At 40.5% G+C, this 57,000-nt stretch overlaps 1 protein-coding gene, 1 long non-coding RNA gene and 1 pseudogene across 2 annotated transcripts; 1 reads left to right on the top strand and 2 right to left on the bottom strand.

Annotated features, from left to right (window-relative positions):
• Positions 1-14,855: 14,855 nt before the first annotated feature.
• Positions 14,856-15,849, bottom strand: LOC133755505 (zinc finger protein 37A-like; the record flags this gene model as incomplete). The annotated part of the gene is made up of 3 exons (XM_062185617.1): positions 15,470-15,849; positions 15,151-15,347; positions 14,856-15,035 (listed from the first exon to the last, which is right to left on the bottom strand). Coding segments are annotated over exons 1-3 (757 nt in total), but the record flags the coding sequence as incomplete, so codon positions are not given.
• A 104-nt stretch (positions 15,850-15,953) lies between these two features.
• On the bottom strand, positions 15,954-19,677 carry LOC133755504 (uncharacterized). The gene is made up of 3 exons (XR_009865411.1): positions 19,634-19,677; positions 19,307-19,399; positions 15,954-16,019 (listed from the first exon to the last, which is right to left on the bottom strand). It is a non-coding gene; the product is annotated as an uncharacterized LOC133755504 (long non-coding RNA).
• Positions 19,678-35,044: 15,367 nt separating this feature from the next.
• LOC133755503 (helicase POLQ-like) lies at positions 35,045-36,017 on the top strand (annotated as a pseudogene).
• The last annotated feature ends 20,983 nt before the right edge of the window (positions 36,018-57,000 follow it).

Raw genomic sequence — 57,000 nt, 5'->3', positions numbered from 1 at the left:
GGGGGTCATTACAACCGCGGACTGCACGGGAATCTCCTGAGGCTCCACTCCACAGAGCGCTGACCTCAAACCCTGCAGCTTTAGACCTCCAACGCAGCAACATCTGGCCACGCGGGTATCACAGCTGTGGGCATGGCAAGTGAACCCTAAAGGCTTCCATAGCCCTGGCAACTCATGACTAGAGCCTAGGGAGATTACTGACGCCATGAACAGGAGTGTCAAATTGTTAAGTCAGCAACAGGAGCCACTGTGTACTTACATCCCATGTGGGATCTGTCCTTAATGTGTTGTCTAATGTGCAGTGATGCTATAACTAGTACTGAAACAGTATTTTTACACTTTGTGTTTCTGCGTGGGTACAAACTGATGAGATCTTTACTAATTATATACTGAATTGATCTTCTGTATATAAAGATATTTGGAAATGAAAAAAAAAACCTGGTGTTAAACTGGAAACAGCATAGAAAATTAATTAATTTTTAAAAAATATTATGTAGGATCTCTGCCTTTAATGTGCTGTACACTCTTATTTAATGCTATAACTAGTATTCCAACAGTATTTTTTTTTCACTTTGTGTTGCTAAATGGGGGCAAACTGTTGAAATCGTTACCTAATATATACTAAACTGATCTTTTGTATATAAAGAGAATTGAAAATGAATCATGATGTGACTGGAAGGGGAGAGGGAGCGGGAAAGGGGAGGGTTGTGGGTGGGAGGGAAGTTTTGGGAGGGGGAAGCCATTGTAACCCATAAGCTATACTTTGGAAATTTATATTCATTAAATAAAAGTTTAAAAAAAATAAAAAAAATAAAAGCCCAAGTACTGGAAAAAAAAAGATTTTATTTATTTATTTGAAAAGTAGAGTTACAGAGAGGCAGAGAGAGAGAGGGAGAGGGAAAGGGAGAGGGAGAGGGAGAGGGAGAGGGATAGAGAGAGAGATAGAGAGAGGGAGAGAGAGAGAAAGAGAGATGTCTTCCATCTAGTGGGTTCACTCGCTAAATGGCCACAACAGCCAGAGCTTGGCCTATCTGAAGCCAGGAGCCAGGATCTTCTTCTAAGTCTCCCACATGGGTGCAAGGGCCCAAAGATTTGGGCCATCTTCTACTGCTTTCCCAAGCCATAGCAGAGAGCTGGATTAGAAGTGGAGAAGCTGGGTGTCTAACTGGCACCCATAGGGGATGCCAGCACTGCAGGCAGCAGCTTTACCTGCTATGCTAGAGCAGTTGGCCCTGGACACTTAATCTTGAGAGTGTTTTTATTCATGAAAATGTATTGAATTTCATCAAATGCTATTTCTACATCTGATGTGATGATCACATGGTTTTCTTTCCCCAGTTTTAAATTTTAGGACTTGATGTTTTTTAGGATTTGATAGTTTTTATTGTTCCCTTTATATGTAGATATTATTTACATACACATATATGCTTTTGTCCTTTGTTCTGTTAATGTGATGAATCATTTATTGATTTGCATATATTTAACCATGTTTCCATTTTACCACTCAATAGTGGTAAATGATCTTTTTGGTTTTGCATATATAAGGTTATGTTTTCAGCAAAGAGAAAATTTCATCTCTTCATCTCTATTTGCGTGTTTTTATTTATTTTTCTTCCCTAACTGCCAGGACTGGAGGTCATGTAACTAGATGCAGTAGGAGTGGTGAGAGTGGGTATCTTTTTTTTTTTATTAAACTTTTATTTAATGAATATATATTTCCAAAGTACAGCTTAAGGGTTACAATGGCTTCCCCCCTCTCATAACTTCCTTCCCACCCACAACCCTCCCCCTTCCCGCTCCCTCTCCCCTTCCATTCACATCAAGATTCATTTTCAATTCTCTTTATATACAGAAGATCAGTTTAGTATATATTAGGTAAAGATTTCAACAGTTTGCCCCATATAGCAACACAAAGTGAAAAAACTACCATTGGAGTACTAGTTATAGCATTAAATAACAGTGTACAGCACATTAAAGACAGAGATCCTACATAATATTTTTTTAAAATTAATTAATTTTCTATGCCATTTCCAATTTAACACCAGGTTGTTTTTTTTCATTTCCAATTATCTTTATATACAGAAGATCGATTCAGTATATAATTAGTAAAGACCTCATCAGTTTGTACCCACACAGAAACAAAAAGTATAAAAATACTGTTTCAGTACTAGTTATAACATCACTTCACATTAGACAACACATTAAGGACAGATCCCACATGGGGTGTAAGTACACAGTGGCTCCTGTTGCTGACTTAACAATTTGACACTCCTGTTCATGGCGTCAGTAATCTCCCTAGGCTCTAGTCATGAGTTGCCAGGGCTATGGAAGCCTTTAGAGTTCGCTGCCTTTGATCATATTCCAATAGGGTCATAGTCAAAGTGGAAGTTCTCTCCTCCCTTCAGAGAAAGGTACCTCTTTCTTTGATGGCCCCGTTCTTTTCACTGGGATCTCACTCACAGAGATCTTTCATTTAGGTCTTTTTTTTTTTCCATGGTATCTTGGCTTTCCATGCCTAAAATACTCTCATGGGCTCTTCAGCCAGATCCGAATGCCTTAAGGGCTGATTCTGAGGCCAGAGTGTTGCTTAGGACATCTGCCATTCTATGAGTCTGCTGTGTATCCCGCTTCCCATGTTGGATCCTTCTCTCCCTTTTTGATTCTATCAGTTAGTATTAGCAGACACTTGTCTTGTTTGTGTGATCCCTTTGACTCTTAGACCTATCACAGCCATCAATTGTGAACTGAAATTGATCACTTGGACTAGTGAGATGGCATTGGTATATGCCACCTTGATGGGATTGTGTTGGAATCCCCTGGCACATTTCTTCCCAAGATGCTTGGACTGGAGGTCATGTGACTAGATGCATTAGAAGTGGTGAGAGTGGGTATCTTTATCTTGTTTTTAAATTTTGAGAAACTTTTCAACTTTTCACTGACTGTGGTGTTAGCTCTGAGCTTGTTAATGGCATTTATTGTGTTGAGATATATTTCTTCTATAGCAAATTTCTTGAAAGTTTTTTTTTTATGGATATGTGTTTGAACTTTACCAGATGCATTTCTGCATCTCTGGGATTGTACTATAGTTTTGTCCTTCATTATATTATTGTGGTGGGTCATATTTGGCAGTTTGTATATGTTGAGTCATTTTTGTAACCTAGGGGCAAATGCCACTTAATTGTGATAAATGATCCCTTTAATGTGCTCTTGAATACTGTTTGCTAGTATGTTCCTGAGCAATGTTCCATCTGTTTATGTGAGATATTGGCCTGTTGATTTCCTTTCTTTTAGTGTCTGCCTGGCTTTCACATCAGGGTGATGATAGTCCTATAAGATAAGTACAGAGGTATCGTTCCCTAAAGTGTTAGAAGAGTTGCAGGATCAAATCATGACGTTGTTCAAATGTTTGGTAGAAACCAGTCATACACCCCCTTGGCTGTGGCCTTTTCTTTGAGGGAAAACTTTGTGTTACTGACTCAGTCTTTTTACTCATTAAGATCTGTTAGTATCTGTAATTTCTTCAACTTCCGGTCTTGGTGGGTTATACATTTCTAGGAATTGATCCATTTCATATAGATTGTCAATATTTTTTAAAAATTGTTACTTTTTAAAAGATTTCTTTATTTATTTGAAAGGCAGAGTTACAGAGAGGCAGAGAGAGAGACCCCCATCTGGTTCATTCCCTAAATGGCTATAACAGCCGGAGCTGGGCTGATCCAAAGTCAGGAGACTGGAGTTTCTTCTAGGTCTCCAACATGGGTGCAGGGAGCCTAAGGACTTGGGCCATCTACTGCTTTTCCAGGCCATAGCAGAGAGCTGTATTAGAAGTGGAGCTACTTTGGCTGGTGCTGTGGCTCAATAGGCTAATCCTCCACCTTGCGGCACCAGCCCCCTGGGTTCTAGTCCCGGTCGGGGTGCTGGATTCTGTCTCAGTTGCCCCTCTTCTAGGCTAGCTCTCTGCTGTGGCCAGGGAGTGCAGTGGAGGATGGCCCAAGTGCTTGGGCCCTGCACCCCATGGGAGACCAGGATAAGCACCTGGCTCCTGCTATCAGATCAGCACAGTGCGCTGGCTGCAGTGCTCCAGCTGCAGTGGCCATTGGAGGGTGAAGCAATGGCAAAGGAAGACCTTTCTCTCTGTCTCTCTTTCTCATGGTCCACTCTGCCTGTTGGGTTCACAATTGCATTTAATTTCACTAAACTTAAGTTATTGATCCTGATCTCTGTTGCCCTGGAATCCCTGTCATGTTTGCTAATTGACCTATGGATTCCTGGTCACATTAACCATTCATGAAGAGATGAAACTTGGGTAATGTGGGCTGGTGGGCTAGCGAAGTAGAAAAGGTGGGGGCTCTGCAGGGAAGTGATTTTAAGTAGTAATAATAACTTCATAATTAGCTCACTGGTTTGTAGTGCATAGATTTCAGTGATATAACTAAAACAGGCAGACAAACCAGCAGTAATCCTTCTGTTGTAAAATTAGATTAGGTCAATTATCTAACTGTTGAGTGATTTCAGATAGTTACTTATCACAAAATGAAGCACTTGCTGCATGTGACAAATCCATAGCTCAGCCCACAGTGCTTAGGTTTGGAAGCACAATTAGTTTTGTCTCTCTTTTACCTTCATGATAGAAAATTTTAATGCCCAGAACTTTCCAACAAATCAAGAATATGACCATTAACCAGGTAAGACTATAGAAAAATTTACTTATCTGCCTTGGAATTATTATATAGGCATTTGTTGAAAGTGATTAACTTTCTTTCCCTTTGGTCCAAAAGGGAGGTTTTTTCTACTTACTGTTTACTTTGCTGATGGTAAAGTAAATCTAGCTATGAAATTATAATTTAAGCTCTTATTTTGGCTATGCTATTACAGAAAAATGTTAGCCATTTCTTTTATAAGGTCTAAAGATTAAACTGTGTGTCCTACAGAATCCTGCATAATAGAATTAGAAAGTTTTTAAGTGAGAATATAATTTTCCTCATGGGCATTGTCTACCTTAGAAAAACTGCTATAGAACATGCCTGTGATTATAGACTTTTAGTTTAGGCCACCAAAGTTTAGAGATGGGACTTGGGCACTCTCTTGACTTGCATCCTCTGGTCTGGTTTAACACAAACCAGGAGGAAAAGAAAGCTAGGCATCAGAAGCAATGGGTGGCAGGCCTATTAATGGCTGTTCTGTACAGTGATCTGCCCTTAAGGAGACCCAACAGGCCAGTCCACTGCAGTGGCTTTCAATGTGGTAAGTCTGGGCTTCAGCAGAAGTCAGATTGTGGAGAGCCCTGGCAGATCTGCCAAGAGTTGGATCACTGGAAATGGACCTGCCCTGGAGTCCAGAGATCTTATTGGCTCTAAGCTGAAAGGCCCTTCACTCAGCCCAACTTCCAAAGTGACCACTGCAGCTGAGGGGATGGACAAGTAGGGTCAGCAACATTGAAGGCAGAACTGTAAATTTCTTGTTAGAGATGCCACCTGCCTTGACCTGGCCAGCTCTCCTCCCAGGCCAGCTAAGTAATGAAAGTCAACAGGATGCCTTCCCCTAGGAGGTTCACACCTCCCTTAGGATGTACCCCATGTGAAGAGATAGATAGGTCTGGGCCTCTTAACTTACAAAGCCTAAATCCCAACAGATTATTATCAAGCCCCTTCTGTCAGGTTCTATTTGCCTCTCAATCAGAAAACTTAATTGTAGCTTAGACAGCACCTTTCTTAGCTCCTCTAATAATGACTCTGTTCTTTTTTCTAGACCCTGTCTAGCACACTTGGGCCTCATTCCTTTATAATCATAACCTCTACTCTACCACCAATGGCTCTACTCCCAACCTGTGTGTACTGATGGTCCCTCTTCCCCACTTAATGCTGTATAATTGTTCAGAATTCTCTACAGACAAACCCCTCTACCTACAAAATGACTTTTCTCCCAGTCTTGGCTGGAATCAGCTTTAAGCCATATCCATCAAACTGTCCCCACAAGGGTCGAGAGACACCCCCCCACACCATTTCCTCTCCTCTATGAAATCCTCTCATTACCTGGTTAATGCCACTCTTAGGAACATTGGTTATTATTCTCACCCTTTTATACTACAGTGTCTAAGTTTTTACAGCAGGTTATAATGGAACAATCAAAGGCCTTCAACAACCAGGCGGTCAACCAAATGCTGCTACAAGGATATACTCGGTTCCCCACCCAGGAGACAGTAGCCTGAGGCATCGCCCCATGTCAGCAGGAAGTAGCTCTAAAGACAGATCATTGTCCCTCTACCCCTCCTGGACTTTTGGGACTAATGTATCCCCATACAACTCCTGCTTTATAAAAAAAAAAAAAGGGGGGGGGAATGTTAGGAAACTGGGGCAGTTTTAGCCAGGTGGCTGAATGGCCCAGCTACCTGAGCCACGCTCCACCCCCCATCCTAATGTGATTCGATTCTCCTGCTTCCCGGCCCACCCTCAGGCAAAGTTTTAAAAGGGCCTGTTCCTGAACACGTGCTCTCTCAGCTCTTCCCTCCTGCTCTCTTGGTTCTTCTCTCTTGGCCCTTCTCTCCTGAGGTCTCTTGGCCTCTCTTAGCTCTTCTCATCTCTCTTCTCTCTCCTCTTTCTTAGCTCCTCTCCTCTCTATTTCTCCCTTATACTCTCTTTCTCTCCATTTCCCTTTGCCGCCCCTTCACTCCAGTCTGTTGGGTGTTCCCCAATAAACCCTTTCCATTAAAAAAAAGAGAGGGAGGTGCCTTTCTCTGAAGGGAGGAGAGAACTTCCACTTTGACTATGACCTTGTCTAAATATGATCAGAGTCGGCGAACTTGTAAGGCTTCCATAGCCTTGGCAACTCATGACGGGTGGTTACTGGCACCATAAACTAGAGTGTCAATTTGTTGGGTCAACAACAGGAGTCACTGTGCACTTGCTCCTCATGTGGGATCTCTGTCCTTAATGTGCTGTACATTGTGATTTAATGCTATAACTAGTACTCAAACAGTATTTTTCACTTTGTGTTTCTGTGTGGGTGCAAACTGTTGAAATCTTTACTTCATATATACTAAATTGATCTTCTGTGTATAAAGAGAATTGAAAATGAATCTTGATGTGAATGGAAGGGGAGAGGGGGCAGGAGAGGGGAGGGTTGCAGGTGGGAGGGAAGTTATGGGGGGCAAAGCCATTGTAATCCATAAGCTGTACTTTGGAAATTTATATTCATTAAATAAAAGTTAAAAAAAGTGATTAACTTGACAGAACAGATTCCTAAATAAGTGGAATAATTATGTTCCTGATAAGTGTGTATAATTACATAATTACATGTACAAAGAGAAAACATGGAAGGATTGTTGGGAGCCACTGTGCTGGGTTCCCTGTGTAGGCCTTTGTTTAGACTAACCTTCAACTGTGTTTCTGTAAGGAGGAGTCACTAGAAAAGTCCATTTGTACAGCTCACTGATATGGTTAGCGCCTGGCCATCTGGCTTCAGCGCTCTCTTTCTTGTACCTTGATAAGCATGTCTGCTAGCTGTGAGACCTCGCTGTAACTCCCTTTCTCAAATTGATACTGATTCCTGTGAAATTATTCCTTTGAACTATGTTGTGAGATGACACCTGCTTACCCTTGACTGTTACAATCCTTGCCTTGTATTATATAAGCTGCCTCCTTCTCCAATAAAGTGAGACCTTGATCAGAATACTGTCTTGGTCTCCCTTCTCATGTCTGGTTTGTCTCTCCATTCAGGTCTGCCCTCCTCATGTCCTAGTTGATTACCCCGTGGGCCGGGGCAAGGATTTGCAACAGAAGCTAATATTGGTTACCATTTCAGTGGGCATTGAGGTGATATAGGGTACACAAATATCCTTAAGATTGAATAAATTATTTAGGCAACATTTACTATATGCTGGGAATTATTTTAGTTATTTTATAAACATTCACTCATTTAATCCCATAACAACTTTTCCTGCTCTGCAGATAGGAAAATGAGGCCCAGAATATTCTGAAATCACTTGACAAGCTGATTAAGTGGTAGTTCTGAAATATAACACCATAGACTGAGCTCATAGGTGCTATGCTCTTCTGTCTGTATAAAAGGAGACACCAACAAAATAATCTCTTTTGGTGTAGTAAGACTCCAGGTAATTTTTACTCTTTCACATATTATGCAAATATTTTTAATGATGAGCATGAATAATTCATGCAATTAGAAAAAATAAAGTATTACTTGGGCTCACCTAATCAGACAAGGCCCTAATTTATTCATTTAGCAACATTTGTTGAGTTCTTAATATATCCAGACAGTATGCTGGATATTTATTATTATGTACAATAGTACAATAAAAAAATATATATATTCTCATTTAATCTGAACATGGTTTCTATTATATTACTATTTCTGTCTGTATTTTACATATGTGGAAATAAAGACTTAAGAAGAAGTAGCTTTCCCAACTCTAAGGAGGGAAATTGTAATAAAGAGAAAAACAAATCCAAGATTTCCTGGGTTCATGCCTTGCAGAATTATACTGTGTGCTATATATATGTAATCTAAAACTTTCTAGTAGCCACATTTGCAATTTAAAATAGGTGAAAATAATAGTAAATAGTACTGTTTTTGAGAGTTTGGTTCATTCTTTCAACTCTTCCTGAAAAGAGTGGCACCAGGGGTATGATGCTACCATTTAATATCCAAGCCCATAATGACCTCCTTTTACATGATTGAGTTGAAATGAATCCCATTGTTGGAATCAATACTTTCTTCTGGCCCAATCCAGCAGAAATCCCCTGCACCTATGTGGGAGACCCAGAAGAAGCTCCTGGCTCCTGGCTTCAGATCAGTGCAGCTCCAGCCATTGTGACCAATTGGAGAGTGAACCAACCTATGGAAGACCTCTCTCTTTCTGCCTCTCCTCTGTCTGTGTTTTAAAAAAAATCTTTCCAGAAATGGAAGTGCTAGGACAGTGGCTTTTTTTTTTTAAACAGGCAGAGTGGACAGTGAGAGAGACAGAGAGAAAGGTCTCCCTTTTCCATTGGTTCACCCCACAATGGCCACTGCAGCTGGTGTGCTTCCAATCCAAAGCCAGGTGCTTCTCCTGGTCTCCCATGTGAGTACATGGCCCAAGGCCATCCTCCACTGCACTCCCGGGCCACAGCAAAGAGCTGGACTGGAAGAAGAGCAACCAGGACAGAATCCAGTGTCCCAACCAGGACTAGAACCCAATATGCCAGCGCCACAGGTGGAGGATTAGCCTATTGAGCTGTGGCGGCGTCCGACAGCAGCTTTTATTAGGACCTGTCTTCAATATGTTCATTTCTTGGACCGCCTCTGTGGATCATTGTGAAGACTCAGTTTTTTTTTTTTTTCCTAAAAGTTTGAGATCAAGATTTTTTTTTTAATAGAACTGAATCCATAGTCAACAATTCTGTTAACCCTATCAGCTTTCTAATCTCCCATTAGGTTTTAGGTAAATTCAGGTATACAATACCTGATATGCTCTTAAAGTTGATTTGGTGCTTTCTTTCACTGATTAGATGCCCCAAATATTTTACATATCTTTCCACAAATTGAAGCTTATGTTTAGAAATGCACAGCCCTCTTCCTTCAAAAAAAGTTATGAGGATCCATAGTGGCTACAAATACCTCCATCTGCCTTTTTTTTTTTAAATCTAGAATCAGAAGATCATCTCCGTATTGCAACAGATTTCATGCACAGGCAGACATAAGTTTGCAAGAAATGATTCTAAAATCTTGTCTAAAATTTGACCAAATAAATTGGGTGCCTCAGTGAATTGCTGGAGCAATGAAGGCCATGCATATTGTATTCTTCCCTCATAGAGGTTTTCCCACTCATAAGCAAAGTGGTCTCTGCTCTTTGTCTCTAGTGGGCAGACCTAGAAAGAAAATTTTAAGTCAACAACATTAAATCATTTGTGGTCATGGGGTATCTTACTGGGCAGGGTGTAAGGATTCTGCACCACAGGGTGAGAAGCCTGTATGATGTGGTGGATAACACTTAAGTCAGTGATAGTCTACACAATCCATCAGATTTACTATAGGAAGAACTAGAGTGTTATATGGGGATACAGAGGATACTTACCGTTCATCTCTAATGAGAGTCCCTGTTATAGGCTGACATCCCTTTCTTCCTTCATTAGAAATAGGATATTATCTTTTATGAACTATTTGACCTAGCTGTTTCAGTTTAGTTTTTACAGGCATAATTTTAACACTCTTTTTAACACCATACTGAGGGGCCAATGTGTTTTTCTTCTTTTTCTCCAAGGAAATTAATTAGGACTCTTACAGCTGTCCATTTCCACTGTGAGTCCAAGTCCTATATTTGACAATTAGTGCTCTGCCCAGGAGCTTGATTCCCCACTCCAGAACATATAGGAAGGATTCTTCAATTTGTCCCAATCCTAATTTAACTTTTTTCTCCCCCCAAATAGGCTTTTTCTTACAATTTTTTGAATTCTTTTTTTAAAAAGATTTATTTATTATTTGAAAGCCAGAGAGTTACAGAGAGGCAGAGGCAGAGAGAGACCTTCCATCTGCCGGTTCACTCCCCAAATGGCTGCCATGGCCAGAGCTGGGCTGATCTGAAGCTTGGACCCAGGAGCTTCCTCTGGGTCTCCCATACCAATGCAGAAGCTCAGGGACTTGGGCCATCTTGTGCTTTCCCATGCCATAGCAGATAACTGTATCAGAAATGGAGCACCTAGGACTTTAACTGGTGCCCATTTATGATGCTGGCATTGCAGGCAGCAGCTTTACCAGCTATGCCACAGCACCAGCACCTATTTATTGAATTCTTTACTTAGTGAAGGGTTAAGCTTATGATTATAAACTGAAAGTATGCCATTGTAAAAATTAAAAAATAGGGGCCAGCCCTGTGATGTAGTAGGTAAAGCTGCCTCCTGCAGTGTTGGCATCTCATATGGGCACCAGTTCAATCCCAGATGTTCTACTTCCAATCCAGCTCTCTGCTGTGGCCTGGGAAAGCACAACATGGCCCAAGTCCCTGAGCTTCTGCATTGGCATGGGAGACCCAGAGGAAGCTCCTGGGTCCTGGCTCTGATTAATGTGGCTCTTGCCCTTTAGTTGGAAAGTGCAGGAGGATTCCACCTCTAGATTCATCAATTGTTCTAGGGAGGACCTGTTGCAAACAATCCCTTGACCCTCCCCCCCCCCACAAGGTAGTCCTGAATGAGGGTCATAAGAAGATTTATCATTCTTATCATTCTTTGGTTTTCTAACTCAGGACAACTTTGTATAAACATCCTGGCTTTGTACAATGGTGACTCAGTAGCTCTAGGAGTATACTCACCACATTCACCAACTTTTGGAGATACTCCTTCCCTCTTTATGATTTTTTAGTCCCAGTGAGATCTCATTTCCCTATGAGGGGGTCTTTTTTTAAACTTTTGTCCATTTTTTCCACTGTGGATATCAAAGTTTTGTCTTTTGCTATTGTTTCTCCTCCTCCTTTTTCACAAAGACTTTTTGAGCTTCTGCTAATAATTCTTATCCAGCCAGCTGTTAGTTACAAAGTTGTCTGTTAATAGCCATTGTCTCAGCTGATTCTCGAGATAGAGCTTAGAGCATGTTCTCTTTAGAAATTAAGATTTTGTAAGAAAGCCAAGGAGCTTTTCTTTTTCTTTTTGACTTAAATGCTCTTGAGATGTTTTGTGGTCTTGGGGTTGATTTTTTAATTCCCTTGATCACAAATTTCCTCAAATCTTGCATTCCTTCTCAGGAATAATTCCATTGGCAATCATTGGGAACTTGTCTGCAACTGAGGAGACTCTGGTCCAGGATGTCTTCTCTTTCTCAAATGGTCATAACCTCCCTCCCAATCACACCCTTTCTTGTGAACGATATATTCATTATTTATTTAATCACATTTTTATTCATTTGAAAGGCAGAGTTAGAGAAAGAAAGGGAGGGAGAGAGAAGGAGGGAGGGAGAGAGAATCTTCCATCTACAAATGGCTAGGCCAGGCTGAAGTCAGGAGGCAGGACCTCCATCCAGATCTCAGATCTTTCACATGGTAAAGAGGCCCAAGCACTCTGGCCATCTCCTGTTGCTCCCTGGCTCATTAGCTGGAAGCTGGATTTGAATCAGAACAGTCTGGACTTGAACCAGCACTCACAAGGAATGCTGGTGTCAAAGGCAGCGGCTCAACCCCTGATGCCACAACTCTAGCATTATATTTGTAGATTTTGTTAACTAGGACAGACAGTAAAAGCCTAATCTTCTGAAAAGAAACTCCAGGATGTGACCAGTAATAGATCCAACACAATTCCCAGGGTTGTGCAGAGCATGGACTCTGACAAACTCCCACATACTTAGAATTTAACTTCTCCTTTAATTTGGGATAGTTCCTGTGCTTGTGGATTACACTTTGCTGGTTTGGTGGGAAAAAAAAATCAATGAAAGCAAATATTTGGAGATTGTACATTGAATGATAATAATTGACATGGTTGCATGTCCACTTATTAGTTATCTGTCTGAATCCCACAGTGAGAGGTGACTGTCTCCCAGTATGATTTGTCTACCTCATTACACTACCCAAAGTCATTTTATATATGGTGAGATTCAGTTGGATCAGCAAACACTGTTTATAATGCTTAAATCATCCTGATAGTTTCGACCCTTTATCAATACTGAACATTCTGTTTCTAAAAATGCTTTGATCTTAAAGTCAACTCTTTCTGGAATAATATTACAATTTTGCCATTATTTGGATTATGTTTTCAATGCAAGCATAGGTTTCCCTTAAAATATTTATTTTTGGATTTGAGGTTTGCAATTCATGAATAGCATTAGAATATCCCCATGGGCTATGCCCAGGGCCAATGCAGTGTCTCAACTTGTTGCATTTCAAGTGGAGAGAATCACTTGTAAGACTGTCCTCATGATACTAAATAAAAAGGTAGAGATGGGGCTGGTATTGTGGTGTAATGCATAAAGCTGGTGCATATAGTGCCAATCCCATATGGGGACCGGTTCAAGTCCCAGCTGTTCCAATTCCAATCCAGCTCTCTGCTATGGACTGGGAAAGCAATAGAAGATGGCCCAAGTGCTTGAGCCTCTGCACCCATGTGGGAGACATGGAAGAAGCTCCTGGCTCCTGGCTTCAGATTGGCACAGTTCTAGCTGTTGCAGCCATCTTGGGAGTGAACCTTCAGATGGAAGAACTCTCTCTCTCTCTCTCTCTCTCTCTCTCTCTCTCTCTCTCTTTCTCTCTCTGCCTCTGCCTCTCTGTAACTCTGTCTTTCAAATAGATAAAATGAATCTTTAAAAAAATTTTAAAAGTTGGACTTGCCAACAGAGCATCCGTTATCACATTTGTACCCCAGTCATCTAGAAATGGCCTTTCCATATGGTTGAAGTGTCCACTCTGAATGGGCACAAGATGAGATAGGAGTTGAATATAAATCCAGTTAGAGGCCAGCCAGAAAAAACTTTGAGTTGGGAAATTCACAGAGATTAAAAAAAAAAAAAAGGGGCTGAGGGTCACCTGGAAGGGAGAGGGTAATGAAAAAGTAATGAAAAAGAGAAACAGAATCTGAAGCTACCATATCAGACAACCCTGAAGCTCTCTACTAGTGTCTATGTTAGAGAAGGAATTCCAAAACTAGATTGTACTCCAAGTTCCTATTGCCAAATGTGAATAATTTCCAGGAACAGAAGTAAATTAATGATAAAAGGAACAGATCACTCCCAGAGGAGAGGGTGAGCAACCTAAGAAGAAAATGATTATGGCAATACAAAAGTTGGGCATTTTCCCTTTCTAGAGGTGGCACGGTTCTGAGGCAATTACTAATCAGATATTCAAATTTTTGCTGAAGCTTGCCTTTGAGTAAATGGATTTTCCACTTCCATTACATGTGTAGAGATTTTCCTCTGTAAGTTCTCTGATAGATAATGACAGCTGGCCTATGGTAGAAAATTTTCATCTATATCCACATATCTTCTGTGATTTTTCTCCTGTGTGCTGAAGACTTCTCTCAAAGTAATTGTTCACAAAGATTCCATTATCACGGTTTTCTTCTTTGTGTGAATTCTGTCATGTATGCTGACGTGTAATTCCTGGAATATGTCCTTTTTATATTTAGTCAATTTAAAATGTTTCCTTCTGTGTGAATTTTATGACTACTGAGCCTTGAATTCTGGAAAACTGTTTCTCCACATTTTTTGCATTTATAAGATTTTTTTTTACCTGTGTGCATGCTCTGATGAAAAATGAGTTGGCACACAGGGAAAAAAATATCTTATAAATGCAAAAAATGTGGAAAACTGTTTCTCCACATTTTTCGCATTTATAACATTTTTTTTCCCTGTGTGCATGCTCTGATGAAAAATGAGTTGGTGGCCGGCGCCGCGGCTCACTAGGCTAATCCTCCGCCTTGCGGCGCTGGCACACCGGGTTCTAGTCCCGGTGGGGCACCGATCCTGTCCCGGTTGCCCCTCTTCCAGGCCAGCTCTCTGCTGTGGCCAGGGAGTGCAGTGGAGGATGGCCCAGGTCCTTGGGCCCTGCACCCCATGGGAGACCAGGAGAAGCACCTGGCTCCTGCCATCGGATCAGCGCGGTGCACCGGCCACAGCTCGCCTACCGCGGCGGCCATTGGAGGGTGAACCAACGGCCAAGGAAGACCTTTCTCTCTGTCTCTCTCTCACTGTCCACTCTGCCTGTCAAAAATAATAAAAAAAAAAGAAAAATGAGTTGGGACTTCTGGCAAAATGCTTTTCCACACATATCGCATTCACAAGGTTTCTCTTTTGTGTGAATTCTGATAGTTAATGAGGGCAGACTTGTGGCAAAATGATTTTCAACACTCATTACAATCATGGTTTCTCCTTTGTATGATTTCTCTTACAGCTAATGAGGGCAGTCCTGGGGCAAAAGGGTTTTCCACAAATATTACATTCATGAGATTTCTCCCTTGTGTGAATTTTCTGATGTATAATGATACTTGACTTCCAACGAAAGGCTTTTCCACATATATTGCACTTATAAGGTTTCTCCCCTGTGTGAATTATCTGATGTTTATTGAGGACTGAACTCTGAGAGTTTTCCACACTCATTACATTTGTAAGGTTTCTCCCCTGTGTGAATTTTCTGATGTGTACTAAGTTGTAAATTCTGACAAAATGCTTTTCCACATATCTTACATTCATAAGGTTTCTCTCCTGTGTGGATTCTCTGGTGTTTAATGAGATATGACTTCTGATAAAAGGCTTTTCCACACTCACTGCATTCATGAAGATTTTCCATTGTGGCAATTCCCTGGTCTCTAGAGATGTCTGACTTCTGGTAGATGCTTTTCTCATATTCAATGCACTCAATGAGATTTTCCCCTCTGTGAGTTCTGTGACAGGTAGTAAGGCAGGATTTACAGCTGAAAGATTTCCCACAGTGCTTACAGTTTCCCCTGTATGTGTTCTCTGACACATTGTAAGATCTGATTTGTAATTCAGAGATTCATCATACTCAAAAGATCCATGGAGTTTCTCTCCAGCTTTTTGATATTTACTGAGATAGACATTTTTATGGAAATTTTTACTTTCAACCAGTGTTTTATTTCCTAAAATGACAGTTGATTTATTAGAGGTATGTTCCACACAAATCCTTTCACATTCAAAGGATAGTCTCTTCCTGTTACAGCATTTCCCTTGGCCATTGTGTTCAAAAGCCTGATGTATATTTTGAATCTGGTGATGTTGACTAAGATGTTCCAAGTATTGGAGTGAGTTCTCAGTGACATTAGGTCCATGAGGTTTCTCTCCAGCTGGTATTTCATCAGGTCCCCTAGAGAGTAGAACATTCAATATGTCATATACCTCGGGTTTCTTTCCTAAACTATTTTCCATTTATGTAATCAGTTTACAAATATGTCCTGAGGTTAAATTAAATCTTTTCTTTTTTATTTCTGAATTCAACTCTCTTGGGAATTGAGATACTTTTGTAATTACAACTTGCCTCAAATTTACTTCTTCACTTTTCTGGTTGGTTTTGATAAGGTCATCCTTTCTGTTGGCAACTGCAATGAGAAAAAAGTAACCAAATCCATGAACCATTTCAAACTGTTTCTTTTGGAATGCTTGTTGAAAAGTAAGTTTATTGTTATCTTAGTTGCATGGAATTAACATCAGTAGAAGTTATTCATTTATGACCATTTGGTGGTTTTTACAATAGTTTTCTCAATAGTCAAAAATATTCTTAATTACCTTAAATATTTTTTTAAGTTGGGCAGGTGGGTCAAGCCACTGCTTGAGATGCCTGCTTCCCATAACTGTGCTAGTTTGAGCCTTGGCTACTCTGCTTTCAATATAGTTTGCTGATCATATATCCTTGTAGGCAGTGAATAATGCTTCAAGTGCTTGCAACTCTGCCACTCACTTGAAATACCTGGATATACACTTGAAAAGTCTAGATATCACTGCAGACTTTTTGCTTCAGACTGGTCTACTACTAATGGTTCAGGAAATTTGGCAGTAAATCAAAGAATGGAAGATATTTCTCTCTCCTGCTCTCACTGTCATTCTTTCAAGTGAATGAAAATAACTTAAAGAATTTAATTTGTATATTTTCAGGTTTATTGGGGCTAGCATTGTGGCACAACAGGTAAAAACACCACCTGCTATGCCAGCATGCTATATAGGCACTGGTTCAAGGCCATGCTAATCCAGTTACAATCCAGCTCTCTGTTACTGTGTCTGGGAAATCAGCAGAATATAGCACAAGTGCTTGGGTCCCTGAACTTATGTGGGAGAACCATAAAAATCTCCTAACTCTTATCTTCACCCTGGCTATTGAAACCATTTGAGGAGTGCACCAGTAGAGGACATGATTCTATCTCTTCCTCTGTGTAACTCTGACTTTGAAAATTCAAACCCTGAAAAGCAGTTAAAGAGAGAGAATAGGAGACAGAGAGAGATAGAGAGAGAGAGACCTTCCATCTGCTGGTTCACTTCCAGATGGCCATAATGTGCATGAGCCACACCAGAAAGAAGCCAAGAGTCAGGAACTTTGGGTCTCCCACATTTGTGGCAGGGTTACAAACACATGGGCCATCTTCCACTATTTACCTAGGCACATTAGCATGTAGATGGATAGGAAGTGGAGGATCCAGGACACAAACCAGCCTCCAAAGGGGATGCCAACATTGCAGGTAGTATCTTTACCCACCATGCTGCAAGAACATTCTGATAAATAACCATTTTTGAAGGTGGAAAAACATTTCATAAAAATATCCACTCACTTTCTAAATGGAATAGTATGTTGAGTACTTTCCAGTGGACATTACTTTTCCCTATTACTTTTCTCTATTTTGTTATGATAATGATGTATTTGGGGGCTTGCACTATGACTTAATGGTTCATGTCCCCACTTGCAATGCTGGCATCCCATATGGGCACAAGTTCAAGTACTAGATGCTCCATTTCCAATCCAGCTCTCCACTAATGCACCTGGGAAAGCAGAGAAAGATGGTTCAAGCCCTTGGGCCCCCTGCACAGATGTGAGATTTGGAAGAAGCTCCTGGATCCTGGCTTCAGCCTTGTCTAGCTCCAGTAGTTGCAGTCACTTGGAAAGTAAACCAGCAGATGAAAGATCTCCCTGTCTCTCACTTTCTTTCTATGTCTGAGTTTCACAATTACCATGATTATTTTTAAATGGTGTGATTTGTGCTTCTCTGCTGATATTTTAGTCTTGAAAATGGGATAGCTTTATTAGATCACTTACTTGCAGATGCAGGAAGGGGACATGTGTCTGTCTCTTAATCAGGACCTATTGTACTGTCATGTTTAATCTTCCCAAGGGAATGGCTGTAGGCATCTATGAGCTTTTTCAAATATAAAATAGCCTTTTACCTGCAAGCTATGACAGATTGCCCCATATTCCTAAAGGAATTTGATACCTTCAGCATCACAGTACCAGAAAAGTATGGAAAATCCTGATATATTGTCATGGGCATGTTCTTCATACAGGATTAAGAGAATAGGTCCTGCCATCCACACTATGTTCTTCTTCTGTGAGAAGTTTTTTCCAATTCATTCTGGTATTCTGTTATCACTTCCTGGTTTATACACTGCTGTTTGATAATTTGAAGTTTTGAATGTTTTTGATTTCTGTGTTGGATGATTTCTTGTCAACTACTTTCAAAGAAAACCTGAGTCCTTTATGCATTTATCTCTTTCCCATTTTAGAATTATTTTTAAAAAAGAGAGGGTTATTATGGCACAGCACAAACTACTTTCTGCAATACCAGCATCCCATACTTGCAATGCTAGTTTGAGAACTAGCTGCTTTGCTTCTGATCCAGCGCCGTACTAATGGACCTGGGAAAGGAATGGAAAATGACTCAAGCACTTGGTCCCCTGCCATGCATTTATCAGACCCAGATGGAGTTTAAGGCTCCTGGCTTCAGCCTAGTACAGCCCTGGCCAATATGGCCATTTGAGGAGTGAACCAGCAGAATGAAGATCTTCCTCTGTCTCTCATTCTGCCTTCAAAAAATAAAGTATATCTTTTTATAAAGGAAAAGAAAGAGGAATTCAAACTCTCCTCCCAAACAAATGTGAGCTGCTCAATAGAATTCAAAGGTACACTTGTCCTTAGATGTCAATCTCCTGGTGAGCATAGGACCACCAATTTTCATGTTCCTATGTAAGGTCATGCTTAGTATCATGATTTCTGATGTCACAATACAAAGGCTCTTTTTTTAATTTACTTATGGGTCAGAAAATGAGAGAATGAGAGCCAGAAAGAGTAAGGACAGAGCCGTTTCACCTTTTAAATATTTGCAAAACCTATTATTTTCTTATTTATTTGACAGAGACAATGAGAGAGCTCCCATTCAGTAGTTTTATCCACAAATTTGAGCAATAACAAGGCCTGTGTCTGTTCAAAGCCAGAAGTGGAAATTCAATTTCAGCAAGTAGTAAAACATTGTCTGTGAGCTGGCCAATTAATAAGCACTGAAAGAATGAATAAATAATTGAATAAATTCCACAGAACAGGCTATGAAAGTAGGAAGAAAGACAAGTTAGAATTTGGGGGATGTATCAAACCTAGAAAACAGCTTTATAAGAGCCAGAAAAAACTTGCATTTTGGTTAATCTAAGAAAATACTCAGCAAGAGCAGGAAAGCAGCTAGATGGATCTATGCATGGCAGCCTTTCCTGGAGGTTGTAGAATGCCTTTGTTGCATGTATGACACCAGCTGGCAGAAAGTCTGGGATTTAGGAAAAGTTAGTGTGTAATGCTGCAGTCAGCATCTGCTGAGCTTTCTGTCCCAGTCACCCTGACCAACATGTGCTCACTTACTTGGAAGGCTCTGGTTCAGGGGTTTTTCTAACATCCATGGTTCTGCTCCTTGTTCCAACTTGAAGATCACCTCAGGCTTGTTAATGCAGTGCCCTTTTAATAAGAAATAATGTTTGACTTTGTGAAACCACTAACTTCAGGTTTTGAGGGACAACAGCTTGGGCCCAGAAGCAGTGCCAGAAAAAGGCTAAGTTGAATTGCTTTCTAGAGGGAAGAATTTTTCACGGCCTCAAATCCTATACCAACCCCATATGAAGCCTTATAAATTGTTGAATTCTCAACTGAGAAAAAATAATTGTACTTGGGTACGAGCTAGTTTTTACTTACCCAAGGACAGTAGGATGCTATAGATTTCTAGCATCACATCCCTGTATAGGGTCCTCTGAGAATGATTCATGTTCTGCCATTCCTCCTTGGTGAAGTCCACAGCCAGGTCTTCAAATGACACCAACACCTGTAACAGCACATTCATCCTCAACATATCAGTCCTGGATCACTAATCACTAAGACTGGAAGTGGATTTTTCTGAGTGTCTTATTTGCTACTTATATATAACAGTTTCCTCTGTAATCTATATGGCAACAGAGAGCAAAATCACAATGAAACAACCCTACCCTTAAAATAATTTTAAAATTCCAAAATCACAATAGGGTTTCCCTTAATATTCTAGAACTGGGGTTTCTTCTAATGATTCTGAAAGCTGTTCACATGGTAATCAGTATACATAAGTATAAATGGAAAACAAAACTAGCATGTGAGATGAATTAAAAAAGACACATGCTCAAGATTGACCAAGGTAAAAAGAAAATTCCTTTAAAATAGATTTGGGGAGGGAGCAATGTTTTGTCTCAATGGGTTAAGTTCTTTCCTGTGATGCTGGCATCCCTTAAGATCAATGTTTTGAGTTATGGCTGTTATACTTCCAATCCAGCTTCCTGCTAATGTGCCTGGGAAAGGTGCAGGAGTTGTTGCAAGTACTTGGGACCCTACCACCCATGTGAGAGACACAATTGGAGCTTCAGGTTCCTGGCTTTGGTCTGGCCCAGAGCTGGCAATTGTGGTCACTGGAGGAGTGAACCAGTGGATGGAAGATCTCTCTTTAATTATCGTTCAAGTAATATAAATCCTTTTTCAAATATTTAAAGCAATATATTTGTCTCTATTATCTGATTACTGTTCATGGAAACACCAAAGATGGTGACATCTTATGCAAGAATGTGTTTATGTTAAGATACAACAAGAATGGTGGTAAATAGCAAAGAACACAGGCCAGGTACTGGAAAAAAAAAAACACTCCACTACATCTAGGTGAGTGGTCCTAGGCTATGATGAGATGAAGACAGTGAAAAGTGTTCAAGGAGGGCCTGGCACTATGGCATAGTAGGTCAAGCCTCTGCTGTTAGCACTGGTACCCCATACAAGTGCTGGGTGGAGTCCTAGATGCTCCATTTCTTATCTATCTCTCTGGTGGTGGCCTGGGAAAGCAGTAGAGGATGGTCCACGTGCTTGGGCCCCTGCACCCATGTGGAAGACCCAGAAGAAGCTTCTAGTTCCTCATTTCTATATTGACCCAGCTCCAGCCATTGTATCCATTTAGGGAGTGAACCAGTGGATAGAAAACCTGTCTCCTTGTCTCTCCCTCTCTCTGTCTGTAACTCTACCTCTCAAATAAATAAATAAATAAATCTTCTTAAAAAATTGTCCAAGGAACTGATAATTAATATTTCATTTATATACTTGACCCAATAAATTTTATGTGCTATTTTTGTAAACTTGTTTATAAAGTATGTTCATAAGCATCATAGTGTATCCTGCAACAATTAGAATAATTATTATTTTTACATGAAAATGAGTACTCACTCCCTGAGGCACAGGGTGCTTCAATACAATGTGATAGTTACTTAAAGATATTTGCACTTTAAATGCCCTCCAATGGAGGCAAATGGGGAAGGACTAAATGGCTACTTAGAGAGCAAGAGACCAAAGAGAGACATTGCCAGAGGCCACGTGGAAAATATCACTGCAGCCCTTTGAGGAATGCAGCAGGATGAAGCTGGGAGTTATGTGAACAGTCTAATCTGGGACATTGCAACTTGGAAAGCCAGCAGTGGGGCACGGCCCACTCACCTCCAGCGATGTAACAAGTTTAAGGACATTTTTTACTCAAATGTTCTACTCTCTTCCTCTTTCTGGGTCAGGTGGTGATCACATGGCATCTGGTCAAGATATGTGTGTAGAGAATGCTGTTTCTAGTTAAGCAGAGGCTTGCCCTGGTGTCAGCAAGGGGATTTGGCAGAACTAGGGCCAGCGCCATGGTTCACTTGGTTAGTCCTCTGTCTGCAATGCTGGCATCCCATATGGGCACTGGGTTCTAGTCCCAGTTGTTCCTCTTCCAGTCCAGCTCTCTGCTGTGGCCCGGGAAGGCAGTGGAGGATGGCCCAAGTGCTTGGGCCCCTGAACCCACGTGGGAGACCAGGAAGAAGCACCTGGCTCCTGGCTTCGGATCGGCACAGCACCAGCTGTAGCAGCCATTTGGGGAGTGAACCAATGGAAGGAAGACCTTTCTCTCTGTCTCTCTCTCTCTCTCTCACTGTCTGTAACTCTACCTGTCAAATAATTTAAAATGAAAAGGGCAAAACTAAAAGCCACAGGGCAAGGCAGAGAGAGGTTCCTGCTCCTCTCTTGGAAAGAGTCCCGCTGGCCCCTACTTTTCTATAATCTTTTGTTTTCCTTTCATTGCACACCATCACCTCTTTAATCTGCAGAGTTGCTGCATGGTTCACAGCAAGGGGCACCTGAACAGGGATCTGATGAAGAAGGATCACCTCAAACAAATGAAAATGAAAAGTTTAATGGAGAAGAAGGCTGCCCAAACATCCAGTCATGACCATAACTTTTGTGAATGGAGTTTTTCTTTACCCAGAGTAATGGGGTAGGATTTAAAGATTGAGACTAAACAATATTGTAAAGTTTTAAAACAATTCTTGAAAGGGAGAGGAATCATTGTATCAGAAAAATTTTACAGGAATTTTTGTCAACAGCAATATTATACATTCCTAGATTTCCAAAGCATGAAACAAGATATCCAAGGGAAAAGGTTGGGGATATGTTTAAAAAGGAATAGAATTCACTTCTGAATTTTTTATGCAGTGGATGAAATGTGAAATCCAATGAGTTAAAGAAATCCATATATAACTTAGAAGAAAAACATACCTGTGAAACAGAGATTTAGAAGAAAAACCAAAGAAAATATTATAACTAAAGAAGTTAATGTCAAATAAAAAATGCAGAGGAATTCTTAACAACATACTTGTGAAGCAGAAGAAAAAGTATTTGAGTGGGAAGGTAAATCTTAGGAAATATCATGGATAAAAAAAAAGGATGAAATTGGAAGTTAAAAACTTTTTGATGGGATACTATCAAATGACCCAACATATAGGTCTTTGGATTTTCTGAAAGTATGGAAAGAGAGAATAGATTGGAAGGTGTATTCAGTGAAGTAATTATGGAAAAGTCCCCTAACCTGGAGAAAGAAAGGGACACTCATGTACAGGAAGCACACAGAACTCCTAATACACATGACAGAAAAGATTTCCACCATGATACTTTGCAGTCAAACTTTCAACAGTAAAGCATTAATAAAAATTATCAAATGTACACAAGAGATACATGATTACCTTCAGAAACATATCCAATTAGACACAGGTGATTTCTCATCAGAAACTCTACAGGCTAGGAGAGAATGCAGAGACTGTCACCCCTGAATACTATATCCTGCAAAGCTCTCATTTATGAATGAGGTGAAAAAAAGAACTCTCCATAACAAACAGAAATTGAAAGAATATGTCACCAGGGGCTGGTGCTATGGCATAGTGGGTAAAACCACCATCTGCAGTTCCAGCATCCCATGTGGGTGTCGGTTCAAGTCTCAGCTGTTCCACTTTCAATCCATCTCTCTGCTATGTGCCTGAAAAAGCAGCAGAAGATGGCCCAAGTCCTTGGGCCCCTGCACCTGTGTGGGAGACCTTGAAGAAGCTCCTGGCTCCTGGCTTCAGAATGGCTCAGCTCTAGCTGTTGAGGCCAACTGTGGAGTGAACCAGCAGATGGACAACCTCTCTCTCTACCTTTCCTTCTCTTTGTGTGTAACTCTCATTTAAAGACACAAAGAAGGGTACTATGCAATAATTAAGGGATCAATTTAACTGGAAGACATGACTATAGTAAACATTCAATATATACACCAATGCCAGTGCACCAGGCTATTTAAAATAATTTTTAATTGACATAAAGAGAAACATGGAGTCCAATAATGGAGGACTTCAACATCTAGTTTCATCAATCAACTGATCAACTTGACAGAAAACCAACAAAGAAATATCAGAGCTAATCAACACTATGGACCAGGGCCAGTGCTGTGGTGCAGCAGGTTAACGCTCTGGCATGAAGCACCGGCATCCCATATGGGTGCCGGTTCTAGTCCCAGCTTCTCCTCTTCTGATCCAGCTCTCTGCTGTGGACTGGGATAGCAGTGGAAGATGGCCCAAGTCCTTGGGCCTCTGCACCCACGTGGGAGACTCAGAAGAAGCTCCTGGCTCCTGGCTTCAGATCGGTGCAGCTCTGGCCGTTGCAGCCCATTGGGGAGTGAACCATCAGATGGAATACTTCTTTCCCTCTGCCTCTCCTCTCTCTGTCTGTAATTCTGACTTTCAAAAAAAATAAATAAATCTTTAAAAAAAAACACTATGGGAGTTAGAAACGTGCCAGGGGATTCCAATACAATCCAATCAAAGTGGCATGTACCAATGCCATCTCACTAGTCCACGTGATCAATTTCAGTTCACAATTGATCACTCTGATAGGTCTAAGAGTCAAAGGGATCACACAAACAACACTAGTGTCTGCTAATACTAACTGATAGAATCATAAAGGGAAAGAACGATCCAACATGGGAAGCGGGATACACAGCAGACTCATAGAATGGCAGATGTCCTAAGCAACACTCTGGCCTCAGAATCAGCCCTTAAGGCATTCAGGTATGGCTCAAGAGCCCATGAGAGTATTTTAGGCATGGAAAGCCAAGACACTCTGGCAAAAAAAGAAGACCTAAATGAAAGATCTCTGCGAGTGAGATCCCAGTGGAAAGAATGGGGCCATCAAAAAGGAGGTACCTTTCTCTGAAGGGAGGAGAGAACTTCCACTTTGACTATGACCCTATTGGAATAAGATCAAAGCCAGAGAACCCTACAGCCTTCCATAGCCTTGGCAACTCACGACTGGAGCCTAGGGAGATTACTGACGCCATAAACAAGAGTGTCAAATTGTTAAGTCAACAACAGGAGTCACTGTGTACTTATGTCACATGTGGGATCTGTCCTTAATGTGTTGCCAATGTGAAATGAAGCTATAACTAGTATTAAAACAGTATTTTTACACTTTGTGTCTCTGTGTGAGTGCAAACTGATGAAATCTTTACTTAGTATATACTGAATCGATCTTCTGTATATAAAGATAATTGAAAATGAAAAAAAAAAAACTGGTGTTAAATTGGAAATTGCATACAAAATTAATCAATTTTTTAAAAAATATCATGTAGGATCTCTGTCTTTAATGTGCTGTACACTGTTATTTAATGCTATAACTAGTACTCCAACAGTATTTTTCACTTTGTGTTGCTATGTGGGGGCAAACTGTTGAAATCTTTACTTAATATATACTAAACTGATCTTCTGTATATAAAGAGAATTGAAAATGAATCTTGATGTGAATGGAAGGGGAGAGGGAGCAGGAAAGGGGAGGGTTGCAGGTGGGAGGGAAGTTATGGGGGGGAAGCCATTGTAATCCATAATCTGTACTTTGGAAATTTATATTCATTAAATAAAAGTTAAAAAAACAAACACTATGGACCAAATGGACTGAACAGATATTTACTGAATATTTCACAGTTGCATAATACACATTCTTTTCATCACTATATGGAACCTTCTCTAGAATAGACCATATGCTAGGCTGTAAAGCAAGTCTCAGCAAACCCAAATTATTGAAATCATACCATGTGTCTTTTCTGACCACAATGGGATAAAGCTGGAAATTTAGAATGTAAGAATCTCTAGAAAACATGCAAATATATGGAGACTGAATAACACAATATTGAATGATGAACAGTGATTCACAGAAGCAATCAAATGAGAAACCAAAGAATTCTTAGAAATGAATGAAGCTGACAATACAACATGCAAAACTTATGAAATGGGGCCAACACTGAGCTGTAGTGGGTAAAAGCAGTCGCCTGCAACACCAGCATCCCATATGGGCACCAGTTAAGAGTCCTGGCTGCTCCTTTTCTGATCCAGCTCTCTGCTGTGGCCTGGGCAAACAGTGGAAGATGATCCAAATCCTTGGCCCACTGCACCCATGTTGGGAACCCAGAAGATGATCCTGGCTTCTGGTTTAGGATCAGCACATCTCCAGCCATTGTAGGCATCTGGGGGAGTGAACTAGCAGATGGAAGACCTCTCTCTCTCTTTGCCTTTCAAATAAATAAATAAATCTTTAAAAAAAAAACAAGAAAGCAGAACTGAGATTCAAAAAACAATGATACAAAATTGAAAATAGATCTACCACATGACCTAGCAATCCTAGTCCTGAGAATTTACCCAAATGAAATGAAATTGGCATATGAATAGTCCATGTTTACTGAAACTCAGTTCACAACAACCAAGATATGGAATCAACCCAGATGTCCATCAATTGATGACTGTATTAAGAAATTGGGTACATATACAGTATGTAATCTGACTTAGATTTAAAAAAGAATGAAATCTTGTCTTTTGAAACAAACTGGATGAAACTAGAAGCCACTATAACCAGTGAAATAATCCACTCTCAGAAAGGCAAATGCCATATGTTTTTCCTGATCTGTGGTAACTAATAGAGTCCAAAAAGTAGTGAAATTCACATTTAGAGATTCAATGATTGTTTACAGCCTTTGTATCTATTGTTGAAAAACAGTGCTTTTGTTCTTCTTACTACTTATTGGATTCTTAGTGTAGGGTTAATCTTCTGAGTATAAAATAAACTGAAAATAGATCATAGTAAAATCATTTTACAAAGGTAATTGAAAATGAACCTTAATGCAGGATGGGACTGGCCAGGGGAAACGGAGGAGGAGGAGGAGAGTGGGAGTGTGGGTGGGAGTGTGGGTGTGGTGGAAAGAATCACTATATTCCTACAGGATACTCCTGAAGTGTGAATTCCTTAAATAATAAATTTTTAAAAAGGGAAGGAGGAGTAACTGCAGAGACATGAAAGGAGGGGTATAATGAGAAATATCACTAAACTCCTAAACCTATACATACAAAATATGTATGCTTTAAAAAGTGAGAAAAATTTAAAAGCCAAATGTATATATACTTCTTTATAATGCATTGGTAAATAAAAAATAAATAATAAAAATTAATAAAACAAATAAATACATCTAGCAAGTATTACTGTGATGTTTAAAAAAACCTACAAATAATCAAAATAAGATAGTAATCTGAGTAAATACATATAGTAGAAATAGTAAATGAGGGTACAAATACTTTTCCCTTGCATTTTCAAACACTCTAAGTCAATGACCATTTGAACAAAGAGTAAAATGTGTAGGGTGGTTTGTCATATGTATGAGAAAAATATACTACAAGCATAATACAGAAACTGGAAAAAAGATAACTGAAAATAAGACACTATGAAGTTATTATATGGTACATGAAGAGATATAATACTTCTTGGAAGTAGAACACAAATCAAAGGTGATGAAGAGAAACCAAAAAAAAAAAAAAAAAACTATTTAAAAAGTTATAACGGGCCGGCACCTTGGCTCACATGGTTAATCCTCCGCCTGTGGTGCCGGCATTCCATATGGGCACCAGGTTCTGGTCCCAGTTGCTCCATTTCCAGTCCAGCTCTCTGCTGTGGCCCAGGAAGGCAGTGGAGGATGGCCCAAGTGCTTGGGCCCTGCACCCGCATCAGAGACGAGAAAGAGGTACCTGACTCCTGGCTTTGGATCGGTGCAGTGCCGGCTGTGGTGGCCATTTGGGGAGTGAACCAATGGAAGGAAGACCTTTCTCTCTCTCTCTCTTTCTCTCTCTCTCTCTCTCTGTCTATCCCTGTCAAATAAATAAATAAATAAAGATTATAGCAGTTAGCCAATAAAGGTGCCTATAGGCTGTACCAAACAGGAACTGCACTAAATCTGAAAGGAAGAAGTATTTCTATTTTCTGTAAATTGTACCTATATGGTAATGACATGGCTTGTATAGTAACATACATACATACGTAACACAACTATCTGAAGTCATATCCAGGATACACAAAATGAAAAAAAAAAGAGATGAGATAAAAAGAGTAGAAAAGAGATTTTCTACCATAAGTAACTCAAAAGTATAATGATCATGACAAAGTATTTGAAAAGGTGAACTTTTGAAACAAAAGAAAGCTATGAAATTAAAATATATATATATATATATAACATATATTTGAGGACTGGAAAACTGTATAGGAGAAACTCACTGATTTTGAACATTTTACAAGTGGATCCTCTGTTGCTAACACACAAATTGAGGCAATAAATGTTATACATTTGGTAAATCAGGATGTTACAGTAAAGAGTTTATGAAGTAGAACAGAAAATAGGAAATGAGAAAGATAATGACACCAATATAGTGAGCCAAAGAACTTAAGCCTTAAATCATCATTGAAAAGCAATCAAAATCATTGGGTGACTTCAACACTATACATTCATGTAGGAAACTTTATCAGGACCAAAAGAAAAGGAGTCACTGGAACCTAAAGTAAATAGTTACTGGTCATTTCAAAGAATATGAAGTTGGAGTTTGAATGCATCAATTAAAAATCTTGTAAAAAAATCATTCTGAGGAATATTAGTATCCACAATTTCTGTAACATATGCTTTACAATAATCTTGATAAAAAAGGAAAATTTGACTCACACTCAAGGGAAAAAAATACCTAGAAAGAAATTTAAGTCATGTGCTTCAGGAAGCAGACAATATGGTTAAACAGTCTACAAATGTCTTCCTATAGTTAAAAATTATATGCAAGTTAGATAAAGAATGCACCCATGTCAGAGACCTGGAAGAAGATCCTGGCTCCTGTCTTAAGCCTGGTCAGTCTCTGGCTGTTGTGACCATTTGGTAAATTAATCAATCAGTGAAGGGGAGATATTCTGTGTGTGTGTGTGTGTGTGTAACTCTGCCTTTCAAATCAATAACATTAAAAAAAAGAAAGAAAGAAAACCTACTTGTAGGCTAAACCAACATACTGGAAGTGGAATAAAAATAATCTAATGGAACATGAAATATGGTAGAACCTTAATATATCTCCATAAAGCAAGCTTTGGAAACTTAATCCTCATTCAAGTTTCTGTCTAAGATCTAAAGCTTTGAGTTTTACCTCTTAGTTTCTCTCACCATGTGATGTCACTGGACACATTATGATCCAGGAAGAAGGCCCTTTCTGGATTAGGCCCCTTAACTTTAGACTGCCCAGCTTCCAGACTCTAAAAAATAAGATTTGTTTTCTTGGGGCTGGTCATTGGCACAATAGCTTATGTCACCATTTGTGAAGCTGAAGTTTCATACCACAGTGCTGGTTGGATTCCTGGTTGCTCAACTTTCAATTCAGCTTCCTGCTAATGCACCTAGGAATTCAATGTATAATTGTCCAAGTACTTAGATTCCTGCCACCCATGTCAGAGGCCCAGATGGAGCTCCTGGCTCCTGGCAGTGGCCTTGCCCAATCGTAGCTATTGTAGCCATTTGGTGAGTGAAACAATGTTAGAATCTCTCTCTCTCTCTCTCTCTCTCTCTCTCTCTCTCTCTCTCTCTTTCTCTCTCTCCTTTTTCTACTGCTCTGCCTTTCAAGAAAATAAATTTTGAAACAATTTTTTTTCTAAATGACCTATTGTATTACATATTTATCACAAAACAGACTGAGACAGAAAATAGACCAACAGTTTGTTTTTTAACTTATGAAAAAGAAAAGATGAATATGAAGCTATTTAGAAGCCCACAAAACAATTTAGAAAGCAAAGCAATTTAACATTAGAAAGCTTGAAGAAATTAAAACTGAAAAAGTTCATGGGGTCAGCATTGTGGCATAGTGGGTTAAGCTGCCACCTATGATGTCAGATTCCCATCTGGGCACCAGTTTGTGCCCCAGCTACTCCTGATCAAGTGCCCTGTTAATGTTTCTGGGAAAGCAGCATAGCCCAAGCATTTGGGCCCCTTCCACCCATGAAATTATAGGCTCTTGGCTTCAACCTGGCCCAGCATGACCACTGCAGACAACTGGGTAGTAAACCACTGGATGGAAGGTCTCTCTGTCTCTCCTTCTCTCTTTCTTTCAAACAAATTAATCTTTAAGTCAGAAACTGAAGGAAGCCAAATGCAAAAAAACAAAACAAAACAAAACAAAACAAAAACCTAGGAAGTAGTTAATGAAACAATAGCCTATTACATACTGGCTGCCATCGTCCATGAATGATGGCATACTTCTCAGGAAAAATGAAAATAAATTTTGAGTGTCCTGAAGGAAAATATTCATCCCTGGTTATCTAGTGAAATTCTAAGGTATGGGATAAGCAAGGGCAGACATTTTGTATCATTGTGATAAGCTGTTTCTTGGGATACTCATCCCATATCAGAGTACCTGCTGCTGCTTCTGGCTTAGCTCCAAGCTAATTCACACCCATGGTGGCAGCAGGTGATAGCAATTACTTGGCTCCTGGCCAGATAGACACATGGGATTTCTGAATTGAGTTTCAGCCTCCTAGTTTTGGCCTGGCCCTTCTGCAACTATTGCAAGAATGTGGGAAGTGAATGATCAGACAGAAGGTCTGTCATTTTGTCTTTCAAAAAAATAATATATAAAGGTGGACAAAAGACAATTATCTGAACAAAACACTAACAACCACTAACATGTAATAAAAACCTACTATACTATATGATGTTAAGTTCTCCAGGCTGAAAGAAAATGATTCAAGATGATTATTTGGATTACCAGGGATTGGGAACCATTTTTCTGCCAACAGTCATTTGGATATTTATAACATCATTTTAAGGCCATACAGAATTATCAATGCAAAAAGTAGCCAGCTATAGATTTACTGAATTAAGATTACCACCTGGGATTGTCTAGGCACTACCAGATCAAATGATTTCATGGGCTGTATATGGGTAACAGGTCAGATATCTACCACCCCTGATTTACAGGAAAGAATTATGACCACTAAAAATCATAATAATATCTGTAAGTATAAAGGTCTTCAAGCATTTTTATTCTCTTGACTGATTAAAGTCATGATTATTTGAAGTAATTATTACAGAATATCAAACATTCATATATTGATTCAATATATAAAGAGACAAAAATAGTACAGTGTATAGAGACATAAATAGAATTATTCAAATATAAGTTGGCTGTAGATGTTTGGATTGATTTCTGGTGTTTTAATTCTGTTCCATTGGTCTATACATCTATTTATGTACCAGTACCATGCTGTTTTGATTATAACTGCCCTGTAGTATGTCTTGAAATCTGGTATCGTGATGCCTCTGGCTTTGTTTTTGTTGTAAAAGATTGCTTTAGCTATTCGAGGTCTCCTGTCTACAACCCGACACCATCAAATTATTAGAGAACATCGGAGAAATGCTGCAAGATATAGGCACAGGAAAAGACTTCTTGGAAAAGACCTCAGAGGCACAGGCAAAGCCAAAATTAACAATTTGGATTACATCAAATTGAGAAGTTTCTGTACTGCAAAAGAAACAGCCGGGCAAGTGAACAGGCAGCCGACAGAATGGGAAAAAAATATTTGCAAACTATACAACCGATAAAGGATTAATAACCAGAATTTACAAAGAGATCAAGAAACTCCACCACAACAAAACAAACAACCCACTCAAGAGATGGGCCAAGGACCTCAATATATATTTTTCAAAAGCAGAAATCCAAATGGCCAACAGACACATGAAGAAATGTTCAGGATCACTAGCCATCATGGAAATGCAAATCAAAACCACAATGAGGTTTCACCTCACCCCAGTTAGAATGGCTTACACACAGAAATCAACTAACAATAGATGATGGCAAGATATGGGGAAAACGGGACACTAATCCACTGTTGGTGGGAATGCAAACTGGTAAAGCTACTCTGGAAGACAGTCTGGAGATTCCTCTGAAACCTGAATATAGCCCTACCACACAACCCAGCCATCCCACTCCTTGAATTTTACCCAAAGGAAATTAAATTGGCAAATAAAAGAGCTGTCTGCACCTCAATGTTTATTGCAGCTCAATTCATAATAGCTAAAATATGGAATCAACCTAAATGTCCATCAACAGAAGACTGGACAAAGAAATTATGAGATATGTACTCTATAGAATACTATACAGCAGTAAAAAAAATAATAAAATTTGGTCATTTGCAACAAAATGGAGGAATCTGAAAAACATGCTGAGTGAAATAAGCCAGTCCCAGAGGGACAAATATCATATGTTCTCCCTGATCGGTGACAACTGAGCACCTAAAAGGAAACCTGTTGAAGCGAAATGGAAACTATGAGAAACAATGTCTTGATCAGCCCTTGTCCTGACTGCTGAGGAACAACTTACGATTTTATTCCTTTTAGTATTTTTTTCTTCTACTTAATACCATTGGTTGAACTCTTTAATTAACACACAATTGTTCTTAGGTGTTTAAAATTAACTGAAAAGTAAGCCCTTTTAAAAATAAAAGTGGGAATAAGAGAGGGAGGAGATGTACAGTTTGGCACATGTTCACTTGGACTACCCCTAATGGTAGAGCTAGAAATGTGCCATGAGATTGCAATTCAATCCCATCAAGGTGGCATGTACCAATGCTATCTTACTTGTTAAAGCAATCACTTTAAGTTCATAATTGATCAAAAAGATAGGATTAATTGTCAAAGGGATCACATAAATAAGACCAGTGTCTTCAAATAATTGATAGAGTTAAAAAGAATAATTCTACATGGAAAGCAGTATAGACAGCAGACTCATAGAATAGCACATGCCTTAAACAGAACTCTGGCCTCAGAATCAGCCGTTAAGGTATTCGGATCTGGCTAAAAAGCTCATGCGAGTTTCACAGGCATGGAAAGCCAAGACACTGTGGTAAAAAAAAAAATGACCTAAATAAAAGAACTCTTTGAGTGAGATCCCAGCAGAAAGAGCACGTCAAAGAAGGAATTACCTTTCTCTGAAGGGAGGAGAGAACTTCCACTTTGAATATGGCCTTGTTTAAATAAGATCAGTTTCTGAACTCAAGAGGCTTCCATAGCCTTGACAGCTCATGACAAGAGTCTCATGTGATTACTGACATCATAAATAAGAGGGTCAATTGTTAAATCAACAACAGGAGTCACTGTGCACCTGCTCCCCATGTAGGACCTCTGTCATTAATGTGTTGTACTATGCAAAGTAATGGTAAAACTACTAGTGAAACAGTACTCTATACTTTGTGTGTCTGTGCTGGTGCAGTATGTTGAGATCTTTACTTAGTATATACTAAGTTGATCTTCTGTATATAAAGCAAATTGAAAGTGAATTGTGATGAAGAATAGGATGGGTGCAGGAGTGGGAGATGAGATGGTTGCAGGTGGGAGTGAGGTAATGGGGGGAAAAGCCACTATAATCCAAAAGTTGTACTTTGATAATATATATATATATTTTAAAAAGTTGGAAAAATTGAATTATTCAATAGAAAAATCTATATTCCATATGAAGCAGTACAATATTTCTCCAAAGATATTGGGATAAATTATTCTCAATGTAATTTTTAAAGCCATGAGTAACAAATTAAAGCATATCAGTATTACACATCAAAGTAAATTAATGCAACAAAGTAGTGTATTCATTTAACAGAGATGCTATAATACTATGTTATAGAGAGGGCAATTTAACAGAAATTAATTTTCTCATGATTCTGTAGAATGATGGTTTAAGAACGAGATGCTGGGACTGGCACTGTGGCTTAGTGGGTAAAGCTGCCATCTGCTGTGCGGGCATTCCATATGGGCACCAGTTAGATTTCTGGTTGCTCCACTTCCCATCCATCTGCTATGGCCTGGGAAAGCAGTTAGAAGATGAAGATGGTCCAAGTCCTTGAGACCTTGTATCTGCTTGAGAGACCCAGAAGAAGATCCTGGCTCCTGGCTTCAGATCAGTGCAGCTCCAGCCATTGTGGCCAATTGGGTAGTGAGCCAGCAGACGGAAGACCTATCTCTGCCTCTCCTTCTCTCTGTTTAACTCTGACTTTGAAATAAATAAATAGATCTTTAAATTAAAAAAAAAAACAAGGTGTTTGCAGATTTCATTTTTTTCTGAGGTCTTTTCCATTTAAGAATAGCCAGCTTCTCACGATGTCCTCATATGGCTTCTTCTTTGTATGCTCTCATCACTGGTTTCTCCCCGACAAAGACCAAGTTGAATGGGATTAAGGCCCACCTATAAAATCTCAATGAACCTTAATTATCCATTTGAAGGTTCTATTTCCAAATGCAGACACATGGAGTTTAACATATCCAAATACAGATTTGGGGAGGTACACTCCTTAGTCTATGACACCTAGTGAAACAATCAATAGGAGCACTACAATTAAATATTTAAAATGTTTTATGGTTGTACACATTTAACATAGAATTTAGGGTACCAGTTAAGATGCCTATGAATCACACTGGAGTATTTAGGTTTGATGCCCACTCTAGCTCCTGATTCCTACTTCCTGCATCCGAATAACCTAGTAATCTGTGGGGATCCCTCAAGGAATTTGATTCTTGCCACACACAGTAAAGGTGCTGATTGAATTCCCAGCTCATGGATTGAGGCAAACCCAGCCCCAGCCATATTCCCATACATTGCAGTTATCTGGGAAGTAAACCCATAAGCAAGACTTCTCTCTCCCTCCCTATCTCTAACTATCTATCTACCTACCTACCTACCTATATCTGTGTGGAAGTGTGTATGTCTTCTCTCCCTCCCAAATCAATAAATTAAATTTAAAAGGATACACAATAAAAACACTAATCATAAAAAGCTCAATTGGATGCCTTATTTAGCAGCAAAGTATCAAGAAGAAATAGAAGACCAGAGGTATTAAGAGACTTTTTGTCATAATAAATAATATTTCATGATGATAACATAATTATGTCAGTATGTCTAAAAACAACCTCAAAGGACATGAGACAGAATCCACAGAAGAAATTTAAAAAATCAAATATTATCTGATAATTGATACTCAGTTTATAATATATGAAATAATTGATAAAAAGATGAATCAATCAAAATGTGAGTGACAAAATGTTGACCTAATTAGTATTTTTAGACCACCCTGTAGAACACACACAAAGACAGCACATATGCTGACCCATAAATAAGACTAAAATCACAAATTATTCTACCTAATCACATGGAATTAGTTACAAATTGATAAGAAAGAAGAAATCCAGACCTGATTGGATGAGGAAAGGCTGGGCATCTATGCTTGTGCCCTGTCTGATGTACCCGGGCATTAACTTGAGGTGTTTTAGCAATGTTGGTTGGAGATTCCAGCGCAGTGTGCCCCCGTAACTACCTCCACCCCACCTCCCATTGTGCCATTGAGCATGGCAGCTGGGTCATTAGGGATGACAAAGTGGCAGATCTCTCAACCCATGTCATGGATAAAGGTGGTTCCCACATCCACAGGCAGGTGTCTGTCTGAAATAGAAATGCTCCAATAATTTTTGCCACCTAGCTGTGGAGCTCAAGGCAGGTGATAATAAGGGGGAGGAGGAGATGGTGGCCCAGTGCCAGAGGTGGAAAACTGGGTTATGCAACTGATTGAGCATAATGACAGTGAAGACATGTTTGGTGATTATGATAGCTTTACTGAAAACTTTTTATGTCATGTTGATGACCTGGAACAAAAATATATGGAACTTCCTGAACATAGGAAACACATTACAGACTTTGCCACTGGTGATCTTTGTTAAGAAAGTAATGAAAACAAACTCAGCATCCCCACTGTGGGTAACTTTACTGAATTAAAAACTGATGAGCACACAAAGAACCAGAATAGACCTAAAGATATCCCTGTTGAAAATGGAACTGGTTTTTTGTCACATATGCCTTCCTTACAGGTTTTATACTTTGATAATTTGCAGAACTCTTCAAATGATTTCGGTGGACAGTGACCTAAAGAAAGGGATTGGAATGTAACCTGTCTCAAGAATGGAAATGAAGAATTGTCCCTTAATCACATAGAAGCAACCCCAGCAAAATGATTAGTTCTCTCCTAAAGTCAGAACAAATTCAGATAAGAATAGGAGAAAAAGTATTAAAGATTATCTAAAATGTGCCATGACTGGAAATGTCAAGGCCCAAATACCAGTATTTTCTAGGAATAACAGCTGAAAGAGACTCTCCTATCTGAAGAAATTAATGTTGCTAAGAAAACAACTGAATCATCATCAGATACCTTGGTCCTTTCTATTCATTACTCAGCAAAGTGAGACCTTTATGTTCAGTTCAAAGGAATTGAAAAGCTATATGGTAGTACTTTTGCTGGAATGAAAACAAGATTTCTGATTGCTATCATAGTATTAGTACACATCAATAGAAACAAAGGCTTTCAAGGTCATATTTATTGAAAACAAATCAAAAGAGCAATTGTCTCTCAGCCTTCCATAAATATCCTGCTAGTACTAAAACCCTCCCCGTGACTCCCTTCAACAGTCACACTTCTCAAACCAGTTATCCTTGCTGTCTCTCATCCCTCATCTCAAATAATTCTCCAGCTTAATCCAGTTATGGGTTCTGTGCTCTTAGGATTTAATGACCAGGGCACCAAAATGAGTTTTTTTTTAATTGCATTTTTTTGTCAGATTCCTCAATTAGATACCTGATACTATTGACTGCATCATTCTTGAAACTCCTTTCTCAACTTCTTGATCCTCCACTCCTGCTGTTTTCTGATTATTTAGCTCTTCCACACTTTTGAAAACTGGTGCTTCTGTGACTGTCTCTGTCTTCTCTATCAAAAAGTTGTTGAAATTCCTTTGAATACTCATGTCTTGAGTGAAGTCAGGAATACCATATATTAAAATAAACATATTTGGGGTGAGTGACACACACTTAAGATTCCACTTGATGGGGCCAGTGCTGTAGTATAGTGGGTTAAATCTCCAGCTTACAATGCCAGAATTCCATATGGGTGTGGTTCAAGTCTGAGCTCTCCACTTCCAATCCAGTTCCCTGCTGATGTGCCTGGGAAAGCAGTGGAGGGTGGCACAAGTGCTTGCACCCCTGTACCCACATGGGAGACCTAGAAGAGGCTTCTGGTGCCTGGCTTTGACCTGGCCTAGCCCTGGTGGTTATGGCCATTTGGAGAATGAACCAGTGGATGGGATCCTCACTCTCTCTGTCTCTACCTCTTTCTGTAACTCTTTCAAACAAATAAAATCTTTAAAATAAAAAAAAGATACCACTTGGGACACCCACATCCTATATTTCAGTGCCTGGGTCCAAGTGCCAGCTCCACTTCCAGTTTCATTTCCTACTAATGTACAACCTTGGAAGGAGCAAGTGGTGGCCCCAGTACTTGGGTACTTAACACCTATGTGGTGTATCTGAATTGGGTTCCTTATTTCTGATTTCAACCTGGCCTAGCCTAGACTACTGTGGACATTTGGGGAATGAGCCACTGGATACAAGATGTTTCAGTCTCTACCTTTCAAGTTAAAAACAAACTAACTAAATATTCTTTTTTAAGATTTAATTTTATTTTTATTTGAAAGGCAGTTACGGGGGGGGGGAGTGTGGGGAAAGATAGAGAGAGAGAGGCAGAGAGAGAGAAAGAGAAAGAAAGAATGAATCTTCCATTTGATGGTTAACTCCCCAATGGCTGTGACAGAGCCAGGCCAGGCTGAATTCAGAAGCCAGGAGCTTCATCTGGGTCTCCAATGTGGGTTCAGGGGCCCAAGGACTTCAGCAATATTCCATTGCTTTCCCAGGCACATTATCAGAGAGCTGCAATAGAAATGGAACAGCCAAGACTCAAACTGATGCTCATATGGGCTATGGCACTGTAGGCAGAGGTTTTACCTGCTATGCCACATAATGCCGACACCCTAACTAAACACCCTTAAAGACAACTGTAGTTAAGGTTTCAGTGCAGTATTTACTGTGGCAACACATATACTAAAATTGGAAATATTTAAGTGAGGAGAGGTAGTAGTAATAAGAATATTATGTTTTTCAAAAAAAATAAGTCCTTGTTTATAAGAGGGCACTTCAGAATGTTTGGACAATGCATATTACTAAAAAAAGGTATGGACTTCAAAGTTTGTACATCAAACTAAATTTGCCTTTTAATTCCATTTTTATGAACTTTCTGAAGTACCCTCCCATTTCAAATACATTTCTTTTTGATTTATTTCAGAAAGAGAAGTCTTGTATCCACTGAGTCACTTCCCAGAGGTCCACAAAAAGTGAACTAGCTGCAGCTGGGTGCCAAGAACTGAATGGAATGCAAATCCCTTATGTAGATAACAGACCGAATTGCTTGGGCTGTCCCTATGCTTACAGGAAGCTGGAGTTGAGAGCCAGAGACAGGTGTCAACCTCAGGGGGACACAGGCTTCTTAACCACAAATGCCCACACTCAAGTATGTGTCTTAGATAAACAAGATGGACTGGAAGATCAGCCCATCAACTTGTCATAAGTATTTCTAGAACTCCTTTCAGAATCTTATGAACTTTGCAAATATGGGTTCTTATCTCAGAAAAGACCTTCAGGTTTAAGAAGTAAGACTATTGGAATCAAAAGTCAAAAAAGAATCTAATAAATTATGAATAGTGAGGTTCACGGTTTAATCACTAATGGTTTTATTGACCTTTAAGTAGATGTGAACTTTCTTCCATCTACTTTTCTTTTGTGCCTTATTTTTTGTTTAAGCTGCATTTCCTGCCAGAATGAACATCTGAGTACAGGCCTCTGTCTAATTCATCTTTTTTGTATGTAGCTGACACTGCCAGGCACATTCTGGTATGTTCTCAATTGCTGGAGACTGTAAGCCTCCTAGTGAATTATGGTCCTGTCACTTAGCTTTGGCACGCTCAGCCTTAGTTATTCATCATGAAATAGGATAATTGTCTTGCAAGTTACATTCTTTGTCAAGGACATGCCAAATTAGATGTTGGTGATAACTGCCAATAATTACATTGGTATTTCTAAGTAAAGACTTTAGTAAATAATAGCTTTCCAGTTCCTTTTTTACTTGTGAGATGGCTTAATAATATGAACAATTTAAAGCAGAAATATTTGTGCTACTTTTCATAAAGCTAAAGCAGTAATTCTCAAGTTGTGGCTCCTGGACTGCATCACTGGCCTCTCATGGAAACTTGCTGCAATGCATTGTTAGGCCCTGTGCAATCCTGTCTCTTGGAACTCCCTTGTGGGATCTGGCTATCTGTTTTTCTTCTTCTTTTTTTTTTTAATTTGAGAGGTAAAGTTACAGGCATAGAGGAAGAGAAAGAGAGAAAGGTCTTCCATCCACTGGTTCACCCTTCAACTGCCACCAATGGCCAGAACTATGGGGATTTGAAGGCAGGAGCTAGGAGCTTCCTCCAGGTCTCCCACATGTGGCAGGGGCCCAAGAACCTGAGCCATCTTTTACTGCTTTCCCTGGCCATAGCAGAGGCTAGATTGAAAGAGGAGCAGCCAAAACATGGATGGTGCCCATATGAGATGCCGTTGCTGCAGGCAGAGGCTTAGCACACTATACTAGAGCACCAGTCCAATCTGTGTTTTACCAACTCACACGAGATTCTTGTGGGCCTACAAGTCTTTGGACCACTAAACTAAAAACTCACAACCTTACACTGTTAGCTTTGTCTTTTTATTACAGAATTACATGCATAATTTTTCCTATTAGTGTTGAGAACTAAGTTAACATAGTTTATCCTTTGATCTGTGAAGATAAGTGAGATTCCTTCATATCATTTTGTACTTAAAAAATATGAGTTGGATAAAATGTGAATATGGTTAATGTGGCATAAACATGAAAATTGATAAATAATGGGTGGTACCCATCTGAAGTATTTTTAATATTTAGATATTAAGTACGTACATATTTGGGAATCACCAAAACACAATACATTAAACTTTTAACTCTCATTCAGATGGAACTATTTTGATACTGCAACCACAGCCGTCATCAACTGGCAGATAAATCAGTTTCCTAGCTCTGTTTTGTTTTTTTTTTTTAACATTATGGGTATATTTTATTTACTTTTGGCATTCACATGGCTTCAATTCTTTTAGGAATAAAAATCAGCTTTTATGCAAAAAAAATTTGCAATTGAAACAGAAGAAAAGAAATCCAGTAGGATCCCAATATTTAAGGAGAGAACTTCCACTTTGAATATGGCCTTGTCTAAATAAAATTGGAGTTGGTGAACTCAAGAGGCTTCCATAGCCTTGGCAGGTCATGATAAGAGCCTCGGGTGATTACTGATGTCATAAATAAGAGTGTCAATTGTTAAATCAACAATGGGAGTCTCTGTGCACCTACTCCCCATGAAGGATCTCTGCCCTTAATGTGTTATACTATGCAAACTAATGGTAAAACTACTATTCAAACAGTACTTTATACTTTTTGTTTCTGTATGGGTGCAAACTGTTGAAATATTTCCTTAGTATATACTAAGTTGATCTTCTGTATATAAAGATAATTGAAAATGAATCTTGATGAAGAATGGGATGGGAGAGGGAGTGAGAGATAGGATGGTTGTGGGTGGGAGGGAGGTTACAGGGTGAAAACCCACTATAATCCAAAAGTCGCACTTTGAAAATTTATATTTATTAAATAAATTTGAAAAAAATTTATTAGATAAATTTGAAAAAAAGAAATAACAGACTTCTAAATAATCTATGAGTGAAAGGAGAAATGACAAAGGAAATTAGAAAATACATTTAGCATATTGTACCAAGCAATGAAATTAGTTGTAGATTTGTGGTGTCCAAAATGTCTTCCCTATTCCTACCTTTGAGGTAGAACCTAATGCACATTCAATGTGGGCTGGCCTTAGCAATCTGCTTAGCTAACAGAAGTTAGCCTACTTGGAACACTGAGAAAGTTATTATGGGTAAAGAATAGTACTCTAACTGAACAGTTTAATTTATTTTGATTTTTAACTTCAAATAACAATCACCTCAGAGTTTATGTCATGATATAAACTACGATTATCAATTTAAATTGTTACAAGTAAACACTGGGTGGCTGGGGCCGGAGCTGTGGCTAACTTGGCTAATCCTCTGCCTTGCAGCGCCGGGTTCTAGTCCCAGCTGCTCCTCTTCCAGTCCAGTTCTTTGCTGTGGCCCGGGAAGGCAGTGGAGGATGGCCCAGGTGCTTGGGCCCCAGCACCTGCATGGGAGACCAGGAGGAGGCACCTGACTCCTGGCTTCGGTTCGGCGCAGCGCCGGCCATGGTGACCATTTGGTGGGGTGAACCAGTGGAAGGAAGACCTTTCTCTCTCTCTGTCTCTCTCACTGGCTAACTCTACCTGTCAAATAAGTAAAAAAAAAAAAAAAAGTAAACGCTGGGTAAAAACTTCAACACTGTCTTATCAGTGGCTTATCTGTTATAACTTTTATATTGCATAGACAACAAAAGGAAATATCAAAAGGAATTATATAATATTAAAATTTACTGAATATCAAAAGACTCAAAAGGATAAAAAAGACACCCATTTGATAGGAGAGATAATTGTAAATTGTATGCATATGTGATTAGTGTTGAGAATACATGGTACATAAAAAACACTACAACTCAAAAGCAATAAAAACAGATTTCAAAATGTACAAAAATTTAAACAGACATTTCTACAAAGAAGATACACAAATGGCTAATGAGCACATAAGAAAATTCTGAACACTACTTGTAATTAGATAAATGGAAATGACAATCACAATTAAATACTACTTTATATCCACTGCAATAGCCATTTAAATAAATGTAGGCAAGGCTGGAGAAACTAAAACTCTAATGCATTCTTGGTGTAAATGTAAAATGATGGAATCAATATGGAAAATGATGCTGAGGGGCTTTATATGATTGTGGGGTTCTCACCCACAAAGTTCAGAAGCAGCACTAGGTATCACATAGAGACAGGGGACATGCTAGCACCTCATTGGTCTCTGTCCTCAGTAGCCAATTAATTCTGATTGACCCTGAAGATCTCATCCAATCCTAATCACGTCTCAAATGCTCCACCTTTAAATACCATCATCATATTGAATTCCTATGTACTTAATAACTCAAATTGGGAATTATCTCAAATGATATTCAAATCATATCAACATACAACAGAATATCAGTGGGCTTTGCTAAAATATTTGACAAATGTTACAACAGAGTTTAACCTTGAGGACTAAATGCTCCATGACATAGCCAGTAAAAAGAGAACAAATATTTTGTAATTCCACTTACATTGTATTGCCAGAAAAGGCAAATTTACAGAGTAAAACAGTGACTCTCAGGGTCTGGTTTAAGGGAATAGGGATTTAATATTTGATGCAGTCAGTTTCACCTGAGGGAGATTAAAAAGATGAATGGTGTTAATTGTTGTCAAGTAATGTGAATATGCTTCTGGAAGCATCCAATTTATCACATTAAAATGCAAGATTTTGGGCCAGTGTGGTGGCACAATGGGTTAAAGCCCTGGCCTGAAATGCCAGATTCCCATAAGGGCATGGATTCTAGTCCCAACTGCTCTTCTTCTGATCCAGCTCTCTGCTATGGCCTGGGATAGCAGTAGAAGATGGCCCAAATCCTTGGGACCCTGCACCAACATAGGAGACCCAGAAGAAGCTCCTGGCTTCGGATTGGCACAGCTCTGGCTGCTGCAGCCATCTGGAGAGTGAACCAGTGGATGGAAGACCTCTCTCTCTGTATTTACCTCTCTCTGTAACTCTTTCAAATAAAATAAAATAAATCTTTAAAAAAAAAGAAAATTTGTGATTTTAAGGGACCAGAGGTATAACATAGCAGGTAAATCCTCTGCCTGAAGTGTCAGCATCCCATATGAGCAACAATTGTAGTTCCAGTTGTTCCTCTTCCAATCCAGCTCTCTGTTTGTGGCCTGGGAAAGCAATATAAAATGTCCCAGGTCCCTGGGCCCTGCATACATGTGGGAGACCTGGAAAAAGCTCCTGGCTTCTGGGTTTTCATCGTCCCAGCTCCAGCCACTGTGTCCATTTGGGGAGTGAAATAGTTAAGGACACAATGGCCATAGCTCAGAGTCAGGAGCTTCTTCCAAGGTTTCCCACACAGGGGCAGGGGCCCAAGCACTTGGTCCATCTTCCACTACTTTCCCAAACCACAGAGAGTTGGATCAGAAAAGGCGCAGCCAGGACATGAACCAGCACTCATATGGGATGTCAGCGGCAGAGGTGGAAGCTTAGCCTACTATGCCTCAGCAGCGGCCTCAATGATTTTATTTTTAATGAATAGCACCTCTTTGGCCTTTGCTGTGGCTCACTAGGCTAATCCTCCACCTGTGGTGCCAGCACCCCAGGTTCTAGTCCCAGTTGGGGCACCGGTTCTGTCCCCGTTGCTCCTCTTCCAGTCCAGCTCTGCTGTTGCCCGGGAAGGCAGTGGAAGATGGCTCAGGTCCTTGGGCCCTGCACCCACATGGGAGACCAGGAGGAAGCACCTAGCTCCTGGCTTTGTATCAACACAGTGCACTGGCCGCACCCGGCCACAATGCACCGGCCTTAGGGGCCACTTAGGGGGTGAGCCAATGGAAAAGGAAGACCTTTCTCTTTGTCTCTCTCTCACTAACTCTGCCTGTCCAAAAAAAAAAGATTCAATGAATAGCACCTCTTCTTTTCCACACTGCATAAAGATTGAAAAACAGAAACATAAATAAAAGTAGCAACATTTGACAGCAGATGAAATTAAACATGAGAAAGTTGCAGGAGACCAGGAAAAATATTCTATTTTGTGATTTGGCAAAGGCTTGCTCATAGTAACCCCTTAAACAAGTAAATGGAGAAATGAGTGGTGTAGTTTTTTGGGTTTTTGTGTGTTTGTTTGTTTTTGACAGGCAGAGTTAGACAGTGAGAGAGAGAGAGAGAGAGAGAGAGAGAGGGAGAGAGAGAAAGGTCTTCCTTCCATTGGTTCACTCCCCAAATGGCCACTATAGCTGGTGTGCTGTGCAGATCCAAAGCCATGAGCCAGGTGCTTCCTCTTGGTCTCCCACATGGGTGCAGGGCCCAAGCACTTGGGCCATCCTCCACTGCACTCCTGGACCACAGCAGAGAGCTGGACTGGAAGAGGTGTAACCAGGACTAGAACCCAGAGTACCAGCACTGCAGGCGGAGGATTGGCCTAGAGAGTTGTGGCACTGACCTGATATAGTTTTAATTTTAGATTTGTTGATCTTGAGTTGCAAACTGCATAACTACAAAGAAACATCCAACAAGAAGTACAGACTATAGTCTGAAGGCTGTGAAAGAGGCCCATGATGGAGGGAAACAGGATTTTCAGAGTACAAAGGGTCAGATTCGTTAAGGAGAATTACAGAAATTTATGAATTAGAGATCACATGGGGTACTTGCATGAGTGATGAGAAATAGAAGAATTCAAAGAGAAAAAGAAACCATCAATGGTATCATGACAAAGAGAAAACAATTTTCAGGAGATCATGTACAGCAGTTGAGAAAAGCAGTTTAAATCAGAGACAGGAATTTAGCCTTTTGCTTATGATGTCAGTCAAGATAACCTAATCATATTACAGAGTGCCTTGATTTGATTTCCAGGTATAGCTCTTGATTCCAGGTTTCTACCAATGCTGGAATCTTTCTACTTCTCAAATATCACAGTTCAAAATATGGCAAAGATTCAGTAAGGCAAAGTCTAGAGAATAGTCTTCAGCTTATACTATACTTAACAGTATTGATACATTTAATAACTGAATTAAGGAGCCAGCTCTGTTGCTCAGGGATTAAAGCAACTGCCTGTAGTGCCGGTATTCCATATGGGCACCAGTTCAAGTTCTCGATGCTCCATTTCCAATCAAGCTCACTGATAATGTGCCTGGGAAAGAAGAGGAGGGTGGTTGAAGTCCTTGGGCCCCTACACCCATGTAGGGGACCCAGAGGAAGCTCCTGGCTCCTGCATGTGGATCAGCTCAGCTCTGGCCATTGCAGCTATTTGGGTAAGGGACTAGGATGAAGATATCTCTCTCTCTGCCTCTCTGTAACTCTGCCTTCCAAATAAACAAATAATCTTCCACTGCTTTCCCAGGCCATCAGCAGAGAGCTGGATCGGAAGAGGAGCAGCAGAACTCAAACAGGTGCCCATATGGGATGCTGGCACTGCAGGCAAAAGCTTTACCCACTGTCTCTCACTTACTGTGTGTCTGCCCTTTATAAATAAGATAAATGAATAAAACAATTTAAAAACAGAAGGCTGGAATTGTGGATAACTAACTTTGACACCAGTATCTGATATCTGAACACCAGTTTGAGCCCTGGTGCTCAGCTTCTGATCCAGCTCCCTGGGAACATGGTCTAAGTCCTTGGGCCCCCATCACCTATATAGGAGACTTAGATGGAGTTCTTAGCAGCCCTGGCCATGGTGACTACTTGGAGAATGTACCAAGGAGATAGCCTTTCTCTCCCTCTGCCTCTGACTCTCCGTCATTCAATTACATATTAATTACACTATATCAAAAGTATTTAAAATATGCATTATCTAAATAAATCATTTAAAAGGTAGAGACTGACACATGAAAATTAAAATTGAGACCCAGCTTTTTGTTGTCTCCTGGAAAACCATTGAAATATAAAGACACACAGAGGAAATTTGAGGCCATTTTGGTCAATAAAAACAACAAATTGCTTTGGCATAGGAGAAATAAAGATGTCTGTTGTACAACATAGTGGCAATATTTAATCACAATATACTCTACTATGGCAAATAACAAAGAGATCAGATTTTAAGTGTCCTCATCATTAAAAACAGGTATGTGATGTAATGGATGTGACAATTGATTAGATTTATTCATTACCAGTGCAAGAATATCTTTAAACATCATTTTATGTGCTGTATGTTCAATTCTGTCAACATAAAATGAGTAAGTATGTATTTAAAAGGTCAACATGAAGGCATAGATTGATTAAACATAAACTACTATACTATACTATACTACTATAACACCTTTACAATGATATCTGGAAACTTACTATTCATTTCAGACTAATTAGTGTTTAAATAAGAAAAATCACAAGTGAAGCAGCAGCCAGTCCTCCAAGAAGACATTACAATGAGTCTACCAAAGTACCTAACATCAAACTACATAAGAAAAAATAGAGCATCAAACTACGTAAGAAAAAATGTACAGAACTCCAAGGAGAAATACATCCACCACTGGTAATCAGAATAAATAAATGCAATAGTATACATGCTTAATCAGTGGCTTTTAGTAGTTAGCAATATGCAATCATACAGAAATATCAATTAACAGTGGATGGAGAAAATAAATAAGGTCACCTCAAGCATTGGCAAGTCACAAATAAGTAAACACATGAAAAGTTAGACAGTTAATCCATCTACTTTATCAACATTTCCTACAGAATCAGAATTTAACCACAATCTCTAAACCCATTTTCCCATTATTTTAAATAATTTACCATAAACTAGCACTTGAGAAACATGAACCAGGACATACTGTCAGAGCCAGCATTGTGGCAAAGCTGGTAAAAATTTTGTCTGCAACACCAGCACTAGCATCCCATATGGGCACCAGTTCGAGACCTGCCTGCTCCACTTGTGATTAGCACCCTGCTAATGTGCCTGAGAAAGAAGCAGAAGATGGCCCCACTGCCTGGGCCCCTGCACTCACTTGGGAGACTGGGAAGAAGCTCCTGACTCCTGCCTCTGACCTGACTCAACCCCGGCCATTGCAGGCATTTGAGGAATGAACCAGCAGATGGAACATCTATTTCTCTCCCTTTGTCTCTCCCTTTCTGTCTATAACTCTTTCAAATAAGTAAATCTTGAAAAAAGAAAAAGAAAGGTGGGGCCGGCAGGGTGGCACAGTGGGTTAATGGCCTGGCCTAAAGTGCTGGCATCCCTAATGAGTGTCGGTTCGAGACCCAGCTGCTATGCTTCCTGTCCAGCTCTCTGCTATGGCCTGGGAAAGCAGTAGAAGATGGCCCAAGTTCTTGAGCCCCTGCACCCATGTGGGAGACTCGGAAGAAGCTCCTAGCTCCTGGCTTCGGATCGGCACAGCTCCAGGGGTTGCAGCCATCTGGGGCATGAACCATCAGATGGAAGACCTCTTTCTCTCTCTTTCTCTGCCTCTCCTCTCTCTGTGTAAGTCTAACTTTCAAAGAAATAAATAAATTATTAAAAAAAATGAAAGGTATTGTCAACAATGTAAAAAAATTAATTTCATATTATTCAAGTCACATGTAGTGAAAGCACTAAATGAACTGGCAGAATCACACCCTCAGACTGTGGTATGCATGGATGAAACTGAGGCAAAAGAAAAAAAGGAGGGGGGAAGGGATGTGGCATAGAGGGCTGAGCACTGTCTGCAGTGCTAGCATCACATGTGGCCTTTGGTTCAAGTCCTGGATGCTACACTTCTGTTCCAGCTCCCTGCTAATGTGCCTGGGAAATCAGTACAAGATGGCTCATCTTAACCACATTTTTTTATTTTATTTTTATTTTTTTATTTTTTACACTGGGGTGTCAGGTAGGCATTCTTTGTTTCCCTGTTATATGTAATGCTCTCAGATACAAAATAAGTCTTTTAAAGAGTGACAGAATTTTCTTGTGGAAAAATATTAATAATAACATTTTACCTGAAGCTGAATGAAATGTGACATAGGTTAAATACTTGGTAGTACCATGAACTTCGGAGGGCAGTTGGCTTTTGGCAAAGTGGAAGATCTAGACATTTAGAGACATGTTTTGTTTTTTTGTTTTTTTGCCAGGCTTAATGCTTCCCATGAACATGGTTTATCCCCCTCAATCTAATGGAAAAATTTAATCCCAATTTTAGAAATTAAGAAGTGGGACCTTCTAAGTGGTGACTAAGACAAATCCATTCACGTGATGAATGCGGTAATGTGGTCATCTCCCAGAGGCTCTGTTCTGTTAGACACCTTGTATTGGCCTCTCCTGCTCGCCCTTTATTTGGCCATGTGGTCTCTGTGCTACCCCAGACCTCTATCACAAGACCATCACCAGAGGCTGCCTTGGAACTTTGGAGAAAAACCACGAGGCAAATACTATTTCTAATAACTTACCCAGTCTATGATACTGGGTTATTATCAACAGAAAAAGAGACTCGGGTTCCCAGGAAGAACTGCACTGACCGGCTGGTTACCAACATGAAACCCTGTTTCCAACTCAGAAGAATCAGGTTACCCCGGGGCAGAAAGGTGGCACAGAGGACCCCCAGGTCACAGCCCCCCCCCCCCCACACACACAAAGGCCAGATGGAAAGTCTGGAGTCTACAGACCCCCTGGCACAGAGGACCTACAGATAACAGCCCCCCACACACACACTCACAGGCCCCCCCATATACACACACACAAAGGCCATATGGAAAGTCTGCAGTCTCTCTGAGGGCCCTCCTAGCACAGAGGACCCCCAGATAACAGCCTCCCACACACACACACTCATAGTCCTCCCCCCCCAATATACACACACACAAAGGCCAAATGTAAAGTCTGGAATCTAAGGACACTCCTGGCACAGAGGACCTACAGATAACAGCCCCCACACACACACTCACAGTCCCCCCCCCATATACACACACACAAAGGCCAAATGTAAAGTCTGGAGTCTAAGGACACTCCTGGCACAGAGGACCTACAGATAACAGCCCCCCACATACACACTCACAGTCCCCCCCATATACACACACACAAAGGCCATATGGAAAGTCTGCAGTCTCTCTGAGGGCCCTCCTAGCACAGAGGACCCCCAGATAACAGCCTCCCACACACACACACACACTCACAGTCCCCCCCCCCACATACACACACAAAGGCCAAGTGTAAAGTCTGGAGTCTAAGGACACTCCTGGCACAGAGGACCCCCAGATCACAGTCCCCTCACACAACACACACACAAAGGCCATATGCAAAGTCTGGAGTATGAGGACCCTCCTGTCCTCGCCACACATTTGGGGAAGATGCAGGACTTGAGGACTGAGCCAAAGCCATGGACTGCAGTGATGGGAGGAGACGCCCAGGGCCCAACTGCTGGCCCAGAGGGAACTGGGCCCAGACTCACCATTTTCCAGCTGTGAGGCGTCTGGTCGTCCTGAGAACTCGGTAACGACCCTAACGATCGAAGCTCACAGAGAGGCAAAGTGGAGCCACCTGGAGCCACCACCAGAAACAGCGCTGGGAAGCGGAGAATGGCGGCGCGCAGAAGGAAGACGCATGCGCAGTGCTCCCCTGGCAATGCTGGTCGGATCGTTCACACAGCCAGTGAGCATGCGCGGCGAAAGAGAAGACGCAGCCAATCAGAGTCGCCTGTGTCAGAAGGGCGCTCTATGGGGATTGTGCCGTCTTGGGAAACTAAGGGGGTGTGGCTTGAGAGCACAGCTGCCGCAGACTTGGATTCTTCGGACGGATACTCCCAACAGTAGGTGCCACTGTCACCCCCTGATGAGCTCACCTCTTGAGATAGCTCCTTCCTCCGTTTTCTCTGATCCTGCTAGGGTCTGTGACTTCTTAAGGTGAGTTACACTTGCCAAATATTTACTGGATTCTGGGTCTTTCCTTTATATATCTTTTCAGGGAGTTTATTTAAGATTTTTTAATATTGACTTGAAGACTACTCGATTCATCATTCTTTGTCCTGTTTCTCTTACATTCATTTCATACTCTATATTTTGTCCCTTAAAATTGTTTTCTATTTGTTTCTTGGTGGTGCGTGGTAACACCCCTGAAGACATGTATTGCTGTTGTATCCAGTAATCGTGATTAATTCTTTTTTAATAAAAATTTTATTTATTTAATTATTTGAAGGGTAGAGCTATAGACAGGCAGAGACATCCCCTGCTGCACTCCCCAGATGCCCACAATGGCTGGAGTCGCTCCAATCCAAAGCCAGGAACCAGGAGTTTCTTCCAGGTCCCCCACACAGGAGCCATCTTCTGCTTTCCCAGGCCATGGCAGAGAGCTGCACTGGAAGTGAAGCAGTGCCCATATGGGCTGTCTGCACTGCAGGCGGCGGCTTTACCTGCTACACCACAGCATCAGCCCCAATGCTTAATTCTCGTATCAGCTTGTTTTTAATTTGATTGTATCTGATTGTCTCTATAATAGTGTCATATTTTAAAGATTTATTTATCTGAAAAGCTGAGTTACACACAGACAGAACGAGAGGCAGAGAGAGAGAGAGAGAGAGAGAGAGAGGTATTCCATCCACTGGTTCACTCCCCAATTGGCCAAACTGCCAGAGCTGCACTAATCCAAATCCAGGATCCAGGAGCTTCTTCCAGGGCTCCCACATGGGTGCAGGGGCCCACGGACTTGGGCCATCTTCTGCTGCTTTCCCAGGCCATAGCAGAGAGCTGGATTGAAAGTGGAGCAGCCAGGACTCAAACCAGTGCCCATATGCGGTGTCTGCACTGCAGGCAGTGGCTTTACCTGCTATGTCTCAGCACCAGCCCCAATAGTGTCATTCTTGTATAGAAATTTAGTTGCGGCCAGCACCGTGGCTCGCTAGGCTAATCCTCCACCTGCGGCGCTGGCACCCGGGGTTCTAGTCCCAGTTGGGGCACTGGATTCTATTCCCAGTTGCTCCTCTTCCAGGTCAGCTCTCTGCTGTGGCCCGGGAAGGCAGTGGAGGATGGCCCGAGTCCTTGGGCCTTGCACTCACATGGGAGACCAGGGGAAGCACCTGGCTCCTGGCTTTGGATAAGCACGCTGCGCTGGCCGCAGCAGCCATTGCAGAGTGAACCAACAGTAAAAGGAAGACCTTTCTCTCTGTCTCTCTCTCTCTCACTGTCCACTCTGCCTGTCAAAAAAAAAAAGAAATTTAGTTGCTTGGGGGACAGCACTGTGGCATAGTGGGTAAAGCCACTGCCTGCAATGCTGGCACCCCATATGGGTGCCAGTTCGAGTCCCAGTTGCTCCACTCCCAATATAGCTCTCTCCTATGACCTAGGAAAGCAGTAGAAGATGGTCCAAGTCCTTGAGCCCCTGCACAGGTGGGAGACCTGGAAGAAGCTCCTGGCTCCCAGCTTCAGATCTGCGCAGCTCCAGCCATTGTGGCTCTTTGGGGAGTGAATCAGCAGATATACAATCGATCTCTCTGTCTCCCTTTCTGCCTCTGCTTCTCTGTAACTCTGCCTTTCAAATAAAATAACTCTTAAAAAATGTCGCTTAAAAACTGAGCCTTGTACCTAATTTATCTGTTTCTTGTTTAGTTTCCTTTATTACAACTTCAAAACAATATTAAGGAGAGATAGTGAGAGGAGGCAACCTTGTCCAGGTGTGTGGGATCCCAATAAGCATCTTTAAATGTTCTGTGTTTATTACACTGTTTGCTATAGATCTATTGTAGACTATTTTAACCATAATAGGAGAATAGCTACTTTTGTTTTTTAACATTTATTTATTTATTTATTTATTTGAAAGCAGTACATAAAGAGAGAAAGATTGATTTTCCATCTTCTAGTTCACTCCCCCAAATGACTGTAGCAACATGGACTGTGACAGGCTGAAGCCAGTAGCCAAGAGCTTCTACGTCTCCCAAGTGGGTGCAGGGGCCCTAATGTCTCCTAATAATTTTTGATAATCATTTAATGTTTTTAGCCTATCCCTTCTAATTGATATCTTTTGTGAAACAATATAATCATCTTTTATAATTTGTCCCAAATAATTTAAAGGTCGATCTCTTTGCACTTTATCAGGAGCTATAACCAAGCCATGAGCAGTTAAAGTTTGAATAGTGTCATATAATAAATTTTCTAGAACAGCAGAATTTTCATGGGCCAATAATATATCATCCATATAATGAATTATATATGCAGTAGCATATTTTTTTAATAATTTGCATTGCCTTGTTAACAAATTTTTGACATAAAGTAGGAGAATTTTTCATGCCTTGAAGCAAAGTTACCCATTGATACCTTCTATATGGTTGCTTAAAATTTGGTGATGGTACACTGAAAGCAAAATGCTCACAGTCCGCAGGATCTAATTTTATAGTAAAGAAACAATCTTGTAGATCTATAATAGTGACTTTCCATTCTTTAGGAACAGCAACCGGAGATGGCAGTCCAGGTTGCAAAGGACCCATGTCCTTCATAACTGCATTGACTGCTCTCAAATCTTGTAAGAGCCTCCATTTACCTGATTTTTTCTTTATAACAAATACTGGTGTATTCCAAGGACTTTTTGATTTTACTAAATGCCCTTTTTCTAGTTGTTCTTGTACTAGCTGCTCAAGAGCCTGTATTTTTTTTTTCTGTTAGGGGCCACTGACTCACCCACACAGGTTTTTGAGTCAGCCATTTTATCTTATCTGCTATCAAATTTTCTGCAGTGGCCCCTATATAAAATGCTGTTCATTTAAATTGTCTGCTGTTACCAATTTTACTTCCATTGCGTCCAAGAAATCTCTTCCCCATAGGGTAAATGGTAAAGAGGGAAGAACATAAGGCTGTATATATCCTTCCTTACCTTCACAAGTCTATTTTAACATTGCTGAACTTTGCAGGACACCATTAGCTGTCCCCAAGCCCAACAATGAAGAGCCTGTCCGATGTACTGGCCAGGCTGAAGGCCAATCCGAGGAAGCAATACATGTTCTGTCTGTTCCGGTATCAAGGAGCCCCTTAAATTTCCTACCATTGAGAGACACAACCTTAAATGGACGCTGGCCAAGATCTTGCATTAAAAATACACCCTCATCAGTGCTGCCAAACTGGCACTGGCCTCTACTTTCTTTTATAATCCTGTTTGGCAAATTTACGTAGGGCAATAACAAAATTTGAGCTATTTTTTGTCCTTTATGAATTTGAATGGTCTCTTTTAGAGGTTTGATCATTATCTTTATGTCTGCTTCAGTGTCCGTGTCTAAGACACCAGGAAGTACTTCAAAATTCTTTGCATAATTTGAACTTTTGCCAATTATTAATCCTACAGTTTGAGGCAATAAGGTTCCTTTTACATTAGTGGGCACTAAAGTTACTCCGTCCCACTTAGACACTATAATGTCTTTTGAGCTTGCCAAATCCAAGCCTGCACTACCCGGTGTTGCCCTAGGCAAATCATGCACAGTAAATTCTGGTGCCTCAGGATTTAACTGCTGTTTTTGTCCTGCTGACTCCTCTCCCTTTGGAGTGGGGCTAGGAGACCGCCCCTCACCTAGTTTTTTGTTTCCTCCTGTTTCTCTTTTTCCTTATTTAAAGGAGTCCCATCTTTATGGAACTTGGACTTACACTCATTTTTCCAATGTTTTCCCTTCTTACACCGAGGACACAGCCCCGGCGGCCCTTGTTTTTTAGCATCCTCCTTAGGATGATCGCATTCCCTTTGCATATGCCCTGGTTGACCACAGTTATAACAAACATCCATAGATGATGATTTGGTGCCTCCTCCGTATGTTTTCTTAACATATGCACTGAACTTCTGACCTTTCATAGCTGCAGCATAGGCCATTCCCTGGACTATAGCTGGTGAGGCATCTAAACATGCTTTTACATAATCTTGAATAGTTCCTGTCTTTCTAATAGGCCGAATTAAATCCTGACACAGTGGATTAGCGTTTTCCCAAGCCAATTGTTTTAAGAGCATGTCTGTCCCCTCAGAAGGGGGCAGCATCCTCGTTACTGCTTCTTCTAATCTGGAAATGAAATCCTGATAAGGCTCTTCCGTTCCCTGTCTAATACCTGCCAATGTTCCTGGTTTGGTTCCTGTAGGGGGAATGTTACGCCAAGCGTATATTGCATTGTTTGTTATTAACTTTAAAATGTCTTTTGGAATTTTTTGCTGAGCATTTAAGGGGGCATATTCCCCTGACCCCATAAGCATAGACATTGTAGGCTTAGGGCCTCTTTTCTTGATACTTTGGTTAATAGTTTCTTTACACTTATCCTCATACTCTGTTCTCCAAAGGATAAAATCCCCAGGATTAAGAGTAGCCTTAGCTGTTTGCATCCAATCATAAGGGGTCAGCCATAAGCTGGCTAGCATGTCCACAATTTGTAAAGTGTAAGGCGCGGTAGCACCACTAGTTTTTACCACACTCTGAAGTTCTTTGAGCGTTTTTAAAGGTAGAGGCTCCCAGGTAGGTTCTTCATCATTTTTAGAGGTCTCTACAACAGGAAAGATGCCAAAGGCAACATCCCCATTTTTTCGAGCCTCAGCTATGGCACCTTTAAAGCCCATTGGAGGAGGGGGTAATGGAGGAGGGCGCCTTCTAGGCTTAGGAGGCTTCCTCATCATAGATTGCATAGGAACAGGAGGAGGCCTATGGTGGTCTCTATAATCATCCTCCTCGTCCTCCTCTCGTTCTTCACCCTCCAATTCCTTCCAATTTACCTCGTTATAATCATCATCCTCCTTCTCATCCTTTTTTATGGCATTATACACCATAGGAGGTGCAGAAGCCATCAAAGGAGTACACTGCCTGGGACCCCCTGGACCACAATCCGGTATTTTATAATTTGTAGTTTCTCCTGTATCAGAGGTTGTCTCACGGCACAAGCCTTCAAACGGCGTGGTTTCCGCCAAAAGTTCTCTAATTTGGTACCAAAGTTGATATGCTTTGGGGGGCAAGGTATTTTCCCCTTGGTTTTGCACATACCTATGCATTTCTTTGCCAATCTTTTTCCAATCTTCTAAGATTAAAGAGCCTCCCTCCAGGAACCAAGGACTAACCCTTCTGAGAAAAGAAGTAAAAGTTTTTACTGTTTTTACCGAGACAGGAAATCCAGATTTAGTCAGCATTTTCCGTAGCATGACAACTAGCATCTTTTCATTTTTGGTCAAAGCGTGCCCCATGATTCCCTAGATTACTTACTCTTAACCGGTGATCCTTTACCGGCGGGACTGCAGTTCCCTGGTAAGATCCGTTCCTAATTCTGAAGAAAGAAAGAGAAAGATTACCTGTCCTTCAAGTCCCTGTTCGGGTGCCACCTGCCGCGGACCGGCTCTCGCGGAGTGTCAGACCGAGGGAGAACGAGGGGCGAAGGCTCTTAGGAGAATCAGGAATCGGTGGGGAAATGACAGACAGACACACACGTTATGAGTATGCTGCTGCGATTTATTGTAGTAAGGCTTGGGTTTATATAGTAAAGGACAATGCTACAGGCAAATGTAAAACTTTTATCACAAAGGTTGACAAAATGAGTTAAAACAATGATGTCATATGAGTGGTTTTATGAGGAACATAGTGGGGACATTGTTTTTAGACAATTTACTGAGGATGAGAATTGACCTTTGGCTTAGTTTTGTTTTATGAATTGTTTAGGGGAATTACTACCCAAAGTTTTGCTTGCCCTTTAGATACTTGGAGATAATCCCTGAGCAATCTTAACATCTTTCTGTCACTATAATGGGAACCTAATGATACGTTTTGACTTGCATTCCTAGCTCCCTCATAAACAGCTTTAGTAAACAGAGGGGCAAAGATTGTTTGAATTTCTCCATAATTTTATGGGAAACGTTAACTTTTTTTTTGATTTTCTTGTTTCTGATAATTGTGAGAGCAAGCAGTAAAGTGTAAACACAGCTGGTAGATAATGCATAATGAGATCATCAACAGAGCAGAGACATAGTGTCCCCAAAGTCAGCAAGGACAGTCTTGGCTCCCCTCATGTGAGTCAGGGGTTATTACAACTGTGGACTGCACGGGAATCGCCTGAGGCTCCACTCCACAGAGCGCTGACCTCAAACCCTGCAGCTTTAGACTTCCAACGCAGCAACATCTGGCCACGCGGGTATCACAGCTGTGGGCGTGGCATTTCTTGTGTTTTTCACCCATATGATTTATTTTGGAATGCTAATGACTTTGGCATTTTGTGGTATATTTTGCTTGATACATATCTATTATGTTTTCATATTTGGTTAAATAAAATGTTTTTCTCAAAATATGTCTATCTGCCTTTATAAAAAGTGATATTTTATTCTACCTTTTTATTTCATGTTGATATGACCATATCCTCTATGGAATGATGGTTTTAGAAAAGAATTTCAAATTTAGTTCCTACTCATTGCCACTGTGGGTAAATCTGGGAGGTTGAGAATTTTTTCTTCCTCAATTATTTAGAATGTTCTGTAAGTCTGGGTATGAAACTGGACTCTTTTTCATAAATCTTGCCTTTAAATATTGCAGAAAATGCTCTTACTATCTTGACACCAATCCATGCCTTTTCTTATGTATCTCAGACAACACCACAAGGGCCTTCTGTGTCCTCATCCACTGTTGTACATCAAGTGCCCCCACTTTCTGTGACAGTTTGGTTATCTGTTCATTTACTGAAGTACATAATGATTTCATACAAGTGAGAGCTATTATAAATAAAATTGTCACATGCATTTTCTTGCTGGATGGTACATGAGTATGTTTTCACATGAACTGAGGAACTTTATAGGGACATCTTTTTAAAAAGATTTTATTTATGTATTTTAAAGGCAGAGTTACATAGAAGGAAAGAGAGAGAGATCTTCCTTCTGCTGGTTCACTCTCTGAATGGCTAGGACTTAAACAGGCCAAAGCCAGGAGCCAGGAGTTTTTTCCAGGTCTACTACATGGATGCAGGGGCCCAAGAATGTGTAACATCTTCTGCTGTTTTCCCAGGCACATTAGCAAGGAGGTGGATTAGAAATGGAACTTCCAGGATTCCTAACCAGCACCCATATGAGATGCCAGTGTTCTATGCAATGAATTAACCTGCTGTGCAACAGTGCTGGCCCAAGGGACAACATTCTTTTACAGATTTATTTGAAAGGAGAATTACAGTGAAAGACAGAGATCTCCCATCACTGGTTCACTCACCAAATGGCTGCAACAGATAAGTCTAGGCCAGGCTGAAGCCAGGAACCAGAAGCTTCTTCTGGGTCTCCCATATGAGTAACAGGGGCCCAAGAACTTGGGCCATTTTCCTTTGCTTTCCCCAGGCAATGAGCAGGGAGCTAGAACAAAAGTGGTGTAGCCACAACAAAAGCCTCTGCTCATATAGGATGCTGGCATCACTTGTGGTGGCTTAACCCACTGCACCACAAAGCCAAACCCAAAAGGACATCTTTGCTGTGTTGCAAGGTGATACTGTTGGATGTTTTACAATATCATCACCAGATGTCTTGTAAATTGCCATTATGTGTTCTGACTGATAATGAATGATATTTTCTTTTCTTTTTTTTTTTGACAGGCAGAGTGGATAGTGAGAAAGAGAGAGACAGAGATAAAGGTCTTCCTTTTTGCCGTTGGTTCACCCTCCAATGGCTGCTGCGGCCTGCGCATCTCACTGATCCGAAGCCAGGAGCCAGGTGCTTCTCCTGGTCTCCCATGCGAGTGCAGGGCCCAAGGACTTGGGCCATCCTTCACTGCACTCCCAGGCCATAGCAGAGAGCTGGCCTGGAAG

Source organism: Lepus europaeus, unplaced genomic scaffold (genome assembly GCF_033115175.1).
Source record: "Lepus europaeus isolate LE1 unplaced genomic scaffold, mLepTim1.pri SCAFFOLD_540, whole genome shotgun sequence".
NCBI classification, from domain to species: Eukaryota; Metazoa; Chordata; class Mammalia; order Lagomorpha; family Leporidae; genus Lepus; species Lepus europaeus.
Note: the sequence above shows the minus strand (reverse complement) of the source record. Positions and strands in the feature narration are given on the sequence as shown.